This window comes from Cyprinodon tularosa, unplaced genomic scaffold (genome assembly GCF_016077235.1).
Source record: "Cyprinodon tularosa strain WSP-4 unplaced genomic scaffold, ASM1607723v1 ctg719, whole genome shotgun sequence".
Lineage (NCBI taxonomy): Eukaryota > Metazoa > Chordata > Actinopteri > Cyprinodontiformes > Cyprinodontidae > Cyprinodon > Cyprinodon tularosa.
In genome coordinates this window covers 7,586-79,674 of record NW_024039473.1, presented here as the reverse complement: position 1 = coordinate 79,674, position 72,089 = coordinate 7,586, and the positions used below count along the sequence as shown (strand labels likewise).

The 72,089-nt window shown below is 46.2% G+C and overlaps 2 protein-coding genes across 2 annotated transcripts; both read right to left on the bottom strand.

The window, feature by feature from the left end:
* Positions 1–26,638: 26,638 nt before the first annotated feature.
* Positions 26,639–36,300, bottom strand: LOC119772601 (basic proline-rich protein-like). The gene is made up of 3 exons (XM_038269061.1): positions 36,205–36,300; positions 32,601–35,611; positions 26,639–26,810 (listed from the first exon to the last, which is right to left on the bottom strand). The coding sequence occupies exons 1-3, from the start codon at positions 36,298–36,300 to the stop codon at positions 26,639–26,641; spliced, it is 3,279 nt and encodes a 1,092-aa protein (XP_038124989.1).
* Positions 36,251–53,992, bottom strand: inhbaa (inhibin subunit beta Aa). The gene is made up of 3 exons (XM_038269058.1): positions 53,864–53,992; positions 52,820–53,569; positions 36,251–37,111 (listed from the first exon to the last, which is right to left on the bottom strand). The coding sequence occupies exons 2-3, from the start codon at positions 53,343–53,345 to the stop codon at positions 36,300–36,302; spliced, it is 1,338 nt and encodes a 445-aa protein (XP_038124986.1). The 5' UTR covers positions 53,346–53,569; positions 53,864–53,992; the 3' UTR covers positions 36,251–36,299.
* Positions 53,993–72,089: the final 18,097 nt, after the last annotated feature.

Genomic DNA, 72,089 nt, shown 5'->3' with positions numbered 1-72,089 from the left:
ACGCGACCTCCGTGCTCCTCCATACCCCTTCGCACCCCGCCGCACCCCTTTGGACGGACTCCCAGCTTCTTCACGCGACCTCCGTGCTCCTCCATACCCCTTTGCACCCCTCCACACCCCTTTGGACGGACTCCCGGCCTCTTCGCGCGACCTCCGTGCTCCTCCATAGCCCTTCGCACCCCTCCGCACCCCTTTGGACGGACTCCCGGCCTCTTCGCGCGACCTCCGTGCTCCTCCATAGCCCTTCGCACCCCTCCGCACCCCTTTGGACGGACTCCCGGCCTCTTCGCGCGACCTCCGTGCTCCTCCATAGCCCTTTGCACCCCTCCGCACCCCTTTGGACGGACTCCCGGCCTCTTCGCGCGACCTCCGTGCTCCTCCATACCCCTTCGCACCCCTCTGCACCCCTTTGCACGGACTTCCAGCCTCTCCGCGTGACCTCTGTGCTCCTCCATACCCCTTCGCACCCCTCCGCGCCCCTTTGCACGGACTCCTGGCCTCTCCGCGGGGACCCCATGCTCCTCCATGCCCCTTTTCAAGGACTCCATGCTCTCCACCATCAGTTAGAATTGAGGAAGTCTTTTGGCTGAGAGACAAAATGTCTTCTTGAAAAGTTCCCTTCCGGTTACCTAAACTGAACTTTTCCAACGTTCTATTTTGATCAAACACCAAAGAGTAAAAGTCTAATTTTGTTTAATGAGGTGGTTCTGATTACGTAGAGATGAGATTTTGGGTCTGGACCACCCTAGTAGTTCGCCTGCTCTTTTTCCCTCAGCCAAACCTAAATCCCCCGACACCCCCCCACACCTCCCCACAGCACCAACCAGACCTCCTCCAGCTCCTCTGGGTCATTGGGAGATAATCACTCCATCCCATGCAAGCAGCTGATCCGGTTGTCTCAGTGTTCAGAACCAAGTCAGCACCTCCTTACGACACATTTAACATCCAATCACATCTCCACAGCAACAGCCTTCATACATCACCTTTACACAGGTATCCCCAGTATAACCAGCACCTGCATCCCACTACAGAACCACCCATGGCACCAGTCCAGCTTCACGGTACCGGACTCACTACTCTATCCCGATACGCCACTCAGACTAACGCCTCCTACAGTTCAAAGCTTCCAATACCCTCATCATCATTTGATGCCATCATCTCCATGGAAACCACCCTCCATCAGTAGAACCTGTTATCATAGAAGTCCTTCAATACCACAGAACCACAGCTGGATCCCTCCCAGACCGTAGAACCTGAACATCTGTCCAAGAACTTATCCGGAAAACATGGATTCTGCTCCGGTTCTGCTGTGGTTCTGTCCACCTCCTTTGCTGTAGATGTTCCTCCATCTGATTTACACTTCGAACATTTCCCCCCTCCTCTCCAGAGCCTCTTTTTCCTCCCTCGTTTCTCATTTAACTTTACTGCAGAGACCATTTTTAGAGTTTTCACTTTTAAATGTCAATAAAAAACAAGCAGACCTTCAGCTCTGCCAGTCCCCACATCGGACCCCAGGGCTTTACGGGGTGAAGGTTTTTCTCTCCATCCTGGTTGGAAAACGGGTGAAATTTACAGTTTCTGTCTCTCAGACTGAGGCTCTGCTTCCCTGCAGCAGACAGGAACTAGAAAACACTTTTAGTTTTTATGCTGTTTTGTTTGCATTCTATCTGGATCACAGACCAGACACAGTTAAAGACATTAGTGTGAGATTCTATTCTTTATAGTGAAAATAACCCCAAAACATGTGAACTGTCCTGTGCAGCGTAACACAGATAGACTTATATTGTCCGAGGCAGAGCAACACATTATGATAATAAAGTTAATTCTCACATTATTATTTAATATTAAGGCTCCTAAACCTTATATTATATAAAATACTTTATAAGAGATTTCTGCCAAGTGTGCAGTGCTGCCATCTGATATGCTTTATAATATTTTCAAATTCAATCAAAAGTACAGTTTACTGAAGAGGCAAAAAAACCAACATAGCCTGATGGATGGATAATGGATGATGGATGGATGGATGATGGATGGATGGATGGATGGATGGATGATGGATGATGGATGGATGGATGGATGGATGATGGATGGATGGATGGATGGATGGATGGATGGATGGATGATGGATGATGGATGGATGGATGGATGGATGATGGATGGATGGATGGATGGAAGAATGGATGGATGGATGATGGATGGATGGATGGATGGATGGATGGATGATGGATGATGGATGGATGGATGATGGATGGATGGAAGAATGGATGGATGGATGATGGATGGATGGATGATGGATGATGGATGGATGATGGATGGATGGATGATGGATGGATGGATGATGGATGGATGGATGGATGGAAGAATGGATGGATGGATGGATGGATGGATGGAAGAATGGATGGATGGATGATGGATGGATGGATGGATGGATGGATGATGGATGGATGGATGATGGATGATGGATGGATGATGGATGGATGGATGGATGGATGGATGGATGGATGGATGGATGGATGATGGATGATGGATGGATGATGGATGGATGGATGGATGGATGGATGGATGGATGGATGGATGGATGGATGGATGGAAGAATGGATGGATGGATGATGGATGGATGGATGGATGGATGGATGGATGGATGGATGGATGGATGATGGATGGATGATGGATGGATGGATGGATGATGGATGGATGGATGGATGATGGATGGATGGATGGATGGATGGATGGATGATGGATGATGGATGGATGGATGGATGGATGATGGATGGATGGATGGATGGAAGAATGGATGGATGGATGATGGATGGATGGATGGATGGATGGATGGATGATGGATGATGGATGGATGGATGATGGATGGATGGAAGAATGGATGGATGGATGATGGATGGATGGATGATGGATGATGGATGGATGATGGATGGATGGATGATGGATGGATGGATGATGGATGGATGGATGATGGATGGATGGATGATGATGGATGATGGATGATGGATGATGGATGGATGGATGATGGATGGATGGAAGAATGGATGGATGGATGATGGATGGATGGATGATGGATGGATGGATGATGGATGATGGATGGATGGATGATGGATGGATGGATGATGGATGGATGGATGATGGATGGATGGATGATGGATGGATGGATGATGGATGATGGATGGATGGATGATGGATGGATGGAAGAATGGATGGATGGATGATGGATGGATGGATGATGGATGGATGGATGGATGATGGATGGATGGATGGATGATGGATGGATGATGGATGGATGGATGGATGGATGGATGGATGATGGATGGATGGATGGATGATGGATGGATGGATGGATGGATGGATGGATGATGGATGGATGGATGGATGGATGGATGGATGATGGATGGATGGATGATGGATGGATGGATGGATGGATGATGGATGGATGGATGATGATGTAAATGTGATTTTAGGAAAATGTTCAAACTAACAGGTAAAGAACATTATACCTACATTAAAGCACGGTGGTGGTGGTGTGATGGTGCGGATCTGGACGGCCTGCTGTAACTGAGACACTCTCTGTTCTCCAGGATGATTAAATCCCGCTCTAGATGGATGGTCTAGTCAAAGTCCGCCCCTCCCTCTGATTAACATGATGTTTAATGACCTTAAACTCACTGTTACTGTTTGAGGTCAAAGGTCAACCGGAGAACAGCCGAGCGGCTCAGAGAGAGAGGGCTCACTGCCCAGGGGCAATAACTGGGTATCAGGGAATCTAACAGAGGTTGTCCCTACAGGATGTTATTAATGGAACCAAAACCATAAAACATTTATTACATGTTTGCTTTTCCTCAGGTTAGCTTTGTTTGATAGAAACGTTCATTAAAAATGTCTGCATCTTCATCTGAGACTAAAACAATTCATGATTTTCTGCAGATTTCCTGAATGTTTAGAATTCCTCCTCCTCCTCCTCCTCCTCCTCCTCCTCCTCCTCCTCCTCCTCCTCCTCCTCCTCCTCCTCCTCCTCCTCCTCCTCCTCCTCCTCCTCCTCCTCCTCCTCCTCCTCCCTGAAAGGCCCGTTTCTCCTCTTCATCCTCGTCTCTCAGGTTTCTCACATTTTCTCTGGAATCAATCTGCGTTTTCAGCACAGCATCAATCACCGCTTTATTTTACTTTCATCCCGTTTTCTGCAGTGAGGCGCGTTCCCTCAGCGATGAACGATGGAGTGCCAGTTTGAAGTGAATCCTTCCCAGAAATAACCGAGGCACAGAAGAAGAAGATGATTCCTGCTCAGAGTCTCCGTATTTTCAACTTATCTCATCTCCAGCGCAGAACAATACCTATTCTTTGGTTCTGTATTGAATCTCATCACGATCAGGGTGATTAATAACTGCTGGAAAGGCGTCGTTAATGGATTCTGTGCTAAAGATCCAGCAGCAGGAAATGAGACGAACAAAATGAAAAAGTTCAGAGAGGAAGAAGTGAATGAAAGGAGACGATCCGACATGAACTCAGAGACGCTCTGAAGACATCCACCACAACAGAAGCTCATTAAACCTGTTTGACGTCAGTACCGTGTGTGTGTGTGACGGCGCGCTGCACAGATCCTCACACACACACACCTTGTTATTTCAGGGCTCTGTCAAACAACGCCGCCTGACTTCCTGTCTCATCGCCGTGGTAATCACTCTGCGGCACATCGCTCCTGTCCGAGGTCTCCAGCAATCATTATCATCTGCAGCAGTAATGATCATCTGCAAGGTGAGTCACTGAGCGCTGCAGGAAGGCGGCGCAGCTGCTGGAGTGAAGGTGGGGTTACTGAGTTCATCCACGCTAACGTTCTGCAGCTCGGCTTCAACCCCTCAGACAAACTCTCCACACGTTCAGATCAGCCGCTTCGCTCTGACTGGGAGAAAACGCCTGATTCCAATTCTATTCATTCTATTTCTATAGCTCCAATCCACATCATGTCATCTCAGGTCACTTTCCAGTTCACCAGATCATCCAGTCAGATTGATTCAAAGTTTTCTATCTAAGGAAAACCAGCTGATTGCATCGACTCATTGACTCTTCAGCAATCCCTCACACTAAGCATGCTTGTAGCGACAGTGGAGAGGAAAAACTCCCTTTGAACAGGAAGAAACCTCCAGCAGAACCAGGCTCAGTGTGAGCGGCCATCTGCTGAGGCCGCTGCAGACAGGCTAACGTTGGCCCTGGCCGCTGCAGACGGGCTAACATTAGCCCTGGCCGCTGCAGACGGGCTAACGTTAGCCCTGGCCGTTGCAGACGGGCTAACGTTAGCCCTGGCCGCTGCAGACGGGCTAACGTTAGCCCTGGCCGTTGCAGACGGGCTAACGTTAGCACTGGCCGCTGCAGACGGGCTAACGTTAGCCCTGGCTGCTGCAGACGGGCTAACGTTAGCCCTGGCTGCGGTTAGCCTCGGGGCTCCACTGGTTGCCACGTTCCTTTCAACATCAGAACTTTTTCTTAAATAACACCCTAAATCAGTAAATTTTCCATATAGTGAAGCTTAAAATTTAATTTTCTTGATTAAAATTATCTTAAAACGTACTTTTATTGAACAACAGCAGCAGAAAATAGAACCTTTAACTTAATCCTCTGAGCTCTGTGAGCGCTAACCTGGAAGCTGCTGCTGCAGTGCATGCTGGGACAGCTGTCAGTCTGGAGAACGGACAAGTCTGCTCTGATGCATGCTGGGTAATGGACTGGGTAGTTCTCAGTCCTGCCCATCGGGGACCAGATTCCACTCTTCTTTTCTCATCATTCTGATGCTCAGTTTAAACATGACTTTAATTATTAAGATGCTGTGATGCGATTCGAAGGTTGGCCAGGTGTGCTCAGCAGGTGTTTTACTAAACGCTTCCAGTGAGAGAACAGCACAGAAGGTTCAGTTGCTCCTGGAGACGGTTCTACTCTGAGATGACACCAAACAGGATGTTTCATTTTTGTGGTTCTTCCCTGTTCTGCCCTGTGAGCTGTAGGAACCATGTGGCAACCAGGCTGTAGGAACCATGTGGCAACCAGGCTGTAGGAACCATGTGGCAACCAGGCTGTAGGAACCATGTGGCAACCAGGCTGTAGGAACCATGGCTGTAGGAACCATGGCTGTTTGTCTCACTGTGGGAACCATGGCTGTAGGAACCATGGCTGTTTGTCTCACTGTGGGAACCATGGCTGTAGGAACCATGGCTGTTTGTCTCACTGTGGGAACCATGGCTGTAGGAACCATGGCTGTTTGTCTCACTGTGGGAACCATGGCTGTAGGAACCATGGCTGTTTGTCTCACTGTGGGAACCATGGCTGTAGGAACCATGGCTGTTTGTCTCACTGTGGGAACCATGGCTGTAGGAACCATGGCTGTTTGTCTCACTGTGGGAACCATGGCTGTAGGAACCATGGCTGTTTGTCTCACTGTGGGAACCATGGCTGTAGGAACCATGGCTGTTTGTCTCACTGTGGGAACCATGGCTGTAGGAACCATGGCTGTTTGTCTCACTGTGGGAACCATGGCTGTGGGAACCATGGTTGTAGGAACCATGGCTGTAGGAACCATGGCTGTAGGAACCATGGCTGTAGGAACCATGGCTGTTTGTCTCGCTGTAGGAACCATGGCTGTAGGAACCATGGCTGTAGGAACCATGGCTGTAGGAGCCATGGCTGTTTGTCTCGCTATAGGAACCATGGCTGTAGGAACCATGGCTGTGGGAACCATGGCTGTAGGAACCATGGCTGTTTGTGTGGCTGTAGGAACCATGGCTGTTTGTCTCACTGTGGGAACCATGGCTGTAGGAACCATGGCTGTAGGAACCATGGCTGTAGGAACCATGGCTGTTTGTCTCACTGTGGGAACCATGGCTGTAGGAACCATGGCTGTAGGAACCATGGCTGTAGGAACCATGGCTGTAGGAACCATGGCTGTTTGTCTCGCTGTGGGAACCATGGCTGTGGGAACCATGGCTGTAGGAACCATGGCTGTAGGAACCATGGCTGTAGGAACCATGGCTGTTTGTCTCGCTGTGGGAACCATAGCTATAGGAACCATGGCTGTAGGAACCATGGCTTTAGGAACCATGGCTGTAGGAACCATGGCTGTAGGAACCATGGCTGTAGGAACCATGGCTGTAGGAACCATGGCTGTAGGAACCATGGCTGTTTGTCTCGCTGTGGGAACCATAGCTATAGGAACCATGGCTGTAGGAACCATGGCTTTAGGAACCATGGCTGTAGGAACCATGGCTGTTTGTCTCGCTGTAGGAACCATGGCTGTTTGTCTCGCTGTGGGAACCATGGCTGTTTGTCTCGCTGTGGGAACCATGGCTGTTTGTCTCGCTGTGGGAACCATGGCTGTGGGAACCATGGCTGTTTGTCTCGCTGTGGGAACCATGGCTGTAGGAACCATGGCTGTTTGTCTCGCTGTGGGAACCATGGCTGTGGGAACCATGGCTGTAGGAACCATGGCTGTGGGAACCATGGCTGTGGGAACCATGGCTGTAGGAACCATGGCTGTTTGTCTCGCTGTGGGAACCATGGCTGTGGGAACCATGGCTGTAGGAACCATGGCTGTAGGAACCATGGCTGTAGGAACCATGGCTGTTTGTCTCGCTGTGGGAACCATGGCTGTAGGAACCATGGCTGTAGGAACCATGGCTGTGGGAACCATGGCTGTAGGAACCATGGCTGTGGGAACCATGGCTGTAGGAACCATGGCTGTAGGAACCATGGCTGTAGGAACCATGGCTGTTTGTCTCGCTGTGGGAACCATGGCTGTAGGAACCATGGCTGTAGGAACCATGGCTGTAGGAACCATGGCTGTTTGTCTCGCTGTGGGAACCATGGCTGTTTGTCTCGCTGTGGGAACCATGGCTGTAGGAACCATGGCTGTTTGTCTCGCTGTGGGAACCATGGCTGTAGGAACCATGGCTGTTTGTCTCGCTGTGGGAACCATGGCTGTTTGTCTCGCTGTGGGAACCATGGCTGTAGGAACCATGGCTGTTTGTTCTCAGTAGGAACCAATGTGGGAGCCTCTCTGAGATGCAGGTTTAAATCCCCGTCATGTTTTGTTGGTTTTATGTCCACTTTGAGGATAAAGCCTTAAAAGCCTTTGTTTTCTACATACAGCTGCTTGTTTCTGTTACTCGACTTTTCTGGTTTTAACTTTTAGTTTTCCAGGAAACTTTGTCAGATTGATTGATTTTAGAATTTATCTGAGTTCCTGACAGAAGGGAGGACTGCATCAGCCTTTAAACTCATTGGCTTCATGGACGAGTTAAGGAAAAACTTAAAACGGAAACAGGTGAAGTTCACCTTAAATGCACTGAGCTGATGCATCATAATGACTTCAGTTTCCAGGAATTCAAAGCTGCTCTGAATAAATTAGATTCATTTGAAATGATGGACAGGCAGATGTAATTATCTATATGTAAGGTGAGAGGAAGGTTCACCTCTGCGTCATCCTGATTTCCATCTGGAGATGATGAAGACCTTTCATCCTCACCTGCTCCGGTGTGGGTCATTATCTCGTCTCTCTGCCGAGCGGCGTGGCTCTGAGAGGCTGGCTGTTAATGTGTGCGGGTTATTACCCCGAGCTGCGGGTCAGAATCAGGGCTGCAGGCTGAGCTCGTCAGCAGTACCAATCATCTGTGATCTTCAGTAATTGGAGACATTTTTAACACCTCGCATAAACGTAGCAGATCCAGCTGTAGCTGGAAACTATCTTTTCCTCCTGCATGTTTCTGTCCATAGGCTCTTCAGTGGTTCTGATAAGGACCAGACGTGTCGGAGGTCACAGTTCGGCTAATTAAATCTGATTTTTGTCTTCATACGTCCCACCTTAAGATGTTACCTACCCTGTTATATCACTGGGTAAATGGGTTCTTTTGCTGTCCTGATCCATTGACATGGAGTTTTAGTCACAGAAATCCTTTTTTGGAGCCTTAAATTGATGCAACAAAATGTTCTACCTGTCTATTAAAGCCCCTCAATCCTGCTAAGGCTCCTCTCACACCTTGCTGATTTATCCAGCGTCTGCCTGACGTCCCACAATCTCCTAAACGCTGGAATACGCTGAACTTTCTATGGATCTTTTCTATTCTGGGCGTAAACATAGAGGATTCATAACGAGTCCAGAACTTCTGTCCAAGGACAGCCTAACTTCTGCATAACGCACGGCAGCGTGATGCCCATGAAATGATGGACAAGCCAGTGTCCTGATGGGGGCAGCGATGAGCCCGGAGGCGCCCGGCCTGCAGAAAAGGATTTCTTTGATAGCAGTATTAACTTAGCTGCTGTTTACCACCTGAAATAGAAAGAAAGAAGGTTTTTTGTGGCAGCAGATTCAGCATCATGTCTGCTAGGAAGGTTTTTGGTCGTAGGCGTCACTACCTGATCCGTCCCCGAAACACAATTCATCCTGCGTGAACAGATATGTCCGGGTGTCCATAAATAATGGAATTATGGTACTGAAATTACGTATTTCTCATTAAAGAGTGAGTTAAGGACCCAAAGCCCCAAACCCTTCAGTAAAATTGAGGACGAGCCCGGTGTATATCTGGATGCACAAATGAGCTGATGGTGCCGGACGGATCGGGTAGCGACAGTGGGCGTCTTGTTCACGGATTTTAAGCGAGTGAGAGCGTGCAGGCAGGACAATAATTCATGCATCATGTGCGGTTTAGAACTACTTCGGTTGAGCAGAACAACAGAGAGCGGGGTGTGGGGAGGAGGTTGCTGGTGAAACCTGTGCAGCCTACCTGTCCAAAGCGATGCTCTGTTCAACCAGCGTTCCAGGTGACTGGTTGATCGGAGAGCGCATTGATACCTTTACCCAGTTACCAGTCGAAGCTGTGCATCCTGTCAAATGGAAGAGGTTGAATCCACAATAAGCATCTGCCTGAAATTAGCTTTTGGAACTTAGGATGTCTGCGCTACATAGCATGTGATGCTACATAGCACATGATGCTACATAGCATGTGATGCTACATAGCACATGATGCTACATAGCATGTGATGCTACATAACACATGATGCTATATAGCACATGATGCTACATAGCACATGATGCTACATAGCATGTGATGCTACATAGCACATGATGCTACATAGCAGGTGATGCTACATAACACATGATGATACATAGCAGGTGATGCTACATAACACATGATGCTACATAGCACGTGATGCTATATAGCGCGTGATGCTATATAGCAGGTGATACTACATAGCACATGATGCTACATAGCACATGATGCTACATAACACATGATGCTACATAGCACATGATGCTACATAACACATGATGCTACATAGCACATGATGCTACATAGCACATGACGCTACATAACACGTGATGCTACATAACACATGATGCTACATAGCACATGATGCTACATAACACATGATGCTACATAACACGTGATGCTATATAGCAGGTGATGCTACATAGCAGGTGATGCTACATAGCAGATGATGCCACATAGCAGGTGATGCTACATAGCACATGATGCTACATAGCATGTGATGCTACATAGCAGGTGATGCTACATAACACATGATGATACATAGCACATGATGCTACATAACACATGATGCTACATAGCACATGATGCTACATAACACATGATGATACATAGCACATGATGCTACATAACACATGATGCTACATAGCACATGATGCTACATAACACATGATGCTACATAGCACATGATGCTACATAGCACATGACGCTACATAACACGTGATGCTACATAACACATGATGCTACATAGCACATGATGCTACATAACACATGATGCTATATAGCAGGTGATGCTACATAGCAGGTGATGCTACATAGCAGATGATGCCACATAGCAGGTGATGCTACATAGCACATGATGCTACATAGCATGTGATGCTACATAGCAGGTGATGCTACATAACACATGATGATACATAGCACATGATGCTACATAACACATGATGCTACATAGCACATGGTGCTCGTAGCACATGATGCTACATAACACGTGATGCTACATAACACATGATGCTACATAGCACATGATGCTACATAACACATGATGCTACATAACACGTGATGCTATATAGCAGGTGATGCTACATAGCAGGTGATGCTACATAGCAGATGATGCCACATAGCAGGTGATGCTACATAGCACATGATGCTACATAGCATGTGATGCTACATAGCAGGTGATGCTACATAACACATGATGATACATAGCAGGTGATGCTACATAACACATGATGCTACATAGCACGTGATGCTACATATCACGTGATGCTATATAGCAGGTGATACTACATAGCACATGATGCTACATAGCACACGATGCTACATATCACGTGATGCTATATAGCGCGTGATGCTATATAGCAGGTGATGCTACATAGCACATGATGCTACATAGCACATGATGCTACATATCACGTGATGCTATATAGCGCGTGATGCTACATAGCAGGTGATGCTACATAGCACATGATGCTACATAGCACATGATGCTACATATCACGTGATGCTATATAGCGCGTGATGCTATATTGCAGGTGATGCTACATAGCACATGATGCTACATAGCACATGATGCTACATATCACGTGATGCTATATAGCGCGTGATGCTACATAGCAGGTGATGCTACATAGCAGGTGATGCTACATAGCACATGATGCTACATATCACGTGATGCTATATAGCAACAGGAACTGAATGAAGTCTGAATTGGACAGAATAAATAGGTAACAAAATATTCTGATTTATATATGATTAATCAGTCTCACACTGGTGAGCCTGATTGATTAATATAAAGGGAGTTTTTCCTCTCCACTGTCGCTACAAGCATGCTTAGTATGAGGGATTGCTGAAGAGTCAATGAGTCGATGCAATCAGCTGGTTTTCCTTAGATAGAAAACTTTGAATCAATCTGACTGGATGATCTGGTGAACTGGAAAGTGACCTGAGATGACATGATGTGAATTGGAGCTATAGAAATACACTGAATAGAATTGATTATAATTTAATGACATGAGTCAAATTCCTTAAAAAGTTTTATAGAGAGATTTAGCATAAAACCTTTGAATAAAAATGAAAAATCTTTGAAATTTCTCTCTTGCCTCCTGCTGGCCTGGAGGTCTAAAGCAGCAGCAACACGTCAGACGGAGGTCTGGGCGCCGCCGAGCTCTGTTTTTAAAAACTGTCAAACTGAACAATTCAAATTCAAAATCGGTTGAAACAAATTAAACAAATTTAATTAAAATGTTCCATAAAGTAGACCTTGTTCTAGATCGTCTCCTTTAATAGCAGTAAAAACATTTTTATGAGTCTGAGGGGCTTGTGCTGCGTTTAATGGAGGAGCCCTGAGGAAACCATGTGGATGGATGAGGTTATATGAGAGTTCAGGTGTTTGCTAAGCCTGCTGGTGTTTAACTGCATCTGAGTCTGACAAGTCATTTCCTCATCGTGAGAATCATCCTTTATTAATCGCTCTAATCCTATTGTGACGACTCTGCGGCGTAAAACGATATCGGACCAGGAAATTAAACAGACGGCACACACCGAAGGAGCTCGGGTTCTTCTATCTCTGTGGGGACCACTCCACCACAGCCAATCACAGCTTTCCATTTCAGGAACAGTTTACGTCGGGAGAGAGGCCATCTGAGGCTGTCTGAGAGGGAAAACAGGGAATCCGTGGATCTGGTTTAGTTATTGAGAAAAGCCCTGTGAGCTCTGGAGGCTGGTGGGTCATGGCAGGAGCTTTCATCACATCTGAGGCAGAGTTCAGTAAAAACAGGAAAGCTGAGGCAGGAATCATCTACGGATGAGAGGAGGATGGAAGCAGCTGAAGCAGATTAGGACAGATGAGCTTCTGGGACCGTCTGGAGAAACACGACAAAAATCGAACCATTGAAGAATAAAACTCTGTAAACAAAACAAACAGCAAACCAGAACCAAAATATTTTATACAACTGGTTTGAAGCAGCATACAGTCCTGCAGCCTGTTTCAATCCAACGGGTCCAGATGTGCAATAATCAAGACATAAACGGTTCATTAAACAGCGTTTAGTTCAGTTCTATAAAACAGGCCTGGTTAGAAAACCACCAGTTTTCTGGTCATTATGACCCAGAGGAATTTTTACAGGCAAACTGGTGATTATGATTCTTATGGCCATTTGGTTTTTAAACTGGTTTGATTTTAGGCCTAAACCTGGAGGTAGCTGAAGTAAGGAAAACTCTGATGAGAGCTCTCCACCTGAGCCTGGCACACCTGGAGGAGAACACCCACGATGGATGCTGTTCCTGGACTTCAGTTCAGCTTTCAGCACCATCATCCCACAGCATCTGATGGGCATCTGATGTTGCTATTGGCTGCTAGACTTCCTCACCAACAGACCTCAGTCAGTCCGGGTCGGACAGAACGCCTCTGATGTCATCAGTCTAAGCCCCTCCCCTCAGGGCTGCGTCCTGAGCCCCCTGCCATTCACCCTGATGACACACGCCTGCGTCCCCAGGTTCATCACCGATCACATGGGGAAGTTTGCAGACGACACCACGGCGGTGGGCCTCATCAGAGACGAATGCGACCTGGACTACAGAGAGGAGGTGGAGCAGAGATAACAGCCTGATCCCGAAGGTGGAGAAGACCAAGGAGATCATGGTGGACTTCAGGAAGAAGCGGCCTAACCACGCTCCACTGCTCATCAACAAAACTAAATCCAAGTAAAGTGATAAATCCAAGTAAAGTGATAAATCCAAGTAAAGTTAAAATCCAAGTAAAGTTAAAATCCAAGTAAAGTGATAAATCCAAGTAAAGTGAAAATCCAAGTAAAGTGAAAATCCAAGTAAAGTGATATTTGGCGTGCAAAAATAGTGCATAAATGTCAATGACCGGGAGAGGGGGGTCTGAATCCCTTAAGGGATGCGTTATAGAGATTGTTGACCACAGGTAGGAATGATTTCCTGTGGCGCTCTGTGGTGCATCTGGGTAATCTGCCTCAGCTGCTTTCATCCTCCTCTCATCTAAGATGATTCCTAAAACTCCCATTTTAACGCCTTCAGCAAGCAATATAGCTGGAGGTCATCTGCATATACATGATAAAAGACATTGTGGAATTTCCTTATTATGGGCCGAGAGGACGGACATATAGCAAGAACAGAAGGGGCCCCAGGACAGAGCCTTGAGGCACGCTTCTCTTTAGGTTGCTGGGCTCTGACATTATGTGGTTAAGCTAAAGCTCTTATCAGCCAGATATGAAATAAACCAGAGTACAGGGCTCAACATCTACACTAGTCATCTTCTGTTACCAAGTATCAGGTGGTCAACCATGTCGAAAGCCAAGGAGAGATCTAGCAGGACCAACACTGTACATTACCCTGAGTCAGCGGCCATCTTTATGTCACTGGACATCTTCAGTTACTGGTTCTGTGGAAAACCAGACTGAAGTTGGTTTGTTGTAGATTTTTTCTTACACGAGGAAAAAGCTGCAGAGCGACCATCTTTACCAGTAATTCAGTCAGGAACAGGAGATTAGATATTTGCCTACAATTCTTTAGATCTGGGTTCTCTAGATTCTCTTTTGATTCCACAGCAGCAGCTTGAAGCGAGAAGAAGATAAACCAGAAAAACGTGAAAATGAAACTATTCTGTCAGCCATGTTTGATTATTCCAAAGACACCGACAAAAAGCTTAAACTGGCGGCACATCTGCAGGACGGTGAGACGGTTTTATTTTAGCAACCAGTACTGCAACATTTTTAAGAGACACTAGACTCCTTTTAAAAGACTCGATGAAGTCTGCTACAAGATGAAAACTTAATGTTATCTGCTACAGGTCAATATCTTTATGCGATCAGTTACGAGTTGATGACTTGATGCAATATACAGCAAGGTAATATCTTCTACATGAATGACTCGCTGCATTCTTATAAATGTCAATGACTTGATGCTGCTCCATGTCACTAGCTAGATACAATCTGCTCCAAGTAAATTACTTTATCTAATCTGCTCCATGTCAATGATTTGTTGCATTCTGCTCCATGTCAATAACTTGTTTCAATCTGCTCCATGTCAATGACTTGTTTCAATCTGCTCCATGTCAAAGACTTGATTCAATCTGCTCCATGTCAATGACTTGTTGCATTCTGCTCCATGTCAATGACTTGATGCAATCTGCTCCATGTCAATGACTTGTTTCAATCTGCTCCATGTCAATGACTTGATTCAATCTGCTCCATGTCAATGACTTGATGCATTCTGCTCCATGTCAATAACTTGTTTCAATCTGCTCCATGTCAATGACTTGTTGCATTCTGCTCCATGTCAATGACTTGATTCAATCTGCTCCATGTCAATGACTTGTTGCATTCTGCTCCATGTCAATGTCTTGATGCAATCTGCTCCATGTCAATAACTTGTTGCATTCTGCTCCATGTCAATGACTTGATTCAATCTGCTCCATGTCAACGACTTGTTGCATTCTGCTCCATGTCAATGACTTGTTTCATTCTGCTCCATGTCAATGACTTGTTTCAATCAGCTCCATGTCAATGACTTGATGCATTCTGCTCCATGTCAATGACTTGTTGCAATCTGCTCCATGTCAATGACTTGATGCAATCTGCTCCATGTCAATGAATTGATACATTCTGCTCCATGTCAACGGCTTGTTGCAATCTGCTCTATGTCAATGACTTGTTGCATTCTGCTCCATGTCAATGACTTGATTCAATCTGCTCCATGTCAATGATTTGATGCATTCTGCTCCATGTCAATGACTTGTTGCAATCTGCTCTATGTCAATGACTTGTTGCATTCTGCTCCATGTCAACGACTTGTTGCAATCTGCTCCATGTCAATAACTTGTTTCAATCTGCTCCATGTCAACGACTTGTTGCAATCTGCTCCATGTCAATAACTTGTTTCAATCTGCTCCATGTCAATGACTTGATTCAATCTGCTCTATGTCAATGACTTGTTGCATTCTGCTCCATGTCAACGACTTGTTGCATTCTGCTCCATGTCAATGACTTGATGCAATCTGCTCCATGTCAATGACTTGTTGCATTCTGCTCCATGTCAATAACTTGTTTCAATCTGCTCCATGTCAATGATTTGATGCATTCTGCTCCATGTCAATGACTTGTTGCAATCTGCTCTATGTCAATGACTTGTTGCAATCTGCTCTATGTCAACGACTTGTTGCAATCTGCTCTATGTCAATGACTTGTTGCATTCTGCTCTATGTCAACGACTTGTTGCAATCTGCTCTATGTTAATGACTTGTTGCAATCTGCTCTATGTCAATGACTTGGTGCAATCTGCTCCATGTCAATGACTTGGTGCAATCTGCTCCATGTCAACGACTTGGTGCATTCTGCTCCATGTCAATGATTCGATTCAATCAGCTCCATGTCAATGACTTGATGCAATCTGCTCCATGTCAATGACTTGGTGCAATTTGCTCCATGTCAATGACTTGTTTCAATCAGCTCCATGTCAATGACTTGATTCAATCTGCTCCATGTCAATGACTTGTTTAAATCTGCTCCATGTCAATGACTTGATTCAATCTGCTCCATGTCAATGACTTGTTGCATTCTGCTCCATGTCAACGACTTGTTGCATTCTGCTCCATGTCAATGACTTGATTCAATCTGCTCCATGTCAATGACTTGTTGCATTCTGCTCCATGTCAACGACTTGTTGCATTCTGCTCCATGTCAATGACTTGATGTAATCTGCTCTATGTTAATGACTTGTTGCAATCTGCTCTATGTCAATGACTTGGTGCAATCTGCTCCATGTCAATGACTTGGTGCAATCTGCTCCATGTCAACGACTTGGTGCATTCTGCTCCATGTCAATGATTCGATTCAATCAGCTCCATGTCAATGACTTGATGCAATCTGCTCCATGTCAATGACTTGGTGCAATTTGCTCCATGTCAATGACTTGTTTCAATCAGCTCCATGTCAATGACTTGATTCAATCTGCTCCATGTCAATGACTTGTTTCAATCTGCTCCATGTCAATGACTTGATTCAATCTGCTCCATGTCAATGACTTGTTGCATTCTGCTCCATGTCAACGACTTGTTGCATTCTGCTCCATGTCAATGACTTGATGCAATCAGCTCCATGTCAATGACTTGTTTCAATCTGCTCCATGTCAATGACTTGTTTCAATCTGCTCCATGTCAATGACTTGATGCATTCTGCTCCATGTCAATGACTTGTTGCAATCTGCTCCATGTCAATGACTTGATGCAATCTGCTCCATGTCAATGAATTGATGCAATCTGCTCCATGTCAATGACTTGTTTCAATCTGCTCCATGTCAATGACTTGATGCATTCTGCTCCATGTCAATGACTTGTTGCAATCTGCTCCATGTCAATGACTTGATGCAATCTGCTCCATGTCAATGAATTGATGCAATCTGCTCCATGTCAATGGCTTGTTGCAATCTGCTCTATGTCAATGACTTGTTGCATTCTGCTCCATGTCAATGACTTGATTCAATCTGCTCCATGTCAATGATTTGATGCATTCTGCTCCATGTCAATGACTTGTTGCAATCTGCTCTATGTCAATGACTTGTTGCATTCTGCTCCATGTCAACGACTTGTTGCAATCTGCTCTATGTCAATGACTTGTTGCATTCTGCTCTATGTCAACGACTTGTTGCAATCTGCTCTATGTCAATGACTTGTTGCAATCTGCTCCATGTCAATGACTTGATGCAATCTGCTCCATGTCAATGACTTGGTGCAATCTGCTCCATGTCAACGACTTGTTGCAATCTGCTCTATGTCAACGACTTGTTGCAATCTGCTCTATGTCAATGACTTGTTGCATTCTGCTCTATGTCAACGACTTGTTGCAATCTGCTCTATGTCAATGACTTGTTGCATTCTGCTCTATGTCAACGACTTGTTGCAATCTGCTCTATGTCAATGACTTGTTGCAATCTGCTCCATGTCAACGACTTGTTGCAATCTGCTCTATGTCAACGACTTGTTGCAATCTGCTCTATGTCAATGACTTGTTGCATTCTGCTCTATGTCAACGACTTGTTGCAATCTGCTCTATGTCAATGACTTGTTGCATTCTGCTCTATGTCAACGACTTGTTGCAATCTGCTCTATGTCAATGACTTGTTGCAATCTGCTCCATGTCAATGACTTGATGCAATCTGCTCCATGTCAATGACTTGTTTCAATCTGCTCCATGTCAATGACTTGATGCATTCTGCTCCATGTCAATGACTTGTTGCAATCTGCTCCATGTCAATGACTTGATGCAATCTGCTCCATGTCAATGAATTGATGCAATCTGCTCCATGTCAATGACTTGTTGCAATCTGCTCTATGTCAATGACTTGTTGCATTCTGCTCCATGTCAATGACTTGATTCAATCTGCTCCATGTCAATGATTTGATGCATTCTGCTCCATGTCAATGACTTGTTGCAATCTGCTCTATGTCAATGACTTGTTGCATTCTGCTCCATGTCAACGACTTGTTGCAATCTGCTCTATGTCAATGACTTGTTGCATTCTTCTCTATGTCAACGACTTGTTGCAATCTGCTCTATGTCAATGACTTGTTGCAATCTGCTCTATGTCAATGACTTGTTGCATTCTGCTCTATGTCAACGACTTGTTGCAATCTGCTCTATGTCAACGACTTGTTGCAATCTGCTCTATGTCAATGACTTGTTGCAATCTGCTCCATGTCAATGACTTGATGCAATCTGCTCTATGTCAATGACTTGTTGCATTCTGCTCTATGTCAACGACTTGTTGCATTCTGCTCTATGTCAATGACTTGTTGCAATCTGCTCCATGTCAATGACTTGATGCAATCTGCTCTATGTCAACGACTTGTTGCAATCTGCTCTATGTCAACGACTTGTTGCAATCTGCTCTATGTCAATGACTTGTTGCAATCTGCTCCATGTCAATGACTTGATGCAATCTGCTCTATGTCAACGACTTGTTGCAATCTGCTCTATGTCAACGACTTGTTGCAATCTGCTCTATGTCAACGACTTGTTGCATTCTGCTCTATGTCAATGACTTGTTGCAATCTGCTCCATGTCAATGACTTGATGCAATCTGCTCCATGTCAATGACTTGGTGCAATCTGCTCCATGTCAATGATTCGATTCAATCTGCTCTATGTCAATGACTTGTTGCATTCTGCTCTATGTCAACGACTTGTTGCATTCTGCTCTATGTCAATGACTTGTTGCAATCTGCTCCATGTCAATGACTTGATGCAATCTGCTCTATGTCAACGACTTGTTGCAATCTGCTCTATGTCAACGACTTGTTGCAATCTGCTCTATGTCAATGACTTGTTGCAATCTGCTCCATGTCAATGACTTGATGCAATCTGCTCTATGTCAACGACTTGTTGCAATCTGCTCTATGTCAACGACTTGTTGCAATCTGCTCTATGTCAACGACTTGTTGCATTCTGCTCTATGTCAATGACTTGTTGCAATCTGCTCTATGTCAATGACTTGTTGCATTCTGCTCTATGTCAACGACTTGTTGCATTCTGCTCTATGTCAATGACTTGTTGCAATCTGCTCCATGTCAATGACTTGATGCAATCTGCTCTATGTCAACGACTTGTTGCAATCTGCTCTATGTCAACGACTTGTTGCAATCTGCTCTATGTCAATGACTTGTTGCAATCTGCTCCATGTCAATGACTTGATGCAATCTGCTCTATGTCAACGACTTGTTGCAATCTGCTCTATGTCAACGACTTGTTGCAATCTGCTCTATGTCAACGACTTGTTGCATTCTGCTCTATGTCAATGACTTGTTGCAATCTGCTCCATGTCAGTGACTTGATGCAATCTGCTCCATGTCAATGACTTGGTGCAATCTGCTCCATGTCAATGATTCGATTCAATCTGCTCTATGTCAATGACTTGTTGCATTCTGCTCTATGTCAACGACTTGTTGCATTCTGCTCTATGTCAATGACTTGTTGCAATCTGCTCCATGTCAATGACTTGATGCAATCTGCTCTATGTCAACGACTTGTTGCAATCTGCTCTATGTCAACGACTTGTTGCAATCTGCTCTATGTCAATGACTTGTTGCAATCTGCTCCATGTCAATGACTTGATGCAATCTGCTCTATGTCAACGACTTGTTGCAATCTGCTCTATGTCAACGACTTGTTGCAATCTGCTCTATGTCAACGACTTGTTGCATTCTGCTCTATGTCAATGACTTGTTGCAATCTGCTCCATGTCAATGACTTGATGCAATCTGCTCCATGTCAATGACTTGGTGCAATCTGCTCCATGTCAATGATTCGATTCAATCTGCTCTATGTCAATGACTTGTTGCATTCTGCTCTATGTCAACGACTTGTTGCAATCTGCTCCATGTCAATGACTTGTTGCAATCTGCTCCATGTCAATGACTTGATGCAATCTGCTCTATGTCAATGACTTGTTGCATTCTGCTCTATGTCAACGACTTGTTGCATTCTGCTCTATGTCAATGACTTGTTGCAATCTGCTCCATGTCAATGACTTGATGCAATCTGCTCTATGTCAACGACTTGTTGCAATCTGCTCTATGTCAACGACTTGTTGCAATCTGCTCTATGTCAATGACTTGTTGCAATCTGCTCCATGTCAATGACTTGATGCAATCTGCTCTATGTCAACGACTTGTTGCAATCTGCTCTATGTCAACGACTTGTTGCAATCTGCTCTATGTCAACGACTTGTTGCATTCTGCTCTATGTCAATGACTTGTTGCAATCTGCTCCATGTCAATGACTTGATGCAATCTGCTCCATGTCAATGACTTGGTGCAATCTGCTCCATGTCAATGATTCGATTCAATCTGCTCCATGTCAATGACTTGTTTCCATAAGCAGTGTTTTCATGTTGGATTCTTGGTGAATAATTAGCTGCTTAAAGGAGAAGAACCGCAGAAGATGAACGTCTTCCTGAGAAAAGCAGCACGCCATTTGTGGCCCAGTTCCCCTGATCTGCAGACCAGAAACTGAACCGCTGATGAGATAAGGACTCCCAGCTGGAACCTCCTTCATTTATTTTAATCGCCGAATGTGTTTTCTGCAGAAGATGGTAAATCAGCTGCATGGTGGCAGATTTCACAGCCAAACCGAGACCTCAAATCAGGTCCTGCCGACCCGATAGGACGTCCTGCGGGATGAAATAAAACCCGGTCAGGCCCAATTTACATTTTATACAGCGATTAAAATAACTGCGGATCTCCGGCCCGTATGACGGGGTTCTGCAGACATTCTTCAGCTCGCTGTGGATTCGATCTGCTTTAAATAATGAGAGGAGCTTCGTTTTTCTGCACACGGATTCCTGACTGCTGTCCGTCTCTGTGGCCCACCGCAGATCTGGGTTCAAACCAGCGGAGGGAGGACTGCTGCAGCATGCAGGGAGTTCCTCACCGGTTCTCAGGCTCAAAGTGGATGAAAACACTGGAGTTATAAACACAGCTGGTCCCAGTCCCAACAGAGGAGGTGGAACAAACTGGTTTCCTCCCAGTTCCAGACAACTGCTGTAGGATCCGATCAGCTCCTAAAGAAAGTTTAGATATAATCTGGTTTAACAACAACGGACTAAAGATGATCCTGTTGGGTTCAGAAGTCAGTTGAGATGCTTGAAGCTCTCAGATCCTGCAGGATTCGTCAGACTGGACCTCATGACGGTTGATGGGAACCAGTTTAGCTGCTGATTGTTTGTGCAAACCTTTCCCACCTGAAGGCCGGCCGTATTTTCCCAGCAGCCTCTGATCCCTGCAGGGGAAATGGCTGAGCTGTCACACCCTGCGTACTGTAAGCTAACCCTCACCAGCAAAATGCCGTCATTTGTGATAATTGGCCTCAGTGATTTTATTCCTGCGCAAATCGTCCATGTCTGTAATTTGTCAAGAAAAACATCCGTGTTAAATTATCCGAAGTACTTTCATTAGCAGAGCGGCATCGGATCGTCTCCGCCTGCCCGCCCGCCCACTCCTCTCAGCGCCCCGTGTTTGTCGGCGCTCCATCGCTGGAGCTACCTCTGAAGTTAATGAGCAGCAGGTTTTATGGGAGCAGCTGAGCTCGTTAACGGCTCCAAACATTCAGCTACTGAAACATTTTGTGACCCGCTGCTGGTTTAACTGGGCAGAGATGATCTTCTGCAGCTGAACAGCTTTAATTAGACAGAATGGACGAGCTGTTTGCTGTAACTGACCCCTGAGGACGAAAAAGGGGTTTCTGAAAAACACTTTACGGCTGATTTGGGTTCAGAAAAAAGATTTCCACTTAAGCTAAATAAAAACTTCTTGGTATCTGAGTTTTAAAGTGCATGAATTGAAGAGAAATGATCTCTGCAGGACCAGCATGCCAAGCAACAAAGGCATCAATCCTCAATTCTGATTTTTTTGTTTAATCCGATTCTGGGTGGTCGTTATTATTTCCAAATATATGCGACTTGCATGTGATCTCCTGTGTGAACTGCATTCATACAACTTTAGTCTGCCTCATGCGTAATAGAGGACGCAATGATGTCATAAGGGAGGGTGCTCTGTGTTTCAAAAGTAAACATGGATGGCAGCGATAAGCATGCTTGTAGCAACAGTGGAGAGGAAAAACTCCCTTTGAACAGGAAGAAACGTCCAGCAGAACCAGGCTCAGTGTGAGCGGCCATCTGCTGAGGCCCACTGGGGTTCAAGGAGACAGAAGCAGACATAGAAAAAGAAGCATAGATACAAAAGGTAACTGTCAACCAGCTCCACAGGCGGCCCCGTCCAGGAAACACACAGCCAGGCAGACGAGCTCCGAGCCAGCTCCCATGTCAGAGGCTGAAGAGAGCACATCCAGTTAGTCACAGTCAGAGAAACAGGACTACACTGGAAAACAGGCCAAGCTCCAACATCTAGGAACAAAGGTGTTGATGGCAGCAGCACAGCTGATATTTCTCTCCAGGATGGAGTCACAGCCAAACAGGAACAGACCAGATGAAGCTACTATGAGAAAAAGCAGAGAGAGCAGAACGTTAGAGATTGAACTAACAGATTCTGCAGAATGGGAGAATAGAGATAGAATGAAGCAGAATGATGAAAAAGGGGTCCCTATGTCCTCCAGCAGTCTAAGCCTATAGCAGCAGAACTATAGAGATAGATCAGGATAACCTGAGCCACTCTAACTAGAAGCTTTATCAAAAAGGAAAGTTTTAAGCCTAGCCTTAAAAGTAGACAGGGTGTCTGCCTCACGGACTAAAACTGGTAGTTGGTTCCACAGGAGAGGAACCTGATAACTAAAAGATCTGCCTCCCATTCTACTTTTAGAAATTCTAGGAACCACTAGTAAACCTGCAGATTGAGAGCGAAGTGCTCTGTTAGGAACGGAGGTACTTCAACACATCACACCAATCACCTTTGATCTAACAAGCCAAAAAAGCTTTGTTTACATTTGTTACACTTTTAGCGGCACTGATTCAGGTGGATGAAATAACCCAATCAATAAGGCACACTTAATACATTCCTGTTTCCTTACACGTTGCTCTCCATTGTTTACTTTCCTGATTACTGTCACACTGGTGACATCATCAACGCTAACCCAGCGTGTTGGTGTCACCAGACATGCAGAAACAGGGGGACTGAGGCCACACAGATTGCCATTTCTCAAACCCAGCTTTCTGTGCCAAGTGGAAAGGAGCAAATAATGATTGTTAGCGCGTTAACTCACGTTTGAAAAACTTGCATTAACCTGCTAATTAGAGTAAGAAAGGGGCTCCTATTGACTTAATTATGGTGGCCATAATGGGGGCCATGACTGCCACTGTGATAAGGGACATGATGGATTCTATGATGGAAACTATTAATGACGCCATGATTGGGGCTGTAATGGGTGTCATGATGAGTTTCATTTTTGAGGCCATGCTGAGATTCATGATGGTGGCCATGATTGGGACAATGGTGGGGGGGGCCATGATTGGGACAATGGTGTGTGTGTGTGGGGGGGGGGGGCATGATTGGGACCATGGTGGGGGGGCCATGATTGGGACCATGGTGGGTGTGTGGGGGGGGGAGGGGGTTGGGCATGATTGGGACCATGGTGGGGGGGCCATGATTGGGACCATGGTGTGTGTGTGTGGGGGGGAGGGGGTTGGGCATGATTGGGACCATGGTGGGGGGGCCATGATTGGGACAATGGTGTATGTGTGGGGGGGGAGGGGGTTGGGCATGATTGGGACCATGGTGGGGGGGCCATGATTGGGACCATGATGGGGGGGCCATGATTGGGACAATGGTGGGGGGGCCATGATTGGGACAATGGTGTATGTATGGGGGGGGAGGGGGTTGGGCATGATTGGGACCATGGTGGGGGGGCCATGATTGGGACCATGATGGGGGGGGCCATGATTGGGACAATGGTGGGGGGGCCATGATTGGGACAATGGTGTATGTATGGGGGGGGAGGGGGTTGGGCATGATTGGGACAATGGTGGGGGGGGCCATGATTGGGACAATGGTGTGTGTGTGTGGGGGGGGGGCATGATTGGGACCATGGTGGGGGGGCCATGATTGGGACCATGGTGTGTGTGTGGGGGGGGGAGGGGGTTGGGCATGATTGGGACCATGGTGTGTGTGTGGGGGGGGGAGGGGGTTGGGCATGATTGGGACCATGGTGGGGGGGGCCATGATTGGGACCATGATGGGGGGGCCATGATTGGGACAATGGTGGGGGGGGCATGATTGGGAGCCGGGGGGGGCGTGATGAATTCAATGATTTGGGCTGATTGGGCCATAATGGAGGCCATGATGAGTTCATTGCAGGTAACCAAGTTGGATGCAGTGATGGAGGACATGATTGGGGCCATAATGGGGCACCATGATTGGTGCTATGACAGGGGGCGATGATGAATTCCATGGGAGGGGGTCATGATTGAGGCCATAATGGGGAAATGATAAGTTTCATGTTTGGGGCCTTAATGGGGGGATGAGGAGTTTCATGTTGGGGGCTATGATTGGGGCCATGGTGGGGGGTATGATTGGTGCTATGATAGGTGGTGATGATGAATTCCATGGTAGGGTGTCATGATTAGGGCCATCATGGGAACCATGATCATTTCATTGGTGGTGGCCATGATTGGGGCCATTATGGGGGCCATAATGGGGGCCATGAGGAGTTTCATGTTAGGGGCCATGATTGGGGCCATTATGGGGGCGATGAGGAGTTCATTGCTGGTAGCCAAGTTGGATGCAGTGATTGGGGCCATGATGGGGGCCATAATGGGGGCCATGAGGAGTTTCATGTTAGGGGCCATGATGGGGGCCATAATGGGGGCCATGAGGAGTTTCATGTTAGGGGCCATGATTGGGGCCATTATGGGGGCGATGAGGAGTTAATTGCTGGTAGCCAAGTTGGATGCAGTGATTGGGGCCATGATGGGGGCCATAATGGGGGCCATGAGGAGTTTCATGTTAGGGGCCATGATGGGGGCCATAATGGGGGCCATGAGGAGTTTCATGTTAGGGGCCATGATTGGGGCCATTATGGGGGCGATGAGGAGTTCATTGCTGGTAGCCAAGTTGGATGCATTGATTGGGGCCATAATGGGAGCCATGAGGAGTTTCATGTTAAGCGCCATTATTGGGGCTGTAATGGGGGCCATGAGGAGTTTCATATTGGGAGCCATGATTGGGGCCATTATGGAGGCCATGATGAATTTCATGTTTGGGGCCATGATTGGGGCCGTAATGGGGACCATGATGAGTTTCATATTGGGAGCCATGATTGGGGCCATTATGGAGGCCATGAGGAGTTTCATGTTAGGGGCCATGATTGGGGCCGTAATGGGAGCCATGATGAGTTTCATGTTTGGGGCCAAGATGGATGCAGTGATGGGGGCATGATTGGGGCCATAATGGGAGCCATGAGGAGTTTCATGTTAAGCGCCATTATTGGGACTGTAATGGGGGCCATGAGGAGTTTCATATTGGGAGCCATGATTGGGGCCATTATGGAGGCCATGAGGAGTTTCATGTTTGGGGCCAAGATGGATGCAGTGATGGGGGCATGAATAACGCTGTGATGAAGGCTATTCTGAGTGCCATGATGGTGGCCATCATGGCCACCATCATGCAGCCACGTCAGTCACACTGAAGGCTTTTATGAAGGGAAACCACCCAGCTGCAGCCATCCTTCGAGATCTAAATACACCCTCGACATTCTGTCTTTCAGTTTATCTGAGGGCCAGTAAAAACCGCTGCTTCTCAGTAACGTCTAACTTTAATCTAGGCTGACAGTAAATCTCTGACCTCTTGATGTGTTATTGTCGAGGCAGAACAATTTAATCTGTGATTCATTTCAAAGCCGTCCTGTCATTACTGCTATTTATACAGAGTTATCTGCTTACAACATCTGATGCTAAACTTGCCTTAAAACCAAGTCTGAACACAAGGTCTAATCACCGACATCGTAAAGCGGTTTAAACTGGTTTCTATTCCCACAACAGCAGCCTGCACTTTCCTCTCCGTCATTCTCAGAATAAGAACAGTTTTATCCATGTTTCTTCCCAACAACCGCACACAAATATCCATGCATGACCTCATCCACGCAGCTAGGCTGACAGGTCTGGCTGCTGTTTGTTGGGGTTTCCTGGTGAGTGTTGGAAGCCACGGCGCGCGTAGAGGGAAGGTTTATGGGCGAGCTCGGCCTGAATGATGGAGGCTTCTGGCTCTCTGTTGCAGCACTGAGTCATCGTGTAGCTCTGTGGGAAACGGACGTTTCCACTGAGGAGGACAGTAGACAAAACCTAACCTTTGTTCATCAGTCTGCAGCAGCTTGATTCTTCCTGCTGCTGTGTTTGGGTTCAGGGTTCTGTTCATGACCCACTTTAAACCCATTGTTTTACATTTCTATTCAATGTCCATCCAGGTTGGATGCCATATTAATGTTGTGATTAAATGTTAGATACAATTCTCAGCCATCTGGGAATTTATATTTCTGATACTTTAATATGGGGTAAAATATCTTATTTAATCAGATATTATTTCAGCTGTTATATATTGTTTATGACACATGCCCCACTATCTGTGTGTTAGAACAATAAATGAAAGAGTGATTCGAGCACTAATCATGTCAGTCCATCCTATTAGCTTTGAATTTACTCATCAATAAACACATAAAATGATTAAAATCATCAACAGACATAATGTTAGTTCTGTCCCTAATTGTGCCAGACCTGCAAACCTCTGTCCACTCTCTGAACCTGCTGGGATGTTCGTTCCCAGGAAAACTGATGCTACATTCATATCGCAAGCAGCAGAAGCGGCTAGTCTACATGCTAGGTCAATGATTGATGCGCATCAAGGTGCAGCAAAAGGTCCCCAGTGGGTTTTGAGCGCTTCAGAAGCAGCAGCTGCTGGAGTTGAAAAAATGTAACTAGATGCTGGACGCGCCGCATCAACCAATCAGAGGAGCTGATCTGGGAGCTGGCAGGGAGTCAGACACAGCACTGCTGATGCAGAGCGCTATGATCACTCCTCTGAAACAGTTTATTAACGCCTAAATTAACTTCAAATGTAGTAATCTGGATGAACTGACTGCACAGACCATGTTTTCAGGAGGACTTTCTCACTTCAACATAGATTCAAACTACTTTCTACCCGCTGATCACAGCTAATATAGCTGCCATTGTTCCAGGCAGAGAAAGGATAGGGTAACTCCGCCCACCACGCATCAGAACCACTTTTCCACCACGCAGCCAGGGCAGCAAAGATGCTTCAGCCGAGCGTCAGAACTAAACTGGTACAAGCATCAGGATGATGTATTCAGGTGGGGTTACGAATCTGATCTTTTCAAATGCGACCTGCGTCATTAATACCCGACAAAGGTCACTATTATGCGTCCTGCTACGCAGAAGCGGCAAGAAAAACAACAACCGTGACAGATGATGATGCGGAGAGCAGTATTTATGTTTAACAATATTGAAAAAAATTTGTTTTTATGGTTGGAAAAGACCGATAGATGCGCGCCGGCACTACCATGTTTACTTCCGGAAAAAAAGAGCAGGCTGGCCTGTGACATACAAGTCGCACATACACTCACCGGCCACTTTATTAGGTACACCCGTCCAACTGCTCTATAACACTTAATTTCTAAGCAGCCAATCACATGGCGGCAACTCAGTGCATTTAGGCATGTAGACATGGTCAAGACAATCTCCTGCAGTTCAAAGCGAGCATCAGTATGGGGAAGAAAGGTGATTTGAGTGACTTTGAACGTGGCATGATTGTTGGTGCCAGAAGGACTGGTCTGAGTATTTCAGAAACTGCTGATCTACTGGGATTTTCACGCACAACCATCTCTAGGGTTTACAGAGAATGGTCCGAAAAAGAAAAAACATCCAGTGAGCGGCAGTTCTGTGGGCGGAAATGCCTTGTTGATGCCAGAGGTCAGAGGAGAATGGCCAGACTGGTTGGAGCTGATAGAAGGGCAACAGTGACTCAAATAACCACCCGTTACAACCAAGGTGGGCAGAAGAGCATCTCTGAACGCACAGTACGTCGAACTTTGAGGCAGATGGGCTACAGCAGCAGAAGACCACACCGGGTGCCACTCCTTTCAGCTAAGAACAGGAAACTGAGGCTACAATTTGCACAAGCTCATGGAAATTGGACAATAGAAGATTGGAAAAACGTTGCTGGTCTGATGAGTCTCGATTTCTGCTGCGACATTCGGATGGTAGGGTCAGAATTTGGCGTCTACAACATGAAAGCATGGATCCATCCTGCCTTGTATCAACGGTTCAGGCTGGTGGTGGTGGTGTCATGGTGTGGGGAATATTTTCTTGGCACTCTTTGGGCCCCTTGGTACCAATTGAGCATCGTTGCAACGCCACAGCCTACCTGAGTATTGTTGCTGACCATGTCCATCCCTTTATGACCACAATGTACCCAACTTCTGATGGCTACTTTCAGCAGGATAATGCGCCATGTCATAAAGCTGAAATCATCTCAGACTGGTTTCTTGAACATGACAATGAGTTCACTGTACTCAAATGGCCTCCACAGTCACCAGATCTCAATCCAATAGAGCATCTTTGGGATGTGGTGGAACGGGAGATTCGCATCATGGATGTGCAGCCGACAAATCTGCGGCAACTGTGTGATGCCATCATGTCAATATGGACCAAACCCCCTGAGGAATGCTTCCAGCACCTTGTTGAATCTATGCCACCAAGAATTGAGGCAGTTCTGAAGGCAAAAGGGGGTCCAACCCGTTACTAGCATGGGGTACCTAATAAAGTGGCCGGTGAGTGTATTTTGAAATATGAACGGCAACAACAAAAAATCGGATTTTGCAAAAAAATCAGAATTGAGATTCGAGGCCTGCAGTGTGAACGTAGCCTTAGATGACATGATGTGAATTGGCGCTACTTGGGTCTTGCTCAGGGAGCCAGGGTGCAGGTAGTGGGGATCAAACTGGGAGCTTGCAACGCTCTCGGAGCAGAAGCAAAGTGAATCCAGTAGAACTTTTTATTGCCTACCTGGAATGGGGGACAATAGTTAAATAGGTTTTTGTCTAACTTTTGGTCTAATGACCGATGAAGTTTTACCTGAAAACCGAAAAAATCTGTTTCTGGTGAACAAAGCAACTGTTAGGCCATGATATAAAGAGCTAGGTAGCGCTGTGGCTAGCTGCGCTCAGTAGCTAACAGGTTAGCATCTTTTAGCTAATTTCCTTTTTCATTTTTTTTCATTTATTTTGAAATATATGATTTAACAATATTTACATTGAATGCTTCATAAACATCAGGTTTCAAAAAGGAGGATGAAGCATAAGCTTATTAGGCCCTCCCCCTCAGTTACATGTGTCATGGTGGTAAAGGACAATTATTTATTATTTATAGTCGCTCAGTTAGCCACATTAAGCTACACTACTTTTAACTTTGTGTAGAAAACAACTGTTGGTTTTCTACAAGTGGAATAAATGTTTTATTGGTCTAAAATCTCTATGAAAGTCATTTTTAAGATGTTCCATTTGTCCTCCTCTGTCCTCAGATCTTAATAAAAAGAATAAAAATAAACGGAGAATTTTTTTTATCTCCTTATTAAATAGCAGAGCTCAGTCTGTCTTAGACGGCAGTGCTTTCCTTCAAGACTGATAATGACTGTTTTCGAATTTCGGCTACTTTAGATCGCTGGTTAATTGTAAAATAATAGTAAATATAGGTAGCCTAATAATATTCCAGAATACATTTGATCTTTAAAAAACGGATGCAATACAGTTTGTCCGAGAGGAATTGCCATATCATGACGTAGAAGAAGGGGCGGGGCTCCCCTCCTGTTGGTGGCGGCTGGAAGTAGATGTTAGCGTTTTTCAGGTCTGTGCTACAAACTGCAGGCAGCAGGATAATAAAAGCCAACATATTCTGCCGGCAGGTTTCTACATTTGAAGTTAATTTAGGCGTTAATAAACTGTTTCAGAGGAGTGATCATAGCGCTCTGCATCAGCAGTGCTGCGTCTGACTCCCTGCCAGCTCCCAGATCAGCTCGTCAACCATTGACTTTGCATGGAAACCAGCTGCAGAGAAGAAAAAGCGACACATGTTCTTGGTGTACATCCTTCAGAATTTAATAGTGAAGCCTAAAACAAAGAATACAGTAAAATAAATAAGATTTAAAAAAAAAAGACACAAACACGTTTCATTTGTACAAGAAAGCAAAGCAACATATTGGAGTCTGGCTTTCCATATATACAGAATAAAAAATATACCTTTTATTCTTTGTCCACTTTGTTCAGTGTTGGTATTTATATTATTTGTATTTTATTTTATATAAAAAAAGAACAGAATCTAAACACATACATTTTTTTTAACAGCTTTAAGCTTTGTTTTTTTAGGCTTTTTGTTTAGTTGTAGTTTTATTTGTGACAGAAGGAGGACTCTGGGTCCAGAAGAAGAGGCTTTGCTCTCCGTTTAAACACTGATGGCAGGAAAAACAAATAAAAATAAAACATGAAACCAGGCAGAAACACTGATGGTCGACATTCACAAACATCCTTTTCCTCGTCCTTTCAAAGGGTCCAAGAGCAAATGAAAGAGTAAAGCATTGTGGGAAAATGAGATTAAAAATTTTTCATGTGCAGAAACAGAAGAGACAAAATAAAAAACAACTTTAAAAAGACAAATGAAACAGTCTTTGAGCTTTTTCTACAATCCCTGAACCAGATACTGATTCAGCAGAGTTTTACAACATGTTACAGTTTAACCAAAGTGTCTGGAATTAGTTTTAACTCTGACTACTTTCCATTGTTGTAAGTTAGGAGGAACGAACGCTGCTCAGGCAGAACAGGGCTGATTACCGTAATAAGGGCAGTATGATGAACTGTTCTCTCTTTGCAAAGATTTAAAAATAAAGTGCTGACTGAGTGAAATCCATTGATTGCTGTTTTTTTTTAACTAAGCAAATAGTTGAATATTTTTTTCCCGCTACAATTTGGCGTTGTCGGCAGGATTCTACTAAGACTGATTTTTTCTGAGGACAGCGATTGTCAGAAGCCATTTAGCAGTTTAACGGAGTGAGGACTTCTGGCATCGAGGTCCCTGCAGGTCAGCGGGAGGATCAAAACCAAACATTTCTTTTTTGAGACGGTGAGAGGAATCCTCTGCCGGCACAGTTTGAGAGAAAAAAAAAAAAAAACAGATTGTTAACAGATCTAAAGATGATTAGAAATCAAATACTGGAAAATTAGTTTAAAAAAAAGGAAAAGTTTTCAATCATTTGAGTGTAAATAAATAATCCTTCAGGTTTTCTTGATAAACGGTTCAGTTTTCTTTTGCTTGACCAGAAAGCAGATTTCCTCATTCCTTCAATCCATAACCTATTAATAATCAGCATTAATCAATGACCAACCCTGAAATCTATTTAATAAATTCCACTTTATTTGTTTGGATAGAAATGTGATAATTCCAGGATTAGAGTTTGGCGCCTTTAATTAAAGAGAAAGCTTTACATCTGAATTGATCTCGGTTCTTTAGAACCAAACGTGAATCAGACCCGTTTGCCTTCAGATTATCTCTGCATCGAAATATATTAATTATGCTGATCAGGACAAGGTTTCCCTATTTAACATTCTCAGAGCAGAGCATCCATCCCTGCAGGAATTAATCTTTTTCATCTCTAAGCGGTGGCTAATTTATGATTGGTGCTTCAGCTTCTTATTGGCTGAATCATTCGGGTTATTAACTTGGTCCCATCAGAACCGCAATGAAAAGGTGTCTCCGTCTGAAGGTTTGGTCTCACTGTTTGATTCATTAAAGTTCAGTAACTTTAAGAACTGAAACTAATTTGACAGAAACAAACAGAAACTGATGTTTTCTTACTAGTAGAAGGAGTTTTATTTCTATCTGCAGTACATTTAGATTAAAAGATTTAGGTTTTCTGCTCTGATCCTGCAGAAAGACTGACTGAACTCCAGCTGGTTTCTGTGGACCAACAGTATCCTGTTAACTAGCTTAGCATCCATCTACTGAAGGAATCTTTATCAAGAAGCTGCAGGTTTTAAGCACTAGGAACCTTAAAATGGTGAAAGGGGACATTTCTGGACTTTGTTTCCCCATGGGGCCGTTTCCCCGTGGGACCGTTTCCCTGTGGGACCGTTTCCCCGTAGGGACCGTTTCCCTGTGGGACCGTATCCCTGTGGGACCGTTTCCCTGTGGGACCGTTTCCCCGTAGGGACCGTTTCCCCGTAGGGACCGTTTCCCCGTGGAACCGTTTCCTTGTGGGACCGTTTCCCTGTGGGACCGTTTCCCTGTGGGACCGTTTCCCCGTGGAACCGTTTCCTTGTGGGACCGTTTCCCTGTGGGACCGTTTCGCCGTGGGACCGTTTCCCCGTGGGACCGTTTCGCCGTGGGACCGTTTCCCCGTGGGACCGTTTCCCCGTGGAACCGTTTCCCCGTGGGACCGTTTCCCCGTGGGACCGTTTCCCCGTGGAACCGTTTCCCAGTGGAACCGTTTCCCCGTGGGACCGTTTCCCCGTGGAACCGTTTCCTTGTGGGACCGTTTCCCTGTGGGACCGTTTCCCTGTGGGACCGTTTGAATGTTGGACCGTTTCCCTGTGGGACCGTTTCCCCGGGGGACCGTTTCCCTGTGGGACCGTTCCCCCGGGGGACCGTTTCCCTGTGGGACCGTTTCCCCGGGGGACCGTTTCCCTGTGGGACTGTTTCCTTGTGGGACAGTTTCCCTGTGGGACCGTTTCCCTGTGGGACCGTTTCCCTGTGGAACCGTTTCCCCGGGGGACCGTTTCCCCGTGGGACCGTTTCCCCGTGGGACCGTTTCCACGTGGAACCGTTTCCACGTGGAACCGTTTCCCTGTGGGACTGTTTCCCTGTGGGACCGTTTCCACGTGGAACCGTTTCCCTGTGGGACTGTTTCCCCGTGGGACCGTTTCCCCGTGGGACCGTTTCCCCGTGGAACCGTTTCCCCGTGGAACCGTTTCCCCGTGGGACTGTTTCCCCGTGGGACCGTTTCCCAGTGGAACCGTTTCCCTGTGGGACCGTTTCCTTGTGGGACAGTTTCCCTGTGGGACCGTTTCCCTGTGGGACCGTTTCCCCGTGGGACCGTTTCCACGTGGAACCGTTTCCCTGTGGGACCGTTTCCCCGTGGGACCGTTTCCCCGTGGGACCGTTTCCCCGTGGAACCGTTTCCCTGTGGGACCGTTTCCTTGTGGGACAGTTTCCCTGTGGGACCGTTTCCCTGTGGGACCGTTTCCCTGTGGAACCGTTTCCCCGTGGAACCGTTTCCCTGTGGGACCGTTTCCTTGTGGGACAGTTTCCCTGTGGGACCGTTTCCCTGTGGGACCGTTTCCCCGTGGGACCGTTTCCCCGTGGAGCCGTTTCCCCGTGGAACCGTTTCCCTGTGGGACCGTTTCCCGTGGGACCGTTTCCCTGTGGAACCGTTTCCCCGTGGAACCGTTTCCCTGTGGGACCGTTTCCCCGTGGGACCGTTTCCCCGTGGAACTGTTTCCCCGTGGGACCGTTTCCCCGTGGGACCGTTTCCCCGTGGAACCGTTTCCCCGTGGAACCGTTTCCCTGTGGGACCGTTTCCTTGTGGGACAGTTTCCCTGTGGGACCGTTTCCCTGTGGGACCGTTTCCCCGTGGGACCGTTTCCACGTGGAACCGTTTCCCCGTGGAACCGTTTCCCCGTGGAACCGTTTCCCTGTGGGACCGTTTCCTTGTGGGACAGTTTCCCTGTGGGACCGTTTCCCTGTGGGACCGTTTCCCCGTGGGACCGTTTCCCCGTGGAACCGTTTCCCCGTGGAACCGTTTCCCCGGGGGACCGTTTCACTGTGGGACCGTTTCCCTGTGGAACCGTTTCCCCGTGGAACCGTTTCCCCGTGGAACCGTTTCCCTGTGGGACCGTTTCCTTGTGGGACAGTTTCCCTGTGGGACCGTTTCCCTGTGGGACCGTTTCCCCGTGGGACCGTTTCCCCGTGGAACCGTTTCCCCGTGGGACCGTTTCCCCGGGGGACCGTTTCACTGTGGGACCGTTTCCCCGTGGGACCGTTTCCCTGTGGGACCGTTTCCCTGTGGGACCGTTTCCCCGTGGGACCGTTTCCCCGTGGAACCGTTTCACTGTGGGACCGTTTCCCCGTGGGACCGTTTCCCTGTGGGACCGTTTCCCTGTGGGACCGTTTCCCCGTGGGACCGTTTCCCCGTGGAACCGTTTCCCCGTGGAACCGTTTCCCCGTGGGACCGTTTCCCCGTGGGACCGTTTCCCCGGGGGACCGTTTCACTGTGGGACCGTTTCCCCGTGGGACCGTTTCCCTGTGGGACCGTTTCCCTGTGGGACCGTTTCCCCGTGGGACCGTTTCCCCGGGGGACCGTTTCACTGTGGGACCGTTTCCCCGTGGGACCGTTTCCCTGTGGGACCGTTTCCCTGTGGGACCGTTTCCCCGTGGGACCGTTTCCCCGTGGGACCGTTTCCCCGTGGGACCGTTTCCCCGTGGAACCGTTTCACTGTGGGACCGTTTCCCCGTGGGACCGTTTCCCTGTGGGACCGTTTCCATGTGGGACCGTTTCCCTGTGGGACCGTTTGAATGTGGGACCGTTTCCCCGTGGGACCGTTTCCCTGTGGGACCGTTTCCCCGTGGGACCGTTTCCCTGTGGGACCGTTTCCCATGTGGGACCGTTTCCCCGTGGGACCGTTTCCCCGTGGGACCGTTTCCCTGTGGGACCGTTTCCCCGTGGAACCGTTTCCCCGTGGGACCGTTTCCCCGTGGGACCGTTTCCCCGTGGGACCGTTTCACTGTGGGACCGTTTCCCCGTGGGACCGTTTCCCTGTGGGACCGTTTCCATGTGGAACCGTTTCCCCGTGGGACCGTTTCACCGTGGGACCGTTTCCACGTGGAACCGTTTCCCTGTGGAACCGTTTGAATGTGGGACCGTTTCCCCGTGGGACCGTTTCCCCGTGGGATCGTTTCCACGTGGAACCGTTTCCCCGGGGGACCGTTTCCCTGTGGAACCGTTTGAATGTGGGACCGTTTCCCCGTTGGACCTGCTGGACTCTGACCCAAACGCAAGTGTTGCTATAGTGCAAAAAAAACAAAACAACAAATACAAAATGTTTGTAACGCATCTTTAAAATAAAAAACTGAAATAATAACACAAAAATATTATTATTAACATTAATATTAATATACCTACTAACAATAATAATATTAAAAACATAAAGAAGTGTTTGGTTCCAGCAGCCGAGCTAACTTGTTTCATTCAAGTATCTCTCAACAAACACACACACACACACACACTCCTCACTGCAGACTTCAGAACAACACAGAGTGTCTCCTCCTCCTCCTCCTCCTCCTCCTCCTCCTCCTCCTCCTCCTCCTCCTCCTCCTCCTCCTCCTCCTCCTCCTCCTCCTCCTCCTCCTCCGTCACTGAAGAAGTAAACAGATTGAAACCGAGGAAAGTACAAGCAGATGGAACACAGGAAACAAGTTGCATAGTTTGAGATCTTCCTGTTTGCAGTTTTTCAGGCACCTCGTCTCTCTGAAGTCCAACTGTCGAAGCAGTGCCTGAACGCCTCATAAATAAGCCTTGCTCCCTCCATTTGTAACAAAAATATATTAGATTTTTTTTTCTTCAGTTTTTTTTTTTTTTCAGAAAGTGCCATCAAGACCGGTGGAGTTTCACTCAGCGAGGCAATGGAGGAAGAAAGGCCGTCCCTCGCTGCCTCTCCGGTCCAGTTTGCTCCGCCTCGTTGGCTTTGCGTCATTACGAGCAGCCGCACTCCTCCACGATCATGTTTTGGATGTCCTTTTTCACGATCTTGTGCTCCTCGTTGTAGTAGAGCATGGACATGGCCCGTAGCCGGGTGGGCACGCAGCATGACTTCAGGTTCTGGAAGGGGCTGTAGCCCTTCATGCGGTAGCGGTTGATGACGGTGGAGTGGAAGGAGCCGCCGAAGCTAGACATGTGGAAGGGGCACTCTCCCTCACAGTAGTTGGCGTGGTAGCCGTTGGGCGCGATGATCCAGTCGCTCCAGCCGATGTCCTTGAAGTTGACGAAGAACTGTCTCTTGCAGCAGACTCTCACCTTCCCGTCACACTCCAGCCCACGCTTCCTCCGCCGCCGGGAGTCCGCGCTCTCCGCCTGCCGCACCACGGCCATGAGGAAGGGACGGTGGGACTGCTCCCTCTGGTTGCCGCGCTGCGACTTCTCCGAGCCGCCGGAGACCAGGACGAGGGTGGCGCCGGTGTCGCTGCAGAGCGGGCAGGTCGCCCGCAGGCTCAGCGTGGGGCTTCCCTGGCTCTCCAGCAGCGCCTGCACCGCCGAAGAAACGGGGAAGGTGTGCCAGCCGCTGCGCCGGGTGTCCACGGTCTTCTCTGCCAGGAGGACGTCGTCCTGCGAAGGATCTGGGCGTCCGTTTGTGAGCAGGCGCTGCTGGAAGAGGCGGATGGTGACCTTGGTTTTGCTGCGGTTGGATTTAGCTAACCGCAGGAAGAGCCAGACGTTAGCTTGCTCCACCAGCGACATATCGCCTCCTTCGTTGGAGAGGACGAAGTTGACCACGCCCTGAGAGTCACCTGAGGAGGACAGGTAGAGAACAGGGTTAGTTTTTTAACTTTTTGTGAAATAAGTTCCCTGTTCTGCGCTCTGATTGGCTGGACAACTGTTTAACGGGTCCGACTTGATGAGCAAAACATTCTGATCCTTGATTTATGGCAACTAGAGCAATTTGAACCTCAAACTACTGGTTGCCATGACAACAAACAATCAGTTTGTTCACACAGTGAACACCTCCCAGAAAGCGAGCAGCACGCACTCATCATGCGTGAGGCCTCTGATTGGCCCCTTCCTGCTGACTCGGCAGCAGCGGTCGGAGTTAGCAGGTTTTTATAGCAGCTAATTGTTGCCACCAGGAGCTCTGCGGTCTTTACTCTCAACCTCCTGCTTCTGAAGAAGAAAACCTGCATTATTCAGATAAAGGAGGAAGACAACGCTGCATATTAGCAGATATCGCTAAGGATCTGGTTGATCATCAGTGTTCTGACCAAAGACGGAGATGTTGGTCCATCTTTTAGAGCGATAGAGGAAGACATCCAGGAAACGCTTCCTGAACTGAGGTCTCTGTAAAAGCCTCCTGCTCTGTTTCATCGCTCTGCCTTTTTTTTTTTTTACTGCTGCTCCTCTACTGTTTGCTCACTCTGACACACACGTGCTGCAGCTTAATGTTTCCGTGGAAGCTGGGGGCCAGGCGGCGAGCTGACATCCACCCTCTCTCCGCTCTGCTTCGTGGGCTGCAGAAAACTAGAGTCACGATTTTCAGTTTATGAATGTGAGCAGCAGGGATGCTCAGCTAACGGCGTGAATGGGTGAGAGGAGGCAGGCGGTCGGTCGGAGCATCTGAAGTCACCGTCGGAGGCGATTATCTCGCTTAGATCATCGTCACCTCCTGGAGACAGAAAATAAAGAGTCCTGATCATTGATGAGAGCGTCCTGCCTTATGAGAGAGGGCTGCATCAAGGCTGCAGAACCTACAAGTTCTAAAGCAGAACCTAAAGTTTCCGGTTCTGATGCAGAACCTACAGGTTCTGCAGGTTCTGCAGGTTCTGCATTAGAATCTGCAGAACCTGCATCAAGGCTGCAGAACCTACAGGTTCTCCATCAGTTGGTTCTGCATCAGAACCGGAACCTGTAGGTTGTGATGCAGAACCAACTGATGGAGAACCTAAAGTTTCCGGTTCTGATGCAGAACCTACAGGTTCTGCAGGTTCTGCATTAGAATCTGCAGAACCTGCATCAAGGCTGCAGAACCTACAGGTTCTCCATCAGTTGCTTCTGCATCAGAACCGGAACCTGTAGGTTGTGATGCAGAACCAACTGATGGAGAACCTACAGGTTCCGGTTCTGATGCAGAACCAACTGATGGAGAACCAACAGGTTCCGGTTCTGATGCAGAACCAACAGGTTCCGGTTCTGATGCAGAACCAACTGATGGAGAACCAACAGGTTCCGGTTCTGATGCAGAACCAACAGGTTCCGGTTCTGATGCAGAACCAACTGATGGAGAACCAACAGGTTCCGGTTCTGATGCAGAACCAACAGGTTCCGGTTCTGATGCAGAACCAACTGATGGAGAACCAACAGGTTCCGGTTCTGATGCAGAACCAACAGGTTCCGGTTCTGATGCAGAACCAACAGGTTCCGGTTCTGATGCAGAACCAACTGATGCAGAACCAACTGATGGAGAACCAACAGGTTCCGGTTCTGATGCAGAACCAACAGGTTCCGGTTCTGATGCAGAACCAACTGATGCAGAACCAACAGGTTCCGGTTCTGATGCAGAACCAACTGATGCAGAACCAACAGGTTCCGGTTCTGATGCAGAACCAACTGATGCAGAACCAACAGGTTCCGGTTCTGATGCAGAACCAACTGATGCAGAACCAACAGGTTCCGGTTCTGATGCAGAACCAACAGGTTCCGGTTCTGATGCAGAACCAACTGATGCAGAACCAACAGGTTCCGGTTCTGATGCAGAACCAACTGATGCAGAACCAACAGGTTCCGGTTCTGATGCAGAACCAACTGATGCAGAACCAACAGGTTCCGGTTCTGATGCAGAACCAACTGATGCAGAACCAACAGGTTCCGGTTATGATGCAGAACCAACAGGTTCCGGTTCTGATGCAGAAGCAGCAGGTTCCCCATCAGGTTCCAGAGCAGTTCTGTTGAGTTCCTTTTAGAACCATCTGCTGATCTGAGATCAGGTCAGGAGCTGGTGGGTCCAGGAGGGACGTCCTCTAAAGGACGCTGTCCAGGACGCCTCCTGACCAGATCAACCACAGCAGCCTTAGATAAGGAGGAGCAGTGGTTCCCTCCAGATGACGGAGCTCCTCTCTCAGGCTGAGTCTGGATGTTCTCCAGAAGAGTCCAGCATCTCCTCTATTTTGGTTCTGATCCATATTTTAATTTAAAAGATCAGAATATATAAGGGAGCAGACCACCTGTGGAGGCATCAACAGAACCACACCCTCTTCATCCTGGGTGTTTGGAACAAGGCAACCTCCTTTCATCCTGTCCATTTGGACCAAAATCACAAGACAGGATGAGCTCAACCTGCAACAGGAGGAAGCTGAAATGCAGACCAACTGTCCAGCTGTGGTTCCAGAGGGTCATCATAGGCCTATAAAGACCGATTAGCCCATATAAGGTATGAAAAACTACTTTAAAGCAGATTTTATAGTAACGTGAGAAATAAGGAGCATACGACCGCCTCTCGGTTCTGCGTTCTCTCGACCTGTGAGAAGAAGCCTCCGCTGATGGAAACCAGCTCACTGCCTTCTTTCACTGTAGGATTGCAAATCATGTGTTTATACGATCTGCTGTGTTTATAATGATGAAAATGTTTCCCCTGAAAGCTGGAACCTTTCGAAAGGTCTGGATGAGCAGCTTCTCCTGCCTCTCATGGCTCAGAGGGAACAAAACTTCAAACTTTCCTTTTTGATAAAGCTTCTAGTTAGAGTGGCTCAGGTTATCCTGATCTATCTCTATAGTTCTGCTGCTATAGGCTTAGACTGCTGGAGGACATAGGGACCCCTTTTTCATCAGTTATGCTCAGAGGTGTCAAAAGTACTTATGTTTATTACTCCAGTATAAATCCTACTGTTTAAAAACACTTTTGTAAAAGTTAAAAGAATCAACTTTTTTACTCCACTAAAAGTGTAAAAGTACTTTAAAGCGACTTAAAGTGTAAAAGTTAAGGCAGAAGCTTTAAACCTTAATCTGCATTATTCTGTCGATGGAACATTTTTCTACAATATAATGTTCTTAGTTTTTATAACCAATGGTGTCAAACTTAGCTTTGCATCATCTTGAACATATTTATTTTAGTATGTGGTGAGAAACAAGTTGGGGCAGCACCGAGTCCAACCACAAAGACATTAATTTTCTGGATGAAACTAAATATTTTTATGGTTTTTTAAAATACAGAGCAAAACAAAAATAACGAGACTATTTTTAAAATGTAAGGAGTAGAAAGTAAAAAGATGTCTAAAAATAGTTACTCCAGTAAAATATAGATGGGCAACATTTCTACTTAAGTAAGGCAACCAAGGATTTCTAGTTTGTTTCTTGACATGTCTGGTTGTGCTGCTATAGGCTTAGACTGCTGGAGGACATAGGGACCCCCATTTCATCATTCTGCTTCATTCTATCTCTATTCTCCCACTCTGCAGAATCTGTTAGTTCAATCTCTAACGTTCTGCTCTCTCTGCTTTTCCTCATAGTAGCTTCATCTGGTCTGTTCCTGTTTGGCTGTGACTCCATCCTGGAGAGAAATATCAGCTGTGCTGCTGCCATCAACACCTTTGTTTCTAGATGTTGGAGCTTGGCCTGTTTTCCAGTGTAGTCCTGTTTCTCTGACTGTGACTAACTGGATGTGCTCTCTTCATCCTCTGACATGGGAGCTGGCTCGGAGCTCGTCTGAAGCTAGTTTAGTATTAGCTTTTCTAACATATTTTCTATGTTGTTTTCTGTGTCTGCTTCTATGTCCTTGAACCCCAGTCGGCCTCTGCTGATGTCACTACATGCCCTTCTGTGAGGAATAAATCCTGCAAAGTCAGTGATTGGATAGAATCAGCTGGTTTTCCTTTAATCTGATTCAATCATCTGTGTAAAAATCCTTTTTATAATGTGTCAAATTGGCACTTTAAAATGAAATTGAATTGAACAACTGGACTGCTCCCCGAAAACAGGGAGGAAACTCCCTTCGGATCTGTTATGCTGGCAGGAAGTAATGAAACATGAAGTATAAAGGAGACCAACCCAGAAGTCCATAAAACTCCGTCTGACAGACGAACAAAAGAAAAGCAGACGGTTTGACTGAGTAGGAGATCCAAACATTTTTCATATTTTCTCATGATGTACTGCTCTGACTTTAATGAAAACAATCTGCAGAATGCATCCCATAATTGTCCGTCGCTGTGGGGAATGTTGAAGCCGCTCCAGATGCAGATTCTTTGATTGTTTCTCTGAATCGTTAAAATCATCTGCAGCTCTTTGTGGGAACAAGTACCAACGAAATAAACAGAAAACTTTCCAGAGAAACTGCAAGTTCTCCACATGACTTCAGGAGGAGAACTTTACTGGAGGAACATGAAGAACGCTGAGGACTTCCTTCTAGAGTCAAACGTTCTAGAAGTTCTGTTGCTGCTTTGCACCCAGAACATGGTCACAACTCAACCCAGTTTAAAGTCGTAGGGAATTCCTATTTCAATGTCAAATCATTCTGGCTTAAACATTTATATAAATGTTCTCCTTATCAGAACATATTGTCCCAAAATTTAGAACATTTCTATAAAATAAAAATCCTCTCCTAACATCTGTGTTTTTTTCCGTTATCTTCTGCAGGCCAGTTAGTTCTACGTCAGCCTGAACACCTAAATTCGGCCAATCATATATCAACGGTCATCTGTCAATCAAATGTTTTCAGTCATAGCATCTTGATTCATGTGTCGCAGCTAATATACGCAACGGTTGAAACCAGAATCCTTTCCTTTCCCATTGAGTTGCGTCCCAGTGTTCACGGGGATGGACGTCTGTGTCTTCGGCAGGCGTAGAGCTAACAGAACTGGCAGCGTTGCGAGGCAAGGGCTCAAACATGTACGGCTGGAAGCCTTCTACACCAAACCAAGCTTCTGCCGCCCTGGCGTCCTCTTCCACAACATCTTCGTCCCCGCTTTCCTCCTCTGAATAAAAAATGGATGACGGAGGAGACTCATCCACGACCTCCGACACTAAACTCTCCTCCTCTTGCATGTTTCCTCTGTCCATAGCGTTCCTTGACAGCGTCGTTTCTAAGTCACCAATTTAGTGCTACTTGGTCCCAATGGAATTTCCCATTGGGAACCTGCTAGCACTAAGTTGCTAACTGGTTAGCAATTTAGTGCTACTTGGTCCCAATGGAATTTCCCATTGGGAACCTGCTAGCACTAAGTTGCTAACTGGTTAGCAATTTAGTGCTAGCACTAAGTTGCTAACTGGTTAGCAATTTAGTGCTACTTGGTCCCAATGGAATTTCCCATTGGGAACCTGCTAGCACTAAGTTGCTAAGTGGTTAGCAATTTAGTGCTAGCACTAAGTTGCTAACTGGTTAGCAATTTAGTGCTACTTGGTCCCAATGGAATTTCCCATTGGGAACCTGCTAGCACTAAGTTGCTAAGTGGTTAGCAATTTAGTGCTAGCACTAAGTTGCTAACTGGTTAGCAATTTAGTGCTACTTGGTCCCAATGGAATTTCCCATTGGGAACCTGCTAGCACTAAGTTGCTAACTGGTTAGCAATTTAGTGCTAGCACTAAGTTGCTAACTGGTTAGCAATTTAGTGCTACTTGGTCCCAATGGAATTTCCCATTGGGAACCTGCTAGCACTAAGTTGCTAAGTGGTTAGCAATTTAGTGCTAGCACTAAGTTGCTAACTGGTTAGCAATTTAGTGCTACTTGGTCCCAATGGAATTTCCCATTGGGAACCTGCCAGCACTAAGTTGCTAACTGGTTAGCAATTTAGTGCTACTTGGTCCTAATGGAATTTCCCATTGGGAACCTGCTAGTACTAAGTTGCTAACTGGTTAGCAATTTAGTGCTACTTGGTCCCAATGGAATTTCCCATTGGGAACATGCTAACAGTAAGTTGCTAACTGGTTAGCAATTTAGTGCTACTTGGTCCTAATGGAATTTCCCATTGGGAACCTGCTAGTACTAAGTTGCTAACTGGTTAGCAATTTAGTGCTACTTGGTCCCAATGGAATTTCCCATTGGGAACCTGCTAGCACTAAGTTGCTAACTGGTTAGCAATTTAGTGCTACTTGGTCCCAATGGAATTTCCCATTGGGAACCTGCTAGCACTAAGTTGCTAACCGGTTAGCAACTTAGTGCTACTTGGTCCCAATGGAATTTCCCATTGGGAACATGCTAACAGTAAGTTGCTAACTGGTTAGCAATTTAGTGCTACTTGGTCCTAATGGAATTTCCCATTGGGAACCTGCTAGCACTAAGTTGCTAACTGGTTAGCAATTTAGTGCTACTTGGTCCCAATGGAATTTCCCATTGGGAACCTGCTAGCACTAAGTTGCTAACTGGTTAGCAATTTAGTGCTACTTGGTCCTAATGGAATTTCCCATTGGGAACCTGCTAGCACTAAGTTGCTAACTGGTTAGCAAGATGCTTCTCACAAACCGGCCACAACCTAACTTGCTTGCGAACCTTCCGCCACAACAATCCCGCCCCCTTGATAAACGACCAATCACATTCACTTTATTCACTCGTGTAAAGTCGGGCGCCACTTGGGAGAATTCGGAAATGCAACAGTTGGAACAGCCGCTTCCCTACGACTTTTCAGACCCCTCTAGCACTTTGATTTCTAAAAAGCTCCTAGCGCCAAATCTAGAGACTTTTTTCTGCTACTGGAGACTTTGGAGACAACATCTAAAAGCAGCGAACTCTGCTCTCCAGAGCGAGTAGATTGGTAACCCCGCCTCCTGCTCTCCTCTATCTTGTCTGCTGTCATGATTCATGCAGCTATTATTTCATCCAAATGAAAAATGGAGAACAGATAAGCAGATCATGGCTTGTCTACAGTGAAAAGAAGGACTGGGTTATTTACTTTGGCCTTTTTGGAAACACAGGAAGGAGCAATCAGCTAAGTGAGCTTAGTGCTTGGAAAAAATCTTTCATTCCTTTAGAGACAGCATGAAAAGTCAGCTGAGTACAAAACATAGAGAGGAAAACAAGAAGAAAAGGGACAAGAAGAGAGGGACACAACCTAGAACAGATAATGGATGTCTATTCTATTAACATTTCTCTATCTGGAGAATGGGGCTGTTTTATGTCTTCTCCATTCAGAGGGCCCCCTGCCTGTCTTTGCCTAGGGCCCCACATTTCCTAAATCCGCCCCTGCTCAGGAGTGAGAGGAACACTTTCTTCAAACTCTGTTCTAAGGTTAGTTATAGTCAGCAGCCTTTCTAGAACTTTCTCAATTCCAACAGAGACAGAATCAGTGAACCTTTCTAGACGCCTCAGGATGGAGATCCTCGTTTCACTCGTTTAGTTTTTAATTGAAACATGTTTGACCTGGAGATGAATTATTGCTGATCATTTATGTTATGAATTTATTCCACATGTGTGCAGATGTTACCTGAGCCTGATTTGAGCCAGAATGGCGTGTTTTCATAAACATAATAAATCCAAACAAATGCATTTAACACAACATAAACTGAAAATATAGAATATAGTCCTTAGAGAGGAATCCGTTTTTTTCTGCTCTATGTGTGATTCATACGGAAGAGGATTAGGGCCACTGAAAAAAAAAGTTAACTGATTTTTACATTTTATTTAATTTTAACATGTGAAAAAAGTCAGAATTCTGAGATTAAAATCAAAATTCTGACTTTTTTCTCAGAATTCTGACTTTTTTCCCCCAATTCTGGCTTTAAAGTCAGAATTCTGACTGAATTCTGACAATAAAAAAAGTCAGAATTCTGACTTTTTTTTTCCAGAATTCTGACTTTTTTATTGTCAGAATTCAGTCAGAATTTTGAGATTAAAGTCAGAATTCTAACTTTTTCGCCACACTATACTGAAATAAAATAAAAAAAATCAGTTAATTTTTTTTTTTTCCATTGGCCCTAATGGTCTTCCGTAGTTACATCTATAATGCATGTTTGGCTGTCTGGAATGAGGTCTGGCAGAGAGACCTGTCCTCCGTCTGGCCTCTCGGCGTTAGCGTCGTGGATCATCATGAAGCGAAGGCAGAGCGGCTCCTGGGGAGCAAACGGAGGCTCTGAGTGTGAAAACCGCGTCGGTTTGCGCCGCAGAGCATCCCATCATGTGCGCCGGCTGCTGGAGACGGATAAAAAAAGGAGGCGTAAAACGGTTCCAGCAGAGGGAGCCGGGCTTCAAACAGCAGGGAGTCGTTCCAACATCAAACCGACCTCAGCTGCTCTGTTTTCCTACACAGACCATCTGTCATGGTTAGCCGCCTCTGACATGGTTTTCATTTTCAGACCTCATCTAGAAATCATATTAACCTCTGGGAACCGGAACAATCTGAACCAAATGAAAGCTGCTGAGTCCGTTCCCACAGACGTTTATTTATAAAGTCCAACGGAACCAGCTTCAATCAGAGACGGTTTCCACCACAGCAGCTCAGGTCCAGTTGTTCTGGTTGAAGCTGTACTGGAGCTCCAATCAGACGCTCCTGATGAACAGAACCAGACGTACACTGAGTGTCTGTCCGCTGAAGGAAACGCCACACATCCTCCCAGCATCCAGAACATGGACCGTTTTCTGAAGCTCCCACAGAACCCATCTAGCTGCTTGGATCAGCATAAAACCAGAAACCCAAACCTCTGGTTCCTGTTTATCTGGGCTCAGAACAGCAGCAGAACCAGTGGATCATCCTGCATCCTTCAGAACAAAAACTCCTCATAAATTTCTATCTGTAGATTGTTTGCATTGATCTGTGAAAGAAGTATTCTCCGGTTGTCTGGAGTGATTTTAATAAACTCCTCCTGAGATGGATCCTTCAAGAACATCCAGAACTTTATGGGATGATGGACTGAAAGTAAAACACCAGTTGGTCATTTTAAGGCTAGGCTTAAAACTTTCCTTTTTGATAAAGCTTCTAGTTAGAGTGGCTCAGGTTATCCTGATCTATCTCTATAGTTCTGCTGCTATAGGCTTAGACTGCTGGAGGACATAGGGACCCCTTTTTCATCATTCTGCTTTATGATGTCATGTGTTGTGAAATGGTGCTATAGAAATAAACTGAATAGAACAGAATTATGAGCGGTACCAGCAGTTCCAACAGTTCAAAAGTTTTTGGTTCTGAAGGGTCTAAATCGGACTCTTCCAGTCGGACTATTGTTTCTTCACCTCAGCAGCAACAGGTCAGATTGCCACTGCCTGGAATCTCTCAGAAGGACCATCAGAACCTTCTCTCTAACGTTAGCCCTGCCTGCCGCAGACGGGCTAACAATAGCCGTGGCCACTACAGACGGGCTAACATTAGCCCTGCCTGCCGCAGACGGGCTAACAATAGCTCTGCCTGCCGCAGACGGGCTAACAATAGCCGTGGCCACTACAGACGGGCTAACAATAGCCCTGCCCACTGCAGTCGGGCTAACAATAGCCCTGGCCACTGCAGACGGGCTAACATTAGCCCTGCCTGCCGCATGTGGGCTAACCTTAGCCCTGGCCGCTTCAGACGGGCTAACAATAGCCCTGGCTGTTTCACACGGGCTAACAATAGCCCTGGCCACCGCAGACGGGCTAACAATAGCCCTGGCCACTGCAGACGGGCTAACATTAGCCCTGCCTGCCGCATGTGGGCTAACCTTAGCCCTGGCTGTTTCAGACGGGCTAACAATAGCCCTGGCCACTGCAGACAGGCTAACGTTAGCCCTGCCTGCCGCATGTGGGCTAACCTTAGCCCTGGCCGTTTCAGACGGGCTAACAATAGCCCTGGCCACTGCAGACAGGCTAACGTTAGCCCTGCCTGCCGCAGATGGGCTAACCTTAGCCCTGGTCGCTGCAGACGGGCTAACAATAGCCCTGGCCACTGCAGACCAGCTAATGTTAGCCCTGCCTGCCGCAGACGGCTAACAATAGCCCTGGCCACTGCAGACGGGCTAACGTTAGCCCTGACTGCCGCAGATGGGCTAACCTTAGCCCTGGTCGCTGCAGACGGGCTAACAATAGCCCTGGCCACTGCAGACCAGCTAATGTTAGCCCTGCCTGCCGCAGACGGCTAACAATAGCCCTGGCCACTGCAGACGGGCTAACGTTAGCCCTGACTGCCGCAGATGGGCTAACCTTAGCCCTGGTCGCTGCAGACGGGCTAACAATAGCCCTGGCCACTGCAGACCAGCTAATGTTAGCCCTGCCTGCCGCAGACGGCTAACAATAGCCCTGGCCACTGCAGACCAGCTAATGTTAGCCCTGCCTGCCGCAGACGGCTAACAATAGCCCTGGCCACTGCAGACGGGCTAACGTTAGCCCTGACTGCGGTTAGCCTTGGAGCTCTACTGGTTGCCACGGTCGTCTCAACATCTGAACCTTTTTAAATTTCGCACTAAATCAGCTAATAAATCATATAATGAAGCTTAAAGTATAATTTTCTCACCTCAAATGATCTTAAAACGTACTTTTATTTAACAACGGCAACAAAAAAGTTAAAAAATTTTAACTTAACACTCTGAGCTCTGTGAGCGCTAACCTGGAAGCTGCTGCTGCCGCAGTGCATGCTGGGACAGCTGTCAGTCTGGAGGACGGACAAGTCTGCTGTGATGCATGCTGGGTAAGGAGGGAGGGGAGTCTTGTGTTCTTATTAAAACAGTGCCGGGGCTGATGACGTTTCACCAGCACACAAAAACTCACAAGTACACATATTGAGGATCGCGGTCTGTGGAAGTTTACTACGGAGTGATTCATCTGTCCACACATAGAGGATCTCTGCCCCACATCACAGCAGAGACCAACGGGAGGACGGCAATAAACCCGGCCGTGTCAGGACCGCAGCCGCATGTAAAATTCTCGAAAACGCCGATGCCATGGAGCAGAGCGGGGGGGGGGGACTGACGATCAACTAACTACAGGTGACTACTTGCCAGCTACGCTTTGGTTCCACATCACACAGATGTTCCTGCCCTCCAATCAGCTGACTCAGAGGTCATCGAAGTGACCCCAAGCAGGTCGCCGCTCTGCCAGGATAGGCCCAACAAAGACGGGATTATTCCGCACTCCGGCTGCCAGGGGTGGGCTGAGGTTAGCGCACGGAGCGGAGCAGAGCAGGCGGATGAAAGTGGATTCAGGAATGTCGCTAATGATGTGTTCAATTAAGTTCAATTAGCCTAATTGTCCTCTGTGTGTGGTGAGTGAGGGGAGAAGAGGGGGGAAGGTAAACAGGGACAGGCTCTAAACAGAGGACAGGAAAAAAAACAGGGACAGATAGATATTGTCCCCGAGCTGCTAAACAGAGGTTGACGCTTCATCTCAGCCAAGAATCCAGTCATCCCTGACTCCCTCAGCCGCCTTCTCCATCCCAAAATAATTACAGAGCTCCCTGAATGCACCGTTTATTTCCGAGGGTTCAGGGGGTACGGAAAGCTCCTATAGGATTTAATGCAGGAGGCTGGAACGCGGAGGTTAAATCAGGGGCCAAACAGCTTCTATGTGTCAAAGATCTACGTACAGTGATGTGTCCAAAGTGAGGCCCAGGGGCCATTTAGGGGCCTCACAGCACAGGTGCTTGGAACCAAAGGAGGCTTTTATTTCTAATTTTAAATTATTGATTCAAATCAAAGTTTTGTAAAAATCTAATAACCAGGTTTGATTTCATTCCAAGCTAAACAGGATCACATCTATGTAGTAAATTTAATGTAAGCAAATCTAATTTTAACAGATTCATTATAACAATATAATTTTTTTAATGTGTTGCCATATTTAGTTAGCAAACATTTTAAAGAAATAAATATAGAAAAGTTCTTCATATCATTAAATACCCGACTAGATAAAGTTAGTACTTTATTAGTTAAACTAGAATTTAAAAACAATGGATTAATTGGTTTTAAACAAACAGCAGCGTGATTTTTTTATTTTTGGGACATTTAAAGACGGTGGCCTGTTTGGTCCATTTGGTACCTTCAGGTTATTCGGCTCAGTCCAAATGATTGCTCAATGATCGGCGTCATGCAAGGCTCCTCATAGACGCCTCAACATCAGGTAACGTCCAGAATCCCAGATTTCCAGAATTATTTATTGGGAATTCAGATCAATTCCTTAATTTTAAAACTGGAAATAAACATATAACAGAAATAATCCAGAGGAAAACTGTTAGCAAACCTGCCTCAACCTTTTTTTGGAACAATATTCCTGTATTTCTAATAAAATACAGGAAGTGTTTGTTAAAATGTTACACAGATGTTATCCTGTTAATTCAGTAATGAAAACAAATATATTCCAAATATTGATCCACTTTGTTCCTTCTGTCACATCGATCAGGAAACATTAACCAACCTTTTTGGGAATGCTCTTTTAGCAACGTTTTTTGGTGCGACTTCAATAATTTTGTTAATGGGAAATGCAAAATACTTATTGCGCTAAATGTTAAACATGTTCAGTATGTCTGGGAAAGAATAGATTATAAATGTTCTTATTCTGTTAGCAAAGTTCCACATACATGTTTGTAAATTTGCTAAAAACAAACCCAACCTCACTGTTTTTAGAGCTCATGTTGTTTTTTGGACTCCTTAAAAATATGCACCAACTCTAAAGCTGTGAAACTTATAACCCTAAGTGGTGAACTTCATTTCTAATCTTTTTTTTCTCTGTTTCATGGAATTCTGTAGTTTTGTTACTACTGTCTGCAACTGTATATTCTTTATTTGTGAATAAAGTTTGTTTAAAAAACTCATAGACGCCCCCTGCTGGTAGATCATGACTATCGCTTTTTTCCACTGATTTATTTCACCTCCTCAGGTTCAGAGGATCTTCTTTCTCCTCCTTCTGTCTCTCAAAAAAAACAACCTTTTTCTGTTTTGTTTTTTCAATCCAAGAATTATAAATTTGTTTAACTGGTGTTGATGGAAAAAAGTGTTAAACTATTTGCCTTTTATTTTATTTTACCAAAGAGAGAACGGTTAATCCCTTATAGCTCGGTAATCAGCCCTGTTCTGCCTGAGTAGCGTTCGTTCCTCCTTAGTTACAATAATGGAAAGTAGTCAGAGTAAAAACTAATTACAGTAAACTGTAAAATGTTATGAATAAACCTGAGAAAGAATCCGGTTTGTTATGGAAGAAGCTACAAACAGCTTCACTCAGGGATGGTGTGGCCTTTTATAATGAGTAAATAGGATAAATTAATATATGAAACAAACCACACTGGTTTGTAATGTTTAGTTTCAGTTAATTTTACTGCAGAAACTTCAACAAATCGTTAGTTAGAATCATTTCATGATGTCTTTATTAAAGTGTCCAGATCCTTATAATTGTGTTAAAATGTGCAGAAACTGGAGCCAGAAGCTGCATGAAGCAACTGGAAGCAGTCTGAGAGCTGATGGCCTCGTTAGACGCTAACCTCAAAAGGAGGCGGCTCTGTGAGACGGTCGGAGTGACTGATGAGCTCTGCGCTTTGTTTAGAAACCGAATCTCCTACGGCAGAACTCTGAATGTTCAAGCTGCTGTTTGATCCAATCATTTTCAACTCGACAAAAATGTAAATAGTTCATCCGCAAATGTGCTTTTTCTTACTTTACGTGGCGCAAATTGCTTCAAGATGTCGACTGTAAAGGCGGCTCTGTCTAACCGCTGCGTTTTCTCTGCAGCGGCATGGAGCAGCAGGAGTCCAGTCAAAACACAAGCTGGTACCGACCCGGAGAACCCATTCCGTCCCTACGTCACACCCTGAGTCAGGCTGATTGAAGGGAGCGGTCCGGGTTCTGGTGGCGCCAGGTTCTGCTGACTGAAAGGAACTTCTGGAGCCGTTTAAGAGTCCGGCGCTCTGCAGAGTTTACAGCAGCCGCCTGCTGCGACAGAAGCTGCAAAAACCAACCGAGAGGAAAGTCAAAGAGGCTGTTGGACCCGATTCAGCAGATCTGGACCGAGGTTCTGTCAGATTAGCATACCCATAGTCAATACCCGTTTATTGCTTTAGTTTTGTACCAAAAATAAACTTTAAATTACCTCAGAGGGCATGTATCTCTTAAGTCATGTACAAAAAAACTATTTAATGTCTTACTTTCTTGTGTTTTTTTTAAGCGTATGGGGATCTGATGCATGACTAAAGGGCTAACCGCCCATCCAGGTAGTTTAAAGTCTATTTTTCGTACAAAACTAAAAGGAGAAACGCAAATCTGAGGTCTTATGCTGCGTATTGACTATGGCTACGCTGGTCTGACCGAACCAGCATCACATTCAACACATCTGAGGTTTTTAAAAATGTTTAATTTACTCCATTTCTTAAGAGTCAAATCAGAACATTGGTCTGACGGATCTGGTTAATCTCCAGAACCACGTCAGTCAGTCAGTCAGTCCAGTTTAGTCAAACTGGGTTCTACAGCATCCACTTAAATCCAATTTATAAGACGACTAGTGAAGAGACTCGGTCTCTCATCCCGACTCAGGACTGGGATCAATAGAGAGGAACGTCCAGCAGGATCAGAATCAGCCAACCATAGAGGCTTTGAAGATGTCGGACCCTTACTGAAGACCGCCCCTCCCCCGGTGGAAGCAAAACCACATCATGACGGACCTTTAGAAGACCAGTTCTCTAAAGTTCTACCAATTTTTCCTCATGCAGCTATCTGGACCGAGCCGGAAAAGATTAGTGTTTTTTTTTGTTCTGCTGGAGGTTTCTTCCTGTTCAAAGGGAGTTTTTCCTCTCCACTGTCGCTACAAGCATGCTTAGTGTGAGGGATTGCTGAAGAGTCAATGAGTCGATGCAATCAGCTGGTTTTCCTTAGATAGAAAACTTTGAATCAATCTGACTGGATGATCTGGTGAACTGGAAAGTGACCTGAGATGACATGATGTGAATTGGAGCTATAGAAATACACTGAATAGAATTTAGAAAAACCTTTCTATGTTCTGGAGTTTCTTCTGTTTGCAGCTGATGAACCCTGAGAGACACTGAAACCACGTCTGAGGCTTTGATCTCCACAGAGAGGCGCTCTTCATGCAGATCTACGCTGTATTTTCCTTTCAGTGAAGCTGCTCCTCTCAGCCTGTTTGCAAAGATCCACTTCATTAAAATCTTTTCCATCTGCTGCTCCAGACTCACCTACAGAAACCTGAACTGCAGCAACAGGAAATCCAGCAGACGTCAGAGCCGGCCCACAGCTGGCAGGTGAGGCATTTTAAGAATCCCACAACAGGACCGGACCTTCAGGACAAATAATTTCCCTTTGGAAACGCTGAGACCGTGGAGTCTAACTGTGGTGTGCAGGTGGGAGGGGGCGCAGCTGCGTTTCAAACCGGACCTGCGTCCCTTTCTGCCTCTGGCTGATTTACGCTCCGCTGCTACCGTCTGTCAGGGAGACCCTCCAGCGCTCAGAGGAGCAGCAGAACCAGCGGCTCCCGCTGAGAGCAGGAGGCAGTTACAGAGGTGACAGGCTGCGTCAGGGAGCGTGCAGGTGGAACTAAGCAGGTGGACAAACTGTTTCCAGGGTCTGCATTTCATCGCACACATCCTTAGTGATGTCATCAGTGTGAGTGGAACCAGGAAGACTGTCAGACTCACCCGCCTCGGCGAAGGTGATGATCTCCGTCGTCTCCGGCGCGTCGCCGCCGTCTCCCGCCCGAGCTGCCGCCGCCGCTCCTCCCCCCTTGCCTCCTCCAGGACCTCCCCGCCCTCTCGACTCCTCCTCGCCCTCGATCTGCACGCTGCCGTCCTCGGCCACTCGCCCCACGTGAAGTTTGCGCAGGGCGTTGAGGAGTGCGGCGCGCGGCACCGGCCGGGTGATGTTGGGCCGGGCCTGCAGGTGGAGCATGTTAAGGATGTGCCTCTTCACCGCCTCCACCACGTCCGGCTGAGCCGCCTTCTCCTCCTCGTACCCGAGCAAGTCGTCGCCGGCGGCTGGCGTCCCTTCATTTCTCCTCATCCTGGCCAGGGCGCAGGATGGGCAGTGGACGCTGGAGGCATCCGGTAAGGACTGGACCATCAGGGAGATGGGCTGATGCCTGGACTTCAGGTCCACGGAGGATTTCCCGCTCTGGATCTGCACCAGGACCAGGAGGGCCCAGCCCAGTAAAGGTAACAAAGACATGCTGCCAGCAAAACACCTGAGAGGCTGCTCTGAAGAGGCAGTCGGATCTCCGAGAGTCCAAATCAGGACAAAAGTCAATCAAAATTCAGTCCTTGAGACGGAGAAGATTCCTTTCCTCGCTCCGGCTCCTCTCTGTCCTTCTGTCTTTGTCTCCTCTGTCAGAAGTTTGGAGGCTGCAAAGTTCAGCTCAGCTCACAGTCCACCTGCCAACCCAACGGAAAAAACTGTAAAGAAACAAGAGAGAAAAAACACAACGGCAGGGGAGAAAATGAGTAATCCTTATCTTTTTGTCAGGGACAGATGGCTGCAAAATGTGGAGGCGTCACACGAAAGAAAGGAAAAAAGAAAGAAAGAAGGAGAAGAAAAAAATAAGAGGAAAAACTCTGAGAGGAGATGAATGGATGAGGGAAAAAAAGCTGCAGGACGGAGCTTGTTCCTGGGGTGAAGTCTGTGCAGAGTGTGTGTTAGAGAAGGACTAAGTTATCCCAGATGAAGGGAGTTCCTCTCTCTCTCTTTACCTCTGCTGCTCCCTCCCTCTCTCGCTCCGTCAGAGTTGAGTGTGCTCCCTCGTTCACCAGTTGAATGATTTTAGTGGAGTGGGCCGGTCTCTCTCTAGTGCGAGCCACTCAACCATAAGTACACCTCCCTCTCTCTCCTTCACCCTCCTCCCCCCGGTGACTCATCCTACCTTTTCCCGCCCTCCTCCTCTCAACTTCTTCATCCCTCCTCAGCTGTGAATGAGTTGAGGGTTGAAAAATCTCCTGAACCGTGACTCTTTTTTCCATCTGGTGTCTGTTTGACCGTCTGTCAGTCAGTCGGTCTGACGCGCTCAGCGTGTTTAGTCTGGTTGCTCCACGGCTCCAGTCAAAGCATCATCATCTGCTTTGTCGTCTGCTGGTGAAGGCATCAGTAATGGATCAACTTCAGCTAACTAATAACCAGTGACTCCCCCGTTCTGAAGAATCCTGTCATCTTCGACCTCACGTCAAGAACAATAAATCACATTATCACAAATTTCTATTCTCCTTACCTGAAGGTACCTGGAGACCCGGCCAACCAAGCGAACTCGGATCATCAATAACTGCCCAAAGATGAGTCCCCCCCACTTTGCGAAAATTGGTTGCAAAGGCAACATGTTTTACATCCAAACGACGTCTACATTGGGTTGAAAAGTTAAAGGTGAACAGCCGTAACTCTCAGATCGTTGCAGAGACGTTCATAACTGGGTTTCTAACTTCTTTTCAATGTCTATTACTGGACTGAATCAAGACTATGATGGACCGTCCGGGTTTAGCCTCAAAACCAAGGTCTGACTTATGTCTGGTGTTTAGGGTGTAAGTTCTAAGTTCATCAGTAAAACCCAACATGTATCAGTTTAAATGATAAATAGAGTCAGAACGTACAATACGAGGGCCTCATAAGTCGGTTAAGACATTGAAGACCAACAGTGGTTAGTTCTCCATACCTTCAGTGAAGCTTGGGAGACCAGAACCGACCAGATTTAGCCTAAAAACCAAGGTCTGACTTATGTCTGGTGTTTAGGGGGTAAGTTCTAAGTTCATCAGTAAAACCCAACATGTATCAGTTTAAATGATAAATAGAGTCAGAACGTACAATACGAGGGCCTCATAAGTCGGTTAAGACATTGAAGACCAAGAGTGGTTAGTTCTCCATACCTTCAGTGAAGCTTGGGAGACCAGAACCGACCAGATTTAGCCTAAAAACCAAGGTCTGACTTATGTCTGGTGTTTAGGGGGTAAGTTCTAAGTTCATCAGTAAAACCTGACATGTCTCAGTTGGTTTAAATGGTAAATGGAGTCAGAACATACAATACGAGGGCCTCATAAGTTGGTTAAGACATTGACGACCAACAGTGGTTAGTTCTCCAAACCTTCAATGAAGCTTTGGAGACCAGAACCTGCAGAGAACAGCAGACCAGAACCGACCAGATTTAGCCTAAAAACCAAGGTCTGACTGACGTCTGGTGTTTAGGGGGTAAGTTCTAAGTTTATCAGTAAAACCTGACATGTCTCAGTTGGTTTAAATGGTAAATGGACTCAGAACGTACAATACGAGGGCCTCATAAGTTGGTTAGGACATTGAAGACCAACAGTGGTTAGTTCTCCAAAGCTTGGAAGGTTCAACCTTCAATGAAGCTTTGGAGACCAGAACCTGCGGAGAACAGGAGACCAGAACCGACCAGATTTAGCCTAAAAACCAACGTCTGACTGACGTCTGGTATTTGGGGGGTCAGTTCTGAGTTCATTAGTAAAACCCAACATGTCAGAGTTAGCAGGGCCAAAGAGTTCAACTCACTGAAGCAAGACCAGAACAACAGCAAGTCAACAACAGGCCGGTCCAGGTGAAATAAAGGAAAGGAGGGGAAGTTCAGAGGAAGACATGTTCCGACCTCCAAACCAATCGGCTCGGCTGTAAGACTGGGAAGAACTTTACTTTGAGGATCCAAAGATGTCCTGAACAAACACCTATAAAGACCTGCTGGTTTCATAGACAGAGTGAAACGTTCTTCAGTGTTTCCTCGGGTTTCTGACCCTTCAGGGACTTTGCCAGGAAGAGTCGTAACGAATCCCTGGTTTCAGCTTCTGGATTGTCTAAAATTTTTTCTTAAGGTCAGAGGGTTTGCCTTACAGCAGATGTAAAGGTAGGAAGAAGTCTGAAGATGACCTGCTTGTTACTAAGGAAGGCGTAACAAGGCGTGACGATGGCTTTAAAGGAGCTCTGTTGGGAGGTTGGAAGCATCCAATATACTCAGATACATCAATTTAAGATTTCTGAGAACTCCGAAGGAAATGGGTTTGGGTTCCATAGAGGGGGTCATTATTGAGACCTACCAGGTTGGTCTGGCTTTAATTGTGCTTGAAGGCCTCCAGTGAGGTCTAACTGGTCAATGGAGTCGGAATATAAACCAAGAGGGCCTCATACGGCTGGTAAGGTGGGAGACCAACACTGGTTAGTTTTCCAGAGCTTCATTGAAGGTTGAATCAGTGTTGGTGACTCCAGCATCACGCAGATCTTTCCTCTGAGCTCATCCAGCTACGCTTATCCGAAGGAACAGAAGCTATGAAACATCCTGGTCATCACCACGCCTCATCTGGTTCCCCCTCAGAAACCAGAAGAGGTTTGTTTTGATCTCCACTAATCCCAGAAAACTCGCCCCCTGGTCATTACCTGTGTCATCTTCCCACAGCTTCCTGCTGCACTGACCGCAGGAATTAGGGGGGATTGGAGCTGGAATGTGTCATTGTGTTTGTTTGGTTGAGAAACGATCCTGGAAATCTTCCACTTATAAGTTTGGCTAGAAATAGAAACAGTTTGATCTGATGGGAAGATGTTGGAAGAGCTTCCCTGGAAAATCACCGGATCCAAACGGGTTTCAAGAGTGAACCAGGTTTGTTTCTTCACTGGTAACAAACCAAGTTAGATAAATAAGTTAGATGTAGGCTAATAATGACTGAACAGATCTCATGTAGATCTACCTTAAAGTTTAATAAGTTCCAGTCTGATATGAAATGATTAGACATGAGGGTACCGCCTGATCAGCGTCAGCCGTGAGTGTAGAGGAAGCGCAGAAGACACGCTGAAGCTTCCGGCTGTAATCAGACGTCTGGGATTCTCCCTCAGCTCTGACATCAGCAGCGCTGCGGGGAAAGTGTGTGAGCCCATGAGTGGGACGCTTGTTTTTCAAGCAAACAGCCCAGCCTGCGTGAGCTCATCGCTCCGCCGCTGCCTTATAAAGACTGTGGCTTATTAGTCTGAGCGTGTCTGGGCCGGCGGCTGCTTTAAATAACTCCCGTACTCTCAGTCATGAACCTTTCATGCAGCCGGCGGGGCCCTGATGCACTTTGGTTCAGTACCCGGCCCTGGACGCGTCCGTCCGGGACCCCCCCTCCCCCCCTGCTGTCCCACTTAAAGGGCTGCTGGAGATCCAGCAGTTTCCAGAGATACCAAACATGTCAGTGGGAATTTAGAGGGAATGGATGTGAGCGGGTTCTGCAGTCACGCAGATTCCCCCGGAACAAGCTGCAGACGTCCTGCTAATGTCTTCAGCTCTGCTGGACTTAAATATTTCAGCTGCAGGCTGGTGCTCCTCCATGTTTGTTTGTTTTGTTGCTGGATCTTCAGCTCTGCTCTTCAGCCTGTGTGTCCTTCTGTAAACCTCTTCACCGTGTGTGTTTGTGTGCTGGAATCTGGAGCATCAGCTGTTAAATAAACTGGAGGCCCCAATGGCAGCGTGCTCGCCTGCTCCATCTAGTGGCCAGCGGCTGGCGCAGCGTCTGCAGAGCATCAGGGACTGGATCCGCTGAGGTTCACGGGACAGTCACAAGGTTCCACACTGGAAAAAATAGAAACCTAGATAAGTCCTTTTTTCTTAAAATAAGTGCATTTGCTCTTTGATGGTAAAATAGAGATTATATTAATGGAACAAGACAATTTACACGTAAAATAACAAAACACAATTGCATTGTCTTATTTTGAGAATTATCATCTTTTAGGAGTAAAAATACTCATTCCATTGGCAAACTATCTTATTTACCAACTCAAATTAGGGTAAAAACACTTAATTTAAGACATTTTTACTCATTTCTAGACTGTTTTTCCAGTGCAGCTCCCACAGGATGTCCCATCGAGCAGTGCCAGTAGCCGTATCCATAGCAACCACCTTCCCACACTGCAAAAACGATCTGGAAACGAGTAAAAATGTCTTAAAATTAGTGTATTTAGCATAATTCAAGCAAGTAAATAATAAGGTTTGCCAATGGAATGAGTATTTTTACTCTTGAAATAAGATAAGTCGATAAAATCCACTCGGAATAAGACAACGCAATTGTTTTTTTCTTATTTTAGATGTAAATTGCCTTATTCCATTGACAAAGTGTATCACTTAACTGCTTAATTCAAGAAAGAAATGCTCTTTTTTAAAGAAAAATAAACTTACTTAGATTTCAATTTTTTGCAGTGGCACATTATTATTTAGATATTGGCTTAAAAGAAGTCATTGAAATGTCAACAAACACAGAAACGTACAGCAGTACGTATAAAAGAGAGAGAGCCGAGTTTAGGAAGGGAGGAGGGGGGAGTCAGGGAGTTGGACCAGTTTGCAGGAAAGACTTGGGGCCTGAAACGGTTCCTTGGTTCTTCTCTGCTGAACAGAACGATTAAAGACAAACTGTTTCATTCCTCAGTGGTTCGTTTTGAAGCATCTTTCCCTCGTCGTTCATCAGCGCTTCCTAATGATCAGACACTGCTTTCGGTTTATTAACCAGGAGGTGAGAACTGGTTTATCGGTGTTCTGTAGTTGGGAAAACATCGCTGGTTCTGGATCTAACTCTACCGAATGGGTTTGATGGTTTTCATTAGCAGCGGCTCCATTTTACACCCAGAACCAGGAAGCGGCCGGGAAACGAAGCAGCCGTCCAGGAGGAGGTTTAAAGAGTACAGACTGGTGTCCTTGTGAAGTGGAATAGTGCTCGGGCTGATGACCTTTCATGAGAACGTGAGAATGCACGAGTACGCGGGTCGCTCGCCGAGTCGTTTGACGCGGGTAAACACGCGCCAGCGATCTGTTCCCACTGAAAGCTGATTGCTCCCACGTTGAATAGAACTCTCAATCAAAGCATGTTGCTGTATGTTTGTGTTGGTGCAGCCGTTCTTCCATTGATGTGGTTGTTCCTCCCTAACCAACCATGATCAGGGGGAGTTCAAAGGTCAGGGTGTCCTCTGGGTGAAGATGTGAAGCAGCAGACTGTAGAATACGCCTCCTCGTATGGCGCGGTCCAATCAGCGCTCCTCCAGGCGACGCTGACGGACCGTAGTTAGAAGCTTTCATGTGGTCGTCCAGCTGCTCTCTGAGCCGCGCTGATTACAGTCTCAGCAGGACTGAAGTTTATGAAACATCAGCTGTGATTTATGGAGCATCAGGCCGTCTTCCTGCATCATCTGCTGCTAAACGCTCCTCGGTTTTTATTCCTGCCTTCGTTTTCTGGCCAAACTGGTAGCAGAGACGTGACGGGTCGATGGAAGTCCTTTAAAGGTCCAAACAGGTCATTCTGACTGGTCCTCTCAGCCGCAGCTGGACATAAACACATCAGCACGCTCAGGGGCGGATTTAGGAAATGTGGGGCCCTAGGCAAAGACAGGAAGGGGGCCCTCTGAATGGAGAAGACATAAAACAGAGCCATTTTACAGATAGAGAAATGTAAATAGAATCAACATATTCTCATCATCAGTTCGTATGAAATCGTACGAAAAGTAATGCACAGTATTTCGTACATTTTTGACGTTTTTATTCCAAAAAACAGATCAGATCATAAAAAAGCAGATCCGCGGACGGACGTAAAACTGGGAAAAAATGCGCAATAATTACTTCTTCAGGTCTACTATGGTGCTTTCTGTTTTGTATCTTAGGGTCAGGGTTAATTGTATGTTAAATTCTATGTTATTGAATGGTGCGTAAGATGCGTCTCGAGGCAAGACGTAAAAATATGACGAAATACCACGAAAAAAACGTCAAAAACGTATGAAATTACTGTGCATAACTTTTCGTACGATTTCATACGAACTGATAATGAGAATACACTGATAGAGTAGACATCCATCAATTGTTTTAGTTTTTTTGTTCATCATTAAGCCAATTCTCACTTAGCTGATTGCTCCTTCCTGTGTTTCCAAAAAGGCCAAAGTAAATAACCCAGTCCTTCTTTTCACTGTAGACAAGCCATGATCTGCTTATCTGTTCTCCATTTTTCATTTGGATGAAATAATAGCTGCATGAATCATGACAGCAGACAAGATAGAGGAGAGCAGGAGGCGGGGTTACCAATCTACTCGCTCTGGAGAGCAGAGTTCGCTGCTTTTAGATGTTGTCTCCAAAGTCTCCAGTAGCAGAAAAAAATCTCTAGATTTGGCGCTAGGAGCTTTTTAGAAATCAAAGTGCTAGAGGGGTCTGAAAAGTCCTAGGGAAGCAGCTGTTCCAAACGTTGCATTTCTGAATTCTCCGAGTGGAGCCCGACTTTACACGAGTGAATAAAGTGAATGTGAATGGTTGATTAAAAAGGGGGCGGGATTGTTGTGGCGGAAGGTTCGCAAGCAAGTTAGGTTGTGGCTGGTTTGTGGGAAGCATCTTGCTAACCACTTAGCAACTTAGCGCTAGCAGGTTCCCAATGGGAAATTCCATTGGGACCAAGTAGCACTAAATTGGTGACTTAGAAACGACGCTGTCAAGGAACGCTATGGACAGCGGAAACATGCAAGAGGAGGAGAGTTTAGTGTCGGAGGTCGTGGATGAGTCTCCTCCGTCATCCATGTTTTATTTAGAGGAGGAAAGCGGGGACGAAGATGTTGTGGAAGAGGACGCCAGGGCGGCAGAAGCTTGGTTTGGTGTAGAAGGCTTCCAGCCGTACATGTTTGAGCCCTTGCCTCGCAACGCTGCCAGTTCTGTTAGCTCTACGCCTGCCGAAGACACAGACGTCCATCCCCGTGAACACTGGGACGCAACTCAATGGGAAAGGAAAGGATTCTGGTTTCAACCGTTGCGTATATTAGCTGCGACAGATGAATCAAGATGCTATGACCGAAAACATTTGATTGACAGATGACCGTTGATATATGATTGGCTGAATTTAGGTGTTCAGGCTGACGTAGAACTAACTGGCCTGCAGAAGATAACGGAAAAACACAGATTTTAAGACTGGATTTTTTTAAGATAGAAATTTTCTAAATTTTGGGACAATATGGTCTGATAAAGAGAACATTTATATACATTTTTAAGCCAGAATAATTAAAAATTTAAACATGACTTCCCCATGACTTTAAGCCACCGCCTGAATGGGAGCTGCAGGAGTCATCAGGACTAACCCACAGCGGTCAAACCCAAACCTTCCCATCCAAGCCTGGAGCTGCTTCACCACAGAAAAACAAACACCAGCTCAGATAGCAGCCAGTTAGAGGCGTTCCCAGACTCAGACCTGGACCTGGTGTGCAGGTCACCATGGAGGACATGTTGGCATGACGACCAACGGCTGAAGGCCTGGAAACGAGCAATCTCAACCTGTTCTCCTCCTCTGCTGCCACAGACCAAAGGAAGCCAGGTTCAACGGTTAAAGAAACGACACACAAACCAAACCAGTGCTTCCAGTTAAATCTTTAGATATGTGCTGGCTTGGCTGTGAACATTCCGATCCTGGTCCGGTGATGATGAAGGAGAAAATGACGAAGAGACACACAGTCAGTTAGAGTGCTGAAGGATCTGATTCACATGTTCTACATGCAGAGCCTCTGATGTGGACCCCATGGAGGGAGACCTGACTCATCTCAGACACCTGGAGGAGCAGGAAACTGGACGCCTCACACAGAGCTTTGAGGAGCAGGATGTGGAGCATAACGTGTGCAGGGGGGGGATTTACCATCAGGCAATACCAGGCAGTTGCCTAGAGCCCCATGTTGCTGGAGGCTCAATAAAACTCCTTTAACATGAATGGTTAATACAAATAATCCTTATTTGTGCACATTAATTATGTTTTTGACAGAATTGGCAGCGTTGCGAGGCAAGGGCTCAAACATGTACGGCTGGAAGCCTTCTACACCAAACCAAGCTTCTGCCGCCCTGGCGTCCTCTTCCACAACATCTTCGTCCCCGCTTTCCTCCTCTAAATAAAAAATGGATGACGGAGGAGACTCATCCACGACCTCCGACACTAAACTCTCCTCCTCTTGCATGTTTCCGCTGTCCATAGCGTTCCTTGACAGCGTCGTTTCTAAGGCACCAATTTAGTGCTACTTGGTCCCAATGGAATTTCCCATTGGGACCCTGCTAGCACTAAGATGCTAACTGGTTAGCAAGACAAACCGGCCTCAACCTAATGCGCTCACGAAACTTCAGCCACAACAATCCCGCCCCCTTGATAATCGACCAATCACATTCACTTTATTCACTTGTCTAAAGTCGAGCACCACTCGGGAATTCAGAAATGCAACGGTTGGAACGGCTGCTTCCCTACGACTTTGAAATAGCTCCAGTTCTTTACTCTCCAGATCAAATTAAGGTTTAGGGATAAGTTCTGCTCACTGGTTCTGCCTGAACTCCTGGACCCAACATGAGTCTGATTATAGTTCCCAGCACCTCGACCCGCTTCATTCCTCTGCTGGAGTCTGCAGGCAGCTGCCCTACAGACGGGTCCAAACTGTTCCGTTTACTGTCGCTCATATTCAGAGCACAAACTTCTGAAAGTTCTTTAAATGTGAAATGATTCCATCCTGTTCAATAAATGATCAGTGTTTTTAATTCAGAGTAGTTTTCCTGTGAATGTGCTTTACTGGAGGCATCCATGTTTGTCAAAGAACACTACTGCCACCTACTGGTTAGTGACATTGTCACGGTGCGGTATCGGCTGTTGATCAAGTCCCAGTGCTGTATCTGGTGTTTGTCACAACGCGCTATTATCCAAGTCATCTTGAAAACATTCTTCTTCCAAATGTTGGCTACATATTACGGGTTTTTTCTCTGGCCAGAAGTTCGATGGCAAATCCTCCCTCTTCAAGTTGGCGATCCAACGACCAACCCGTCCGTGGAGGATCAGGAATCAGAAAGGTGGAATAACTCTTTTTTTCACTTTTACCCGATGTATTCCAGCATTCAACTTCAAACCTTCAAACTCATGATGAGCTCACACAAAAATCTGGATCAAACTGTGGTCCAGCTTTGCTGCTTGGGACTCTGGTTGTCAGATGAGCATACCCTGTCAGACCAGCATACCTATAGTCAATACACATCTGCAAGACGTCAGATTTGTGTGTAAATTAGCAGCCATTCAAAATGGCCCTTCCCAGTCAACCGAATAGCAGCAAAATCCCCTCTAACGTCAAGCCTCTGCAGTGACCCCCTTCTTCTCCAGCGAGTTTTTTTACTTTGACTTCACCCTTTCACTGAATTACAGCGTCTGACCAGGAGATGGCGCTTCTCTTTAGTTCTTAATGTCCAAAAATCATGACAGAAAGAATATTTTATTACAAAGATTGATGTTTACAAAGGAATTATAAGGGGCCAGCGAAGGGCCAGCTAAGGACGGACCCAGGACCAACCAAGGGCCAGCCAAGGACCAGCCAAGGACCAACCTAGGGCCAGTCAAGGACCAACTAAGGGCCAGCCAAGGACCAACCTAGGACCAGCCAAGGTCCAGCCAAAGATCAACCAAGGACCAACTTAGGACCAGTCAAGGACCAACTAAGGGTCAGCCAAGGACCAACCTAGGGCCAGTCAAGGACCAACTAAGGGCCAGTCAAGGACCAACTAAGGGCCAGCCAAGGACCAACCTAGGGCCAGCCAAGGACCAACCTAGGACCAGCCAAGGTCCAGCCAAAGATCAACCAAGGACCAACTTAGGGCCAGTCAAGGACCAACTAAGGGTCAGCCAAGGACCAACCTAGGGCCAGCCAAGGACCAACCTAGGGCCAGCCAAGGACCAACCAAAGACCAGCCAAGGACCAGCCAAAGATCAGCCAAGGACCAACCTAGGGCCAGCTAAGGACCAACCTAGGACCAGCCAAGGTCCAGCCAAAGATCAGCCAAGGACCAACCTAGGGCCAGCCAAGGACCAACCTAGGGCCAGCCAAGGACCAACCAAAGACCAGCCAAGGACCAACCTAGGGCCAGCTAAGGACCAACCTAGGACCAGCCAAGGTCCAGCCAAAGATCAGCCAAGGACCAACCTAGGGCCAGCCAAGGACCAACCTAGGGCCAGCCAAGGACCAACCAAAGACCAGCCAAGGACCAACCTAGGGCCAGCCAAGGACCAACCAAAGACCAGCCAAGGACCAACCTAGGGCCAGCTAAGGACCAACCTAGGACCAACCAAGGACCAACCAAGGTCCAGCCAAGGACCCATCAACGAAAGTGGGGAAATTTTTAATGGCTACTACTGTATCTCTTTAGTTTTATTCCAAAAAATAGACTTTAAACTACCTCAATGGGCGTGTATCCCCTTAGTCATGTACAAAAAAACTGTTTAAGGTTAGATCACCATACACTTAAAAAACACTAAAACGTAAGTAATTAGTAAGTAATGCTGATCTGACAGAACACCAGGAGGCAGCGCTGGAAATCCCAGCTGAAAGCTCTTTTTTTACGGCCAGCCTGTGGGGGATTTCCTGCTGCCGTTCGTAGCGGCTGGAAGTGAAGAGAAAGAGTTTTTAAGGTTTGTGGCTAAAAAAATTAAAGAACCAGAATATACAATTGAATATTTTTCATCGGCAGGTTTTAACATTTCTAGTTAACTATATTTATAAACTATTTCTTCATCGTTCATAAAATGTTTTAATGCAGCTATAATGATCAGAACAGCTCTCTGTTCCTTCTACATAACAATCTATTCTACCTGCTTTATTTTAACCTTTGGAGTTTAACTCCTTGATATTTATTTATTCCTCATATGCAGAATGTCTCCGGCGTCCAGCGTTGAAAACATGGACACGCCGCTGGACCCCTCAACGCCGTCTCCCACAGACTTTGCATGTAAATCAGACGCTTTGGTTTAAATGAAGCATTAGCTTTAATTTCATGTGACATCAAAATGAACCAGATGCTTCTTTTTATCAGCTTAATGCTGCGTTCACACCGGGGGCAGCTGGCGCGACAGAAGCAGCGAGTTTACATGCAAAGTCAATGGTTGACGCGCGTCAAGGCGCAGCAAAAGGTCCTGCGGCGCGTTTCGAGCAGCAAGCGCAGCGCGTCTGAGCAGCTGAAGCAGCGCGTCGGGCGCGTTTAAGCATCTGACGCGCGTGACGCGCCGCAAACGCGTTGCTGCTCGAGATGGAAAAATTGAATTTTTGCTGCTCGACGCGCCGCGTCAACCAATCAGAGAAGCTGATCTGGGAGCTGGCTGGGAGAGAGACACAGCGCTGATGACACAGACCGCTCTGATTACTCCTCTTAAACAGTTTATTAACGCATAATTAACTTAAAATATATACATCTGCCGGCAGAATATGTTCGCTTTTATTATTGTGGTGCCTGCAGATCGGATTATTTAGATGAAAAACACCTACCAGCCGCCGCGGTAAACCGCGAGGAGGCGACCCGCCAGAGGCTGCTGATGAATGGATTCCTTCTGTCGGCGCACCGCCGGTATGTGGGGGTCTGAGCGGCTCCGACAGAAATAATATTGGGAGGCAGGATGGTAATCTGGATGAACTGACTGCACTGATGAAGTTTTCAGGTGTATTTTCTCACTTAAAAACATATTAAAACTACTTTATTCCCACTGATCACAGCAAATATAGCTGCAAGGCAGAGAAAGGATAGTGAAGCTCCGCCCAACGCGCGTCAGAGCCACTTTTGGACCGCGCAGGCAGAGCAGCAAAGCTGCTTCAGCCGCGCGTCAGAACTAACTGGTACAAGCAGCAAAAATGAAGCAGCAGACGTGATTTTGCTGCTTTTGCTGCCCCCGGTGTGAACGCAGCATAAGTCATTGTTCGTCCTGAAGTCTAAAACTGAAAATCCCCGCATGTGGATTGGATGAGGCAGGTCGGGTAGAGCGCCCTCTGATGGTAGGTTCATCTGATTTTATTTTAAATGGAGAAGTAAATGTTAAATCCATGTTTATTCTGCAAAAGAAAGTTTGTAAATGTGTTAAAATGCTGACTAGAGGATTCATCTGAGGAGCAGACAGGACCAAAGGTTCTGCTGGTTGGTTCTAAGCCATAAATGTCCCCCATAAACAGTCATTGTGTCATAAACGGGACAGATGGACCCAGTATTTAAGGTGAGTCAGACAATGGGAAGTTTCAAAACATTAAAAGACAGAAGTAATAAAACGGGACGGGACGCAGGCTGCCGAGGAATAGCGGACCTGCGGGTCATCGCCCCATCACTGACATTCTGGAGGGAGAAACTCAGGTAAGTGACCACGATCATCTGACAGGAGATGTCATGGTCCTGGTCTGATTGTTCCTGTTATCCATTTGTTGTCCTCTGCTGCCCTCTTGTGTCCTCCCTTCCTCTGTTTCTCTGTCCTGCCAAGCACCTGCTGCCAATTTCCTCGTCAGCTCTCTCTCTGTCTCTGTCCCCTTTAAAAGCCCTCACTGTTCAGTTCCTGTTTGCTGGATCCTCGTCAAACATCCTGTCTAACTTCTGTCTGTGTACCTCGTCTCTCCCTGGCTCCTAGTTTGGATTTACCACTGATGTCTCCTTGGTTCAGGTTCGTTTGCTGTTTACTTTTGGACTCTGATTCCTGCTCCTGGATCTGTGAACTTTAATAAAACTACTTTAATTCACCTCTGCCTACTGGTCTCTGCGTTTGGGTCCTCCACACAAACACTGATTCTTGACAGGAGATGATTATCTGTGTGAGTCACTAACCTGGTTTAACAGTAAGTGACTCACCTGCGGCTCAGAGTCGTCCAAAGTGTCCCTGATGCAGCAATCCCAGTGAGCAGGCAGGAATCCGATCCCACTCAGAGAAACAGTTCAGAACCAGACAGTTCCGAGATCCAGGAGTCCACTGCCCGACCAGGGGTTCCGATCCGAACCCTTGATCCACAGAGCGTTCAGGCAGGTTCAGAGTTCTATAAGTCCAGCAGTGAGCTCAGACAGACACGCTCAGTGGTAGAGGAACAGAGACAAGACATGGTACCAGGATACCTGCAGAACTTTAAAATGGTCTCCTCCTAAGAGCCAGACTAAAAAACCCTGAGGGCTCCGCGGAGAAAAGCCGGTACACGACCAGCAGACAAAGAATAAACCCTGTAAATCCACTAATGACTGACATAAAAACATAACACCAATAAACTAAGAATACACAAATAAGTAGCACAAATTGAAACGAATAATGATCTGGCCCCGATAGCTGGGCTGAACCGTATATATAGCAGAGGCAGCAGGTGAATTCAATAAACAATAATTAGAGAGTGGGAAGGGAACGGCAGGTGAATGAAGTAAGTAATCAGAGCAGCTACCGGGGCCGCGTTCATGACGCGTTGATGTTTTTATTGCATGAACAGTTTGGTTCTACCTGTAAGACGAGGCTGAAATCAAACTGATTTGATATCATCACAATCGAGTCGAGACGTTTTCTGGAATTTAACTTTCAGGTTTCATGTCATTTCTTTAAAAACATGCAACCAGGATCATGGAGGATAAATGAGGGGAAAAAACGCTCTTGGTTTTTCTAACTGCTGATATTTCATAGTCCAATGGGCCGGAGTGGACCACAGAGCGGACAGAACACGCTTCTAACTCATGATTAACGCCGATGAGAGGCTCCACTTTACAAACAAGAATCCATCATTGCTCCACGGATGCTGGATGGAGCCTTTTAAGGTCCAGACGAGCTGAAAACACGTAGAACTGCAGCAGATTGAGAGTGTTTATCTTAGGACCACCTCGCTCCTAGAACTTCCTGTAAGAGCTGTGACGAAAGCTGCTGACTAACCGCAGCGTCGGTTCAAAGGTGGCTCCGCAGCAGACACCCAGACTCCAGCCTTCAGCTGGTTCCTCTAAGTGCAGCCAAGCAGCATCAGGCTCCCAAACGCAGAGTCTGAAATATGAATGAGACTAAATAAAAAGCTGCTTCTGCTCATTAAACAGCAGCCGTGGCGTCAACCAACGAGACTGATCCATCCTGACAGGCCACAGCTTCTGGTTCGTCTGAGATTAGGAGAACTCGCTTTGGAACAGGAGACGACCTTCAAAGAACTTCATCGTCAGAGCACGTTTAACGTTTTATTGCACATCTGATATCAGAGATCTGATTGTTCCTTATGTTCCTAACAGAGCACTTCGCTCTCAATCTGCAGGTTTACTAGTGGTTCCTAGAATTTCTAAAAGTAGAATGGGAGGCAGATCTTTTAGTTCTCAGGCTCCTCTCCTGTGGAACCAACTACCAGTTTTAGTCCGTGAGGCAGACACCCTGTCTACTTTTAAGGCTAGGCTTAAAACTTTCCTTTTTGATAAAGCTTCTAGTTAGAGTGGCTCAGGTTATCCTGAGCTATCTCTATAGTTCTGCTGCTATAGGCTTAGACTGCTGGAGGACATAGGGACCCCTTTTTCATCATTCTGCTTCATTCTATCTCTATTCTCCCACTCTGCAGAATCTGTTAGTTCAATCTCTAACGTTCTGCTCTCTCTGCTTTTTCTCATAGTAGCTTCATCTGGTCTGTTCCTGTTTGGCTGTGACTCCATCCTGGAGAGAAATATCAGCTGTGCTGCTGCCATCAACACCTTTGTTTCTAGATGTTGGAGCTTGGCCTGTTTTCCAGTGTGGTCCTGTTTCTCTGACTGTGACTAACTGGATGTGCTCTCTTCATCCTCTGACATGGGAGCTGGCTCGGAGCTCGTCTGCCTGGCTGTGTGTTTCCTGGACGGGGCCGCCTGTGGAGCTGGTTGACAGTTGCCTTTTGTATCTATGCTTCTTTTTCTATGTCTGCTTCTGTCTCCTTGAACCCCAGTGGGCCTCAGCAGATGGCCGCTCACACTGAGCCTGGTTCTGCTGGAGGTTTCTTCCTGTTCAAAGGGAGTTTTTCCTCTCCACTGTCGCTACAAGCATGCTTAGTGTGAGGGATTGCTGAAGAGTCAATGAGTCGATGCAATCAGCTGGTTTTCCTTAGATAGAAAACTTTGAATCAATCTGACTGGATGATCTGGTTGAACTGGAAAGTGACCTGAGATGACATGATGTGAATTGGAGCTATAGAAATAAACTGAATAGAATAGAATTGCATCTCAGGTGAATGTGGAGTACCACAGGGCTTTGTGTTTGAGCCTTCCCCATCATGTTAGCTTCCAGTTCCAATGACCCGTTTCCATGGGTCAGGCTCCTGTAGAAACAGCACCAAGGTTCTTCACATATGCTAACCGGACGTCCAGCGCAGTGATGGGTTTGCAGTTCAATATCTGCAGGTATGTAGATCCTGGGAAGACAGCCATTTAGGTTCTGGTATCAGCAGATAAGCGTGAGGAGGAAGGTCATGGTTACCTGCCAGAGAGTTTCTCTCCTATTTAAAGGTGAAGTCCGTTCATTAAGGAATAATCAATGGATCAATGTTTATACCTAAAACTAAAACGTTTGCAGCAATTTAATGAATGTAGCATTAAACAATCATTTTCGTGGCGATCACTGAGTCTGGGAGCGGCCATTTTTGCCCAAATATAGTAGCCCCTCCCTCCTGCCATTTTCCAGCAGTGGCGTCACAATTATTGAAGATTTCCAGAGGACTTCACCATTGAAATTCACCAGAGCTATAGTGAAACTGACAATGCCCACGTGCATGGCAGCTGGATGCTGGAATACATCGGGGAAAAGTGGAAAAAAGAGTTATTCCACCTTTCTGATTCCTGATCCTCCACGGACGGGTTGGTCGTTGGATCGCCAACTTGAAGAGGGAGGATTTGCCATCGAACTTCTGGCCAGAGAAAAAACCCGTAATATGTAGCCAACATTTGGAAGAAGAATGTTTTCAAGATGACTTGGATAATAGCGCGTTGTGACAAACACCAGATACAGCACTGGGACTTGATCAACAGCCGATACCGCACCGTGACAATGTCACTAACCAGTAGGTGGCAGTAGTGTTCTTTGACAAACATGGATGCCTCCAGTAAAGAACATTCACATGAAAATTACTCTGAATTAAAAACACTGATCATTTATTGAACAGGATGGAATCATTTCAGATTTGAAGAACTTTCAGAAGTTTGAATTCTGAATATGAGCGAATTTTCCTTTAAAACAACAAAAATGGTCCATCCGAGCATCATAGTGACTCTGTTGGATGGTTTGGACTCAGTGATTTTGAAGCTCCATCAGCAGACCAGCAGTTCTCAGAATCCGGGCCGAGGCTGAGAAAGCTGCTGACCACAGCTGGAGTTTGGGCCAAACCGCCGTATGCAGTCTGTCCAAAATGACAGGGAGGAGGAGAAGCTCGGTGAGAAGGAAAAACACCCACAGAGTGAGGAAACCATGAGGACGACCGCGTGGTTTCACACCCAGAGAGGCTGCATGGAGCAACAGCTGCTGCTAAGGAGCAGCAGGAGGAGCTCAGATGTTCTTCACTGACCTGCTCCACTTCCAACATGCAAACAGAGCAGAAAGGGTCATAGAGCAACAAGAAGCAGACAGGAAACCTTCTGAGATAAGATGTGACAGAAATGACCAAAACCAGACTCAGCAGGAGGAGGGAGGTCCGGTTCAGAGGCTCCACCAGAAAAACAGTCTAGAAATAAGTAAAAATGTCTTAAATTAAGTTTATTTACCCTTGATTTGAGGAGGTTAATGAGACGGCTTGCCAATGGAATGAGTATTTTTACTCTTAAGTAAGATAATTAGATCAGATGTACGACGGAGTATTAGGAGCTACAGATTTTTTTTCTTCTATTTTGAGAATAAAGTCATAAAATCAGGAGAATAAAGTCTTAAAATTATGATATTAAATTTGTACAATTGAGAGAAGAAAGTTCTAAAATTACGATAAACAAGTTGTATTTTATAACAACTCTTCCCATAAGCCCTTTCTTCCCTAAAATGAGGAATGTGGAGCATCATGTGAAGTTCTACTTTAGCATCGGTTTGACAAATCAGAAAATCTTTTAGCAGCAGCATCAAACTGGGCAGGATGTCAAAGTGGACTCTGGTTGCTGATTGGTGGAGCTGGTCTGACGTCATCGGCTGGGCGGAGCTCCAAGCTTTCTTTCTGAAAAGGGTTACTGTATGATGACTTTATTCTCGTAATGTTCCGACTTGAATCCTCATGATGTTCCAACTTTAGTCTCCTAATGTTACGACTTTATTCTCGTAATGTTACGACTTTAGTCTCCTAATGTTACGACTTTATTCTCGTAATGTTACGACTTTATTCTCGTAATGTTCCGACTTTATTCACGTAATCTCACGACTTTGTTCTCGTAATATTAAGACTTTATTCTCGTCATAATAAAACTTTATTTTCGTAATGTTCCAACTTTACTCTCATAATGTTACGACTTTGTTCTCGTAATATTACGACTATATTCTCGTCATATTACAACTTTATTTTCGTAATGTTCCAACTTTATTATCGTAACGTTCCGACGTTATTCTCGTAATGTTCCGACTTTATTCTGGTAATGTTACGACTTTGTTCTCGTAATGTTACGACTTTATTCTCGTAATGTTACGACTTTGTTCTCGTAATGTTCCAACTTTATTCTCGTAACGTTCCGACTTTATTCTCGTACTCTTACGACTTTGTTCTCGTAATATTACGACTATATTCTTGTCATATTACAACTTTATTTTCGTAATGTTTCAACTTTATTCTCGTAACGTTCCGACTTTATTCTCATAATGTTCCGACTTTATTCTCGTAATGTTCCGACTTTGTTCTCGTAATGTTACGACTTTATTCTCGTAATGTTACGACTTTGTTCTCGTGATGTTCCAACTTTATTCTCGTAACGCTCCGACTTTATTCACGTACTCTTACGACTTTGTTCTCGTAATATTACGACTATATTCTCGTCATATTACAACTTTATTTTCGTAATGTTCCAACTTTATTCTCGTAACGTTCCGACTTTATTCTCGTACTCTTACGACTTTGTTCTCGTAATATTAGGACTTTATTCTCGTCATATTACAACTTTATTTTCGTAATGTTCCAACTTTATTCTCGTAACGTTCCGACTTTATTCTCGTACTCTTACGACTTTGTTCTCGTAATATTACAACTTTATTTTCGTAATGTTCCAACTTTATT

What these genes read in the sequence shown, in the direction of transcription:
- LOC119772601 (XM_038269061.1), bottom strand. Translation starts at nt 36,300, where the DNA reads ATGACGCAAAGCCAACGAGGCGGAGCAAACTGGACCGGAGAGGCAGCG. An exon ending in CGCTGAGTGAAACTCCACCG is followed by an intron (nt 35,612 to 36,204) that starts GTCTTGATGGCA and finishes TTTGCACTATAG; the next exon opens with CAACACTTGCGTTTGGGTCA. An exon ending in TCCCCTTTCACCATTTTAAG is followed by an intron (nt 26,811 to 32,600) that starts GTTCCTAGTGCT and finishes TGTCCTCCTCAG; the next exon opens with TGGAAACGTCCGTTTCCCAC.
- inhbaa (XM_038269058.1), bottom strand. Translation starts at nt 53,345, where the DNA reads ATGTCTTTGTTACCTTTACTGGGCTGGGCCCTCCTGGTCCTGGTGCAG. An exon ending in CATCACCTTCGCCGAGGCGG is followed by an intron (nt 37,112 to 52,819) that starts GTGAGTCTGACA and finishes TGTCCTCCTCAG; the next exon opens with GTGACTCTCAGGGCGTGGTC.